Source organism: Spea bombifrons, chromosome 9, assembly GCF_027358695.1.
Source record: "Spea bombifrons isolate aSpeBom1 chromosome 9, aSpeBom1.2.pri, whole genome shotgun sequence".
Lineage (NCBI taxonomy): Eukaryota > Metazoa > Chordata > Amphibia > Anura > Pelobatidae > Spea > Spea bombifrons.
The window spans coordinates 17,281,407-17,346,992 of record NC_071095.1 but is presented as its reverse complement, the minus strand read 5'-3'; the positions used below and the strand labels follow the sequence as shown (position 1 = coordinate 17,346,992).

Below are 65,586 nucleotides of genomic sequence, written 5' to 3'. Positions count from 1 at the left end.
TTGCTTTTGGCACGCAGGATCCGGTCGCGTATGTTTGTTTGTAATGGCATGTTTGTTCCAAATGGTGTAAAATTCAATATGAACCAGTCCAGGACTATTCCTCGTAGGACACACAGATACTGGGTCCATCCTCTGCATTGTAACTGTGGAAAAAACGCCAAGGCAATAAACCCACATGGCTTTTTCATGGTGTTTTTTCTCTCCCATAGACTTCTATTGGAGAAAAAAAGCCAAGATTTCTTGCAAAAAACGCCAGAGTGTCAACATGCTGCGATTTTCAAAAACTGCCACAGAGCCCAAAAAAGCAGAAAAACGCAAAAGAGGACTGAAAAAACGCCAGACAGAAAAACGCCAAGTGGATATTGCATTTTGCGATTTCCTATTGAATTACAGCTAACATCTGGCTGCAGCCGTTTTTCACAAAAAAAACGCCAGGTGGCGCTATTGGCGTTTTTAGCAAAAAAAAAACCAAATGGAAACCAAGCCTTAAGCCGTTGGATTTTTGAACACCAATAAGAAGAAAAAATAAACCCTTTTGTCTCACAAACAATACATTTCCCAAACCAATTCCGGAAGATTTTAGATATTTGGGGGGGGGGCAAACATTTTAAACATAACATAATCTGTCATTTGGTTAAAACAGAGACCAGATTTAGTAGGAATTTCTTTAAATGTTACAATTTTAGACACAGTTTAAGCACAAATTCCAACAACGGGTACACAGGACATCATTAGGTTTAGAGATACAACAGGTAAGACGGACCCCTGCTCCAAGAGCTTACAATCTAGAAGTAACCTACATTATTAGTGTTTTATATAGCGCCCTCATATTCCGCGGCGTTGTACAACGGGTAAACAGGACATCATTTGATTTGATAGAATAAGTAACACGAACCCCTGCTCCAAGAGCTTACAATCTAGGTGTAACCTGCATTATTAGTGTTTTATATGGCGCCCTCATATTCCACGGCGTTGTACAACGGGTAAACAGGACATCATTTGATTTGAAACAAGAGGTAAGACGGACCCTGCTCCAAGAGCTTACAATCTAGAGGTAACCTGCATTATTATTGTTTTATATAGCGCCGTCACATCCTGTAGCGTTGTACAATGGGTAAACAGGACATCATTTGATTTGAAACAAGATGTAAGACGGACCCCTGCTCCAAGAGCTTACAATCTAGAGGTAACCTGCATTGTAAAATACAAGCAATTCACTTTAAATGTACAGAAATCAAATGATATGAAAAAGTCAGACCTTAAAACACGTTTATCGGAACAGAAAACCCAATTTACGTCACGCGAGTGATATCCGGATTAATAATAGATTATGTCTGACGCTGGGATTAGAATTCTGGAAAGACCATCTGAAGCACCGTGTTTGTTGTTTTTACGACGTGGTAAAAGTGAACATTTTATTGGCCGTTTCGATATAAAACCGGTTTGTTTTTATAGAGCAGGAAGGTTATTTCAAAGAGCCCTGAAAAAACGCCGACGAACACCAACCCTTTCATCGTTTTACGCGTTCGTCATGAACCCAAATCGTAGAAAACGTAGACATCATGGTTTCCAAACCCCCCCACAATGTTTAAAACCTCTTTTGGATCACACATTTCTCCTTAAAAAACCAGAATTTCACATTTATTCTAAAACCATGGTTTAGAAAGCAGTTCCAGACACAATTTTCAGACGCGCGAGCACCGTTTTTCCTATCACACGTACGACGTATAACAGTCAGCACATGGGGTTTAGATTAGGACGCGAACAATCTAGGGCTGCAACTAACGATTATTTTCATAATCGATTAGTTGGCCGATTATTTTTTCGATTAATCGATTAACCGGATAAAAAAAATGAATGTAAATTTTTCATTTATTTAAAATAATTTAATAAACAAATGATGTTAAATACAAACAGCAGAATAAAAAAAAAAACTTTGATAAAATGCATTTCTTGTCTTTATTTCCCAACCAGCCCCCCCAATTTATGCACATTTGAGCCCAGGCTTGCCACGCTGCCTCCCCGACATGCCACGCTGCCTCCCCGACATGCCACGCTGCCTCCCAGACATGCCACGCTGCCTCCCAGACATGCCACGCTGCCTCCCAGACATGCCACACGGCCTCCCCCACATGCCACACGGCCTCCCCCACATGCCACGCTGCCCCCACATATACCACACTGCCTCCCACATATACCACTCCACGCTGCCTCCCACATATACCACTCCACGCTGCCTCCCACATATACCACGCTGCCTCCCACATATTCCACTCCACGCTGCCTCCCACATATGCCACTCCACGCTGCCTCCCACATATTCCACTCCACGCTGCCTCCCACATATGCCACTCCACGCTGCCTCCCACATATACCACTCCACGCTGCCTCCCACATATGCCACTCCACACTGCCTCCCACATACACCACTCCACGCTGCCTCCCACATATACCACGCTGCCTCTCACATATGCCACTCCACACTGCCTCCCACATATGCCACTCCACTCTACCCCCACATATGCCACTGTGCCTGGTACGCCTTATACCCCCTGATACACCACTCCATCCTCCCCAGACATGCCACATTGCCTCCCTGACATGCCACACTGCCCTCCCCATATATGCCTTATATACCGTATATGCCTTATACCCCCAGATATGTCACTCCGTCCTCCCCAGATACGCCTTATACCCCCAGATATCTCATAGTCCCCTCATAGAGTCACAGACCCGTCAGCACACTGACACCATACTTTTATAAATAAGTACTGGGTTAATCTTCGCTGCCCCCAGGATTTAGATTCCCCTTAGTTTGCCCCCCCCCTTTATCTCTAACTGCACCTTAAGACTATTAAATTAACCCTCAGTCCTCTTCATTAAATTAACCCAAAACACCCCATTAACCATAACTACCCCTAAATTAACTCTAAATACCCCATCAAAACAACTACCATAAATTAACCCTAAAGACCCCATTAACCACAGCATCCCCTAAATTAACCCTAAAGACCCCATCAACCACAACATCCCCTAAATTAACCCTAAACACACCATTAACCACAACTGCCTCAAATTAACCCCAAACACCCCATTAACCATAGCTGCCCCTAAATTAACCCTAAACACCCCATTAACCATAGCTGCCCCTAAATTAACCCTAAACACCCCATTAACCATAACTGCCCCTAAATTAGCCCTAAACACCCCATTAACCATAGCTGCCCCTAAACACCCCATTAACCATAACTGCCCCTAAATTAACCCTAAACACACTATTAACCATAACTGCCCCTACATTAACCCCGACCTCCCCTAACTTTCAGCAGGCCAAATATGAATTTTATACTTACAGTTAGATGAGTGTCACAGCCATGTGGTTCTGGCCTTCTGGGAGAAGGAAGGGGGCGGGGCCAGTTGTCACAGTGATTACAGGGAGGGACTGGTAAGTAGGAGCTGCTGCTGTGAGTCACTCAAACGGATTATATAATGAGGGGTATAACGATTTTCATTATCGATTATTATAGATTTTATCGATTAGTTGTTGCAGCCCTAGAAAAATCGTTTCAATCTATAGAAATGTCAATCTTTTAGACATTTGGTTGCGAAAGGAAGTCACAGAATACATTTTGTTATATGTTCTTGAACACAAGTTCTAGCTAGAAATCATCAAAGCACAGAAAAGATTGAAAATGTAACATTTTTAAACAGGTTTAAAAATTCAATCCAAAAATATAAATATCAAGACCACATTTTAGACAGACATAAAATAATCAGTGAAAATGCAGTTTTATAACATTGAGATTGGAAGAAATATGCTTATGAAAAGATATTATATATAATACACAGTATTATAAACACAGCTGACCCAAACATGCGTTTATTCATCACTATTTGGGGATAAAAAGAACAGTTTGAAGTAGATTTTATAAGCAAACGGAGAACAGACAGCTAAATTGAAATATTTAAATGATGTCATACAAATACAAACCCGATACAAAAACACACAAATAAAATGAACGTGTAAATATTTGAATGATGTCATACTAATAGAAAAGTACCCAATACAAAAAACACAAATAAAATGAACGCTTAAATATTTGAATGATGTCATACTAATAGAAAAGTACCCAATACAAAACACACAAATAAAATGAACGCTTAAATATTTGAATGATGTCATACTAATAGAAAAGTACCCAATACAAAACACACAAATAAAATGAACATGAAATATTTGAATGATGTCATACTAATAGAAAAGTACCCAATACAAAACACACAAATAAAATGAACGCTTAAATATTTGAATGATGTCATACTAATAGAAAAGTACCCAATAAAAAACACACAAATAAAATGAACGTGTAAATATTTGAATGATGTAAAAAATATCATGAAAGCTTAAATGATGTCATACTAATACAAAACACACAAAATATAGCAAAAGCTTAGATGTAGAATTATTTGGGCAGTTAAGTAACGGCAAACAGCGCAAACAATAATGACGACTGTGTGTATAAAACGTCCATACCTGCCCAACGCCGTCCTTCTACGTCAGAGTAAGAATCACTCCGCATACCGGCTTTAAGACGTCTCTCCGCTTGCAGGATTTGGGCCAATTGTTTTCTATTTTCTGCCGTCTACGATAAGACTTCCGGGTAACATTTCCGTTACCTGCGGTGGGTAAAATATAAAAATCACTGTTATTACAGAATTAGAGGATTTAAATTGGACACCTTTACTTCAAACACTGTTCTTCACGTATACAGCGTGATAACGATACTAATTCTACACGTAATGCCAGGTTGCTTTGAAACCAAAAAGGAACGACCATCCGATTATTATTATAATGAACGTTCCATTATTTATTTAATTAGTGTCGCAAAATACATTTTCAAAAAAAATATTGAACACAGTTTTTAAGGCAGCTGCATATGAGCCATTTGAACGTTTCTGGGAAACTATAGAATGACTCGGTCTTAATCACCCACAGTGACCCTCTAAGCCTAGAAGTGTAAACATTTGACATGAACCCAGAAAATCTGAAAGCCTATACGCCGTGTTAACATGTGAAGTCCGTCTGACGGCCAAACTGAAACGTCTCCTCCGCTCTGTGTGCCCTCTGGTGCCAGCCGCGAGCCGAAATAATAAGCGCCATAGACAGGTCCCGTCATCAGATACAAACGCAAACACATACATGTCATCAAATACAAACGCAAACACATACATGTCATCTAATATAAACACATACACGTCATCTAATACAAACGCATACACGTCATCTAATACAAACACATACACGTCATCTAATATAAACACATACACGTCATCTAATATAAACACATACACGTCATCAGATACAAACACATACATGTCATCTAATACAAACACATACACGTCATCTAATACAAACACATACATGTCATCAATACAAACACATACACGTCATCTAATACAAACACATACACGTCATCTAATATAAATAAACACATACATGTCATCTAATATAAACACATACACGTCATCTAATACAAACACATGTCATCTAATACAAACACATACATGTCATCAATACAAACACATACACGTCATCTAATACAAACACGTCATCTAATATAAACACATACATGTCATCTAATACAAACACAAACACGTCATCTAATACAAACACAAACACGTCATCAATACAAACACATACACGTCATCTAATACAAACACATACACGTCATCTAATACAAACACGTCATCAAATACAAACACGTCATCTAATACAAACACATACATGTCACCAATACAAACACATACACGTCATCTAATACAAACACATACACGTCATCTAATATAAACACATACACGTCATCTAATACAAACACATGTCATCTAATACAAACACATACATGTCATCAATACAAACACATACACGTCATCTAATACAAACACGTCATCTAATATAAACACATACATGTCATCTAACAAACACAAACACGTCATCTAATACAAACACAAACACGTCATCTAATACAAACACAAACACGTCATCAATACAAACACAAACACGTCATCAATACAAACACATACACGTCATCTAATACAAACACATACACGTCATCTAATACAAACACAAACACGTCATCTAATATAAACACATACACGTCATCTAATATAAACACATACACGTCATCTAACATAAACACATACACGTCATCTAATACAAACACGTCATCAAATACAAACACGTCATCTAATACAAACACATACACGTCATCTAATACAAACACATACACGTCATCTAATACAAACACATACATGTCATCAAATACAAACACAAACACGCCATCTAATATAAACACATACATGTCATCTAACATAAACACATACATGTCATCAAATACAAACAGATACAAACCGCACAATCCCCAGAAATCCCACATCACGCTGTCCTTGCAATAAAATGCTCGATTAGAAAACCTGAGCATGGCCAACTTATTCTTGCCCCAAAAAACTTCTAAAGAAGGGCTCCACAAACCACGGAGGGGGAACCATCGGGGATCCGGCAGCCTATGCTTTCCTTGCGGTGAAGCAGGTGGTGGTGTGAAGCACCCAGTGGGGTCACGTAGCGCATGTTGTGTGACCCTGCGGGGTAGCGTCACGGCACTCGCTTAACCGCAACCCCACCGGAAAGCACAAGTGGGTGCCGGATAGAAGACTTTGAAAGAATTGGATCTTTGGCAGTGACACTAAAACACAAAAAGCCTGAGTCTTTTGCCCCAATAAACATCCTTTAACTTACTGCCAGGGGGGTAATCTATAAAAACAGAATTCGGAGGGGGGGCAAGACTCCTACATACCGTATTGGCTCGGATATAGGCCGTCCCCGTATATAGGCCGCACCCTAAAAGTTTGGTGCTTTTGTAAAAAAAAAAGTTTTTTTCTTTAAAAAAGCACCAAAAAAACATGCTGCCACTCTGTCTCCCCCCCCGAGATATGCTGCCACTGTCCCCCCCCCCGAGATATGCTGCCACTGTCCTCCTCCCCCCCTGAGATATGCTGCCACTGTCCTTCCCCCCGAGATATGCTGCCACTGCCCCCCCGAGATATGCTGCCACTGCCCCCCGAGATATGTTGCCACTGTCCTTCCCCCGAGATATGTTGCCACTGTCCCCCCCCGAGATATGCTGCCACTGTCCTCCTCCCCCCCCGAGATATGCTGCCACTGTCCTTCCCCCCGAGATATGCTGCCACTGTCCTTCCCCCCGAGATATGCTGCCACTGCCCCCGAGATATGTTGCCACTGTCCTTCCCCCGAGATATGCTGCCACTGTCCTGCCCCCCGAGATATGCTGCCACTGTCCTCCCCCCTGAGATATGCTGCCACTGTCCTCCCCCCCGAGATATGCTGCCCCTGTTTCCCCCCCGAGATATGCTGCCACTGTCCTTCCCCCGAGATATGCTGCCACTGCCACCCCCGAGATATGCTGCCACTGTCCTCCCCCCCCGAGATATGCTGCCACTGTCCCCCCACCGAGATATGCTGCCACTGTCCTGCCACCCCCCCCCCAGAACATGCTGCCACTGTCCTCCTCCTCCCCCCCCGAGATATGCTGCCACTCTGCCCCCCCCCCCGACTTACCAGAGCAGACTCCCGGTACGTATACAACTTCCGGTGCCGGCACTCAGCGGATGACACCCGGGAGTCTGCTCTGGTAAGTCTTGGAGGCAACCTCCGCTGCCGGGACATCTGCACGATGTGCTTTAACAATCTCCCTTGCCGGGACTCCCTCCGTGGGAATTCCCGGCAGCTGTTTACCCGCATCCCGCAGCCGGTGACCGTCCGCACGATGCGCTTAGACAACCTCCCGTGCCGGCACCCCCACCCCGTGGAAAGTGCTGGCAGGGGAGGCTGTCTGAGCGTATCGGAGAGTAAGATACAGGTCCCCTGCACCGCTGCGTGGGATCTGTTTCCTAACCCCGCTGCCTGCCTGGCGCCCGGGACTGCATGTCCCGGGCGTCAGGCGCTAGACCCCCGAATATAGGCCGCACCCCCACTTTAAAGACTTAAAGTGGGGGGGAAGTGCGGCCTATATAGTGTCGAGCAAATATGGTATTTTGGACATCCACATTCAGATTCCGGGGTGCTGCTGAAATGACCAACAAACTCAACAGCGAATACCATTCTAGAAATCACATACAATAAAATCTCGGAGTCACGCTGTACGGCCATATATCGCTTAGAACCGCAACTACGTCAAAGTATCCCAATTTCAATGCATCCTTTATAAACCTTCACGGCTATATCGCCTACCAAGAAGTGGTCCATAAAGGCCACCAGACGGTTTTCTGGCCAACGTGGATGAACCAGGGGCAGGTGGGTGAGAATCAGGATCTCTCAGCGGGACTTTTCATTCTAGGAAAATATAGTTGCAGATGTTCCAAAGGAATGCCCAAGGATTCCACACGAAGCAGGACGTCATCCAGACGTTGGCGATCTAAATGGCCGCGTCACAGAACACTGAAAAATACCCCTCGTCTTATAATCAGACCTAAAATAGGTCCGACTATGAGACTAAGATCCAGATCCCCCGCAGCGCTGCAGGAGACCTGGATCCTCCTGCCCCCAAAACTTACCGGTGCTTCGGACTCCCGGTGTGTTGTCTGCGTCCATCGCACAGACCTTCCCCGGCTGTCAGAGATCAGAGTTCCCCTCACCAGGGAATTCTCTCTGAAATGCCTTATACCTCCCTATATGCCACTCTGCCCCATAATAGCATGTAGGGGTATAAGGCATTTCTGGAGGCACAGGGGCATAAAGAGGGTTAAAAGGCATATCATGGGGCACAGTGGCATATAGAGGTTTAAGGCATTTATGGGGCAGAGTGATAAGCCTGGGGGCAGATGTGCATAACTGGGGGGCAGGTTGGAAAATAAAAGGAATATTTTTCTCAATCATAGCTTTTATTAAAAAAAATAGTTTACATGAATTAACATTTACTGGTCAAACTTTTTTCCTATAGGGGCGTCTTATATTCAGGCTTCTTCTTTTTTTCCTAAATTAATATTCAGATTTTGGGGGGTTGTCTTATAATCGAGCAAATACGGTACTAGCAAGCAGCAGATGTCATTAGTGCCAGTTTCAAAGGGTCCACTTGTGTAGCAAGAAGTTTTGGGGGCTACCAGAGGGCCAACATTCCACCCCAGTTTAGGACACAGATCTCTAGCAAATAAAGAACGACAGGGACCCCTCAGATTCCATGAAGACTATAATGCCTACGATCCCAACATAAACCGAAAGCTGAGCTACTTTCACACAAACAGAACCATTTACATGAAGAACATGAAGAACATGTCCATCCACACATTACTCAACCGCAAACCTCCCCGAAACACCACAGACATCCCCAAAACCCAGCCGCCAGATATCATCGCATGCGTTCAGATTCTACAGACCGGGATAAACATCTTCAGAACCTCAGGAAGGAGTTCAGCAACCGTGGTTTCCGTATAATATATATATTATATATACACACACACACATATATATATATATACACACACACACACATATATATGTATATTATATATACACACACACACACATATATATGTATATTATATATACACACACACACGCACACACACACACATATATATATTATATATACACACACACTCACATATATATATATATATACGGTATATATATTATATATACACACACATATATATATATATACACACACACACACACACACACACACACACACACACACACACACACACATATATATATATATATACACACACACACACACATATATTATATATACACACACACATATATTTATATATTATATATACACACACACATATATTTATATATTATTTATACACACACACACACACACACATATTTATATATTATATATACACACACATATATATTTATATATTATATATAATACACACACACACAAAACCTGCCTCTTCCGCTTGACCCGTACATTTTATTATTACTTACAGTAGAAAAGCGAATGAAATAAAGAGCTCTCATGCGTCTCAGTCAGTCGTTTGACTTCTCCTAAAACACGACTCGTCCGGACATCACCTGGGGGCCGACTTACACTCATTATCCTAAATCACGCTGCAATTACCCGCTAAAGATGATACAACTTAGTGAAAATATCATATATAGGAAGGTTTCTGAACCAATATGCACACACACTATGTATATATATATATATATATATATATATATATATACACACACATATGTACATACACACACATATATATATATATACATACACACATATATATATATATATATATACACACACACACACACAAATATATATATACACACAAACATACACATATATATACGTAACATGCAGGATAATAATAGCCCCCGTTATCAGTTTTAGGGCTGCAAACGCATTACGCCTTCTGCTGCTCTCAGTGCTCCATCAAATAAAGGGGTTTTTGGTAAAATTACAAAATCATTCTCCTACTGACACCGAACACATCGAGCTTACAGAAACTACCGATAACTATATTATATATAGATACACACATATGTACACACATACATACACACATACATACACTCACACATACACACATAAAGCAGAAGTGCACCGGCGCGTGGCGCTAACACTACAAACATGTGGAAGCGTCTTGGGTGACGGGGAAAGCGACATGAGTGGGTTTTACACAAAGTATTTTAATCTCATAACCAGACGGCTGATTGGTCCTCAGATTTGATTGCTATAACAGCGTTAAATATTATTCTCTACGATAACGCCTGTCGGCGCAACAGGGTCACCGACAACAACAACAAGTCAGATCGCAGAGCCCGCTCGGAGGGGCCGGCTGCACTCATATAATATATAATGTATAATATAACTCACACTTACGCTTATGTCGCTGGGGGGCTAATCCATGACGCGCTCCGCGCGGGGAGGTCCACAGATTCGGAACTTTTCACCAATCCAGGCTCTGGGCGCTCGCTGCTCTCTTATGGGGCGGAATAAAGATGTTCTTTTCATGAGGGGCCATCTGCGGAGCCCGGGAAAGGGTTAAGATTTGTCCCCTGCAGGTGCAGTAATGAGGAGCAGGAATGGAGGTGGGGCACTGCTGCTCTGTAACACTTGCCCTCACTGGGGTTATTTTGCCTCACAGTGAGCTGTAATGATGTCACTGCATTACTATGCATTATACAGGGTGACCCCTGCCGTTAATACCCCTCCATGGAGACGGGGGGGCTGTTACCATCTGAAAAGAGCTCCCTGTTTAGTAAATAAAGCCCAATCACGGCCACACTTTGTCCTGGGCACACAGTACTCCACGGGGAATATCAAACAACCGTGGGACCCATAACGCGAGGCAGATCCACGGTGGCACGGCTGAACTTGATGTTGGTTGCCGCGTACAGTTACAGTAGCCGAAGTAACAGTTCGTAGTGCATGCGTTTGTTTGTTTGTTTCCGCCCCCTACCATTCACACTCTAAACTAATACTGCACTCAGTGAGAGCACTCAGTGCTCTAATACTGGCCCCTCCCCGTAAAATCAACCATTAGGATGTGGCGTGTTGGTATGTCCCCGCCCCCAGCAATGCCCAGAGACTGGCCCGTCCATCAGGGTATAGTGTTGCGTGTTTGTATAGCTCCTCCCCCTGGCCGTCACACTCAGGGGACAGTGCCGTGTGGTTGTCTCCGGACCGGAAGTAGTTGCTACGTGTAGTCGGAGGACTCGGAGGAGAAGCGGCGGCTCGAGCGGTAGCATGAACCCCGAGCGGGACTTGTCGCCTCTTCCCCCAAACACAGTGCGGCCTCTACGAAATGCGGAAAGTGGCGGTCGGCCGGCCGCCAATTGTGGGGGACCAAAGGGCTTCCCAACTGGAGGAGGAGGAAGGATTGGGGGCAGATAGTTGGCTGTGAATCGCTGTAACCGCGCATTTTATTTCTGTGTCACCTATAGCTGCCCCCCTGTGTGTGTCGCCCTCTCAGTCTCCTCTAGGTGTCGCCCTCTCGGCCTCCTCTAGGTGTCGCCCTCTCAGTCTCCTCTAGGTGTCGCCCTCTCGGCCTCCTCTAGGTGTCGCCCTCTCGGCTTCCTCTAGGTGTCTCTCTCTCGGCCTCCTTTAGGTGTCGCCCTCTCGGCCTCCTCTAGGTGTCGCCCTCTCGGCTTCCTCTAGGTGTCTCTCTCTCGGCCTCCTTTAGGTGTCGCCCTCTCGGCCTCCTCTAGGTGTCGCCCTCTCGGCTTCCTCTAGGTGTCTCTCTCTTGGCTTCCTCTAGGTGTCTCTCTCTCGGCCTCCTCTAGGTGTCTCCCTCTCGGCCTCCTCTAGGTGTCTAGATATGTACGTGGGAAATAACACAGTCAAGCTGCCTGGTGGTGTAACGGGTAGGTGCAAAACCTACGGTGCTGTGGAAAACACCTTACCTGCTACCTAAAAATAAACAAACACCGGGACATTATATTTTTACATTAATTATATTTACATCGGGGGACAAAAAAAAAACTAGGTTCCAAGTCCCATTCATCCTGACTCGCACTAATACACACGACACCTATCATACTCTTACACATTCACACCGTTCAGCACTCTCAGAGATTAGACCCAGCAACCACCCTCATGGCAGGCAATGGTCCTTAGCCACAAGAGCAGTGTCCCATCAGAGCTCGTCCGTGATAGATATCATCAAATCTGCCACTCTAACAACTAAAACACACATACAGCGCCTATAGTACTATATACCGACAGGTGGAAACGAACCAGCAACCTTTCAGATCATCAGTTAGAAACCTAACCTCTACACCATGAGACAGTCAGGAGATTTTTCCTCCCCATGGATATATGATGCCTGCTTGTTCCACATATTGTATAAAAACATTAGAAATACACAGTCGCCATAACACTTACATACAGCAGTGACCGGGGTAACCCCCACCAACCATTCGGGTGTTATAACCATTACGCCACCAGTTGCCATGAGACAGCGCCCGTCCGCTCCGCTTATACTCATATTCACCCGTCCTGAAATGTGGCATATACATCCGCTGTAAAATACAGGGTTTGCCAGAAGCCGCCACGCGCAGTGTCCCCAAAAACGCTACCGTGGACGATATGGCTGGTATTCAATTCTTACCAGGGCTGGTTTTAATTCCCAGTCCAGCCCCGATGGCGCAGTGTGGCCCCCGTGGCGGTGCGTGTCTTCTCTGTAACATACATGACAACATGAAGAATATCTCAATCTCACAGCATCCTGTGTGTCATATTTGCCCTCTGTCAGCTGCAAGGTGGCGGCTGGTTAGCGGCCAACTGTAGGGGGAACCTAAGTGAGGCTGAGCTGGGGGGGAAAGGACACTATAGCTACCCCCCGTGTGTCTCTGCCACCTATAGCTATCCCCCTGTGTCTCTCTACCACCTATAGCTGCCCCCTGTGTCTCTCTACCACCTACAGCTGCCCCCCCGTGTCTCTCTACCACCTATAGCTGTCCCCCTGTGTCTCTCTGCCACCTATAGGTGCCCCCTGTGTCTCTCTGCCACCTATAGCTGTCCCCCTGTGTCTCTCTGCCACCTATAGGTGCCCCCTGTGTCTCTCTGCATCCTATAGCTGCCCCCTGTGTCTCTCTGCATCCTATAGCTGCCCCCTGTGTCTCTCTGCCACCTATAGCTGCCCCCCGTGTCTCTCTGCCACCTATAGCTGTCCCATGTGTCTGTGCCATCTATAGCTGTCCCCCTGTGTCTCTCTGCCCCTTATAGCTGTCCCCCTGTGTCTCTGCCTCTCCTAGGTGTCTCTCTCTCAGCCTCCTCTAGGTGTCTCTCTCTCTCTCTCTCTCTCTGCCTCCTCTAGGTGTCTCTCTCTCTGCCTCCTCTAGGTGTCTCTCTCTCTGCCTCCTCTAGGTGTCTCTCTCTCTGCCCCCTCTAGGTGTCTCTCTCTCTGCCTCCTCTAGGTGTCTCTCTCTCTGCCCCCTCTAGGTGTCTCTCTCTCTCTCTGCCACCTATAGCTGGAAGGTAAGGTACTCACAGTGCTGTACGCGTTACTCTGCGCTTCCTCAACGCCTAGGATGATGAAGTAAAAAACTCGCCAGTAAAGCCTCTCCTAGGTGTCTCTCTCTCAGCCTCCTCTAGGTGTCTCTCTCTCTCTCTCTCTGCCTCCTCTAGGTGTCTCTCTCTCTGCCTCCTCTAGGTGTCTCTCTCTCTGCCTCCTCTAGGTGTCTCTCTCTCTGCCCCCTCTAGGTGTCTCTCTCTCTGCCCCCTCTAGGTGTCTCTCTCTCTGCCTCCTCTAGGTGTCTCTCTCTCTGCCTCCTCTAGGTGTCTCTCTCTCTGCCTCCTCTAGGTGTCTCTCTCTCTCTGCCACCTATAGCTGGAAGGTAAGGTACTCACAGTGCTGTACGCGTTACTCTGCGCTTCCTCAACGCCTAGGATGATGAAGTAAAAAACTCGCCAGTAAAGCCTCTCCTAGGTGTCTCTCTCTCAGCCTCCTCTAGGTGTCTCTCTCTCTCTCTCTCTGCCTCCTCTAGGTGTCTCTCTCTCTGCCTCCTCTAGGTGTCTCTCTCTCTGCCTCCTCTAGGTGTCTCTCTCTCTGCCCCCTCTAGGTGTCTCTCTCTCTGCCCCCTCTAGGTGTCTCTCTCTCTGCCTCCTCTAGGTGTCTCTCTCTCTGCCTCCTCTAGGTGTCTCTCTCTCTGCCTCCTCTAGGTGTCTCTCTCTCTCTGCCACCTATAGCTGGAAGGTAAGGTACTCAGTGCTGTACGCGTTACTCTGCGCTTCCTCAACGCCTAGGATGATGAAGTAAAAAACTCGCCAGTAAAGCCTCTCCTAGGTGTCTCTCTCTCAGCCTCCTCTAGTTGTGTCTCCCTCTCTGCCTCCTCTAGGTGTTCGTCCCACGTCTTAAAGGGGGTGGGATGACGAGCGGAGGCACGGCCATTGGGCGGTGCGTGCACGCCGGCCGCTTTAATTTCATTAGGCGCCAGTGGAGTGACCGCCGCACGGCGGCCACTTTCAATGTCGCTCGCAGCCGCTTTGGTGGCGCAATGGGCCACTCAACTAGACTTGTCCCCCAGGCCTTAGGCTGCCAGCCCTCCCCTGCCTGGATCCCTTCTTGGTGCACTGTTTATACCCACCCTTCATTTGCCCCGGCTTATGGCTGGTAGCGGAGGGCAACCATGGGCCAGTGGATATCTTCTCTGGCACTTGATTTGCACTAGTATTTGTCAGAGACGGCATCCAGGCCTCAGGGTAGAAGGATTTCATAAACTCTGCAATTTTACCCAATTTCTTTTTGGTAAGTAACCCTCCAGAGTGTGCGAGAGAAGCTGACCCAGCTGCCGGAGGGCCAGTCCATGCGAGGAGGTGTGCATTTACCCCCAGAATCCAGATGATACCATGCGCAGTTATGTGGGACACGTTCAGACGACACTTCTTTTCACTTTGCTTTTCATTCGGGCAGTTGAAATGTCAGCCTATCCTAGTGAAAGCGTACAAGCCCTTCCCTCATCACCCCGGGGCAAACAATGTAACGTGTAATGCTCCCGAGAAAAGCAACACGGATTCGCAAAGCAAGGAACGGCTGATAAAAAAAGAAAAAAGGTATTAAAATACACCCCCCCCCCCCCGTAACAGAGTCTGCCCTCATCCCCGGGCCCCCAGTGGCTTGAGCATCCTCACACATGAAATCCAATGGGAACGACGCTCCCAGGCTGCACCGGTCCTGCGCGGCATCCCGATCGGGGCAAAGCGCGTGAGCAACTGCGTAGCCAGGCGTGTGGCCAGTAAATAGGCCAACGAAGACTAAACACGCCTCACCCCAGTGCAACGGCCATGAGCCTCACGCATCGAAACTAATACGATCTATTACTCCCTGCAGCGGATGCCACCTGCAGATCGAAGCCATGGTCCTCGTCCAGCACGTCTCGTAGTCTCTGCAACAACATAAAGCACACTTTCTTTTTTTCTTTTCTGTTCTGTTAATGCCCGCTAGTGTAAAAAACCTCAGCACCTTCTGGGCGGCTTCCTGGCAGCCTCGGCAGCAAACAGACGACTCCGCAGCGGGGCGGTCGTTTGTAAAAAGGTCTCGCTTTATTGTCAAAGTGTCTGTGCATTGCATAGGTGGCTTCCCGCCTTCACAGAAGACGAAGGAACCACTTCAAAGTATTTACAACTGGGCAACATTTATACACGGAGTACGGGCCGTGTACATATATATAGATACAGAGATATATATACGTGTGAGATATATGTACAAACACCATTATAACCCCACGTGCACAGAGACCTTCACATATTCTAATAGACTGCGGGGCAGGGCCAGAGCCTTTAGGATTAGACGGCATATTCCTGGAGGCAGAGGACAGGACACTTGTATGAGCCGGAAGCTTCCCCGAGAGACACCACCGATTCCAGAGACTTAATACTACTTCTTCAGGGGGCCGGAGTGAGTGGTGACAGCAGAACATACCCGGCCCCCACCACCTGGCCATACTCTCTGATCTGATTGGAGAAAGTAAGAGAGTAACATCTGCTACAGCGAGCAACACGCTTACGCAGGTCTCGAGGTCTAAGATGTCTGTCCCCAAAGTCACAGCTCTCACTATTACCCCTCCTGTCTATCACACAGCCCCCCGCTGCACCCGCCCATGCTGGCCATCACCCCCGTCCCCGGACGCTCTAATAGCGCCGTTACATTTCCAGGATGCTCTAGATACATTTACGGCGGCATTCTACGATCGTATGCCTTTACAAGTGGACAGCCGGCTTCAAACTCTGATTTGGTGGCAAAGTGACCAGTTTGACCATTTGATACCGGGCCCTTGCCAGTTACTGTCCCTGCAGCACCATGATAACTTGAGTGGGAAGAAACTGGAGATGGACGTGGGAGATCACAGCGTGGTCCGAATCCAAGCCCCGCTCCATGTTGACGTCTGACATTGTTCTGCTACTTTGTATGTGAATTAACAGGGAACCCGCTTGGCGCCGGTAAACATGCACAGTCAGCGTGTAAGAAAAAGCCTTGGTAATAAAATGTAAAGCACTGTTTATTGCTGGCCTTCCGTTCATCGATGCTGGAAATGACATATTAGTCCACGATCCGGCGGCTGCTGATCCCCACGATGTGTTCTGCAGACAGGAGCTCGCAGAAGCCCGGCGCGGCCGCTCTATCGGACCAGCTTACGCTGCGAGGGAAATAGGGACAATATTCCAATGGCACCAGTGGTGTGACTGTGAGCACGGGACGAGAGCCGACGCCGTGCGGGCCCCCGTACCTTAAGGGAAGATGGGTCACCACGAGGGCCAGGAACAGAGCAGGAAACTCCTGAATGCGACGTATGCAGAAACCACAGAACATTGATCCACATTTCGTGACTAAACACCAGAGGCAGGGATGTAAGGGGTTGGTAAGGCCGACTGACAGGATGGTCTGTTGTTCCTCTGCGGTCCTGCAGTGTCCAGTGTGAGTCCTCACAGAGACCAAGAGGGTGTAGGCACTCGAGTAAAAATTTAAAAGGGCCCACCTAGCGCAGGCATCAAGTTGTGTGTACAGATCCCACACGATGCAGGACATCTGTACAAGCCAGCAGACATTGGCCTGTGTCCTGACCCAGGATCATTTGGCAGCAGGAGACCCGGCCTCCGTATTGACATGGCGTTGATGAAATCGCTTGCCGGCGTCCTCTGCGGTAGGTTGAGGCTATTGTAGAGTTAAGATGGAGGATGAGGCGGGCTCTGCATCCAGCTCCAACCCCACCTGCTCTTTATCCACCCATAGTTCTTACTGTGGATTTTGGGTCACAGTCACTCTCCAGGCCTCCAATTCACTCCAGTGATGGTGGGACTAGGACGCCAGGAGTATCATGAGCAGGAGACACACGGCCACCGTGAGGTGTAAATGTTCCCGTCGAGGGCTCGTCCCGCTGATGCTCTTCTCTAGTTTGGGAATCTCCGGATTAAAGTTATCTGGAAAGCAGGAGAGAGCGGGGTTAGTCACGGGGCCCCCCTTTCTTTAACCAGTGTGCTATCCCTTCCTTATGCTGCTGAGTGAAGTCTCGGCCTTACTGGGCCCTGTGTCTTACCATGGCAGCCTAATACCAGGCCACGAGCCGTGCCTCTGGCCACCGCCTGCGGGCACCCAAATGTGAAGTTTTGTTGTGACTGCGCAGCCCGTGTTATCTGTTCCGAATTAACGTTTATAACATTGTGCAAATAGTGCAAGCGGTGTTGTCACCATTAACGTCCCATCACAGCCAGTCGCACCCCCCCAGCACAACTCTTGCGGCAGGGGCCACGGGCTGCGGCAGGGGTCACGGCAGGTCGCAGTAACCCTCAGACTTGTTTAAAGGTGACGGTTGGGTTTATCTCAGGTGACGAGCGCCATAATGGGCACTGAAGGGGCACAAAATCCATATCCCCTTATTATACATATAATAATATAAGCATTTGGCCTCTACAATCAACGTAAATTTCCTGGCTTGTCAGACCGCTTTGCCGGACAGTGTTTGATTTGCCGAGAGGCCCGCGATGTCACCCAATGACAGCAGGTATTCCCTGAGCTCTGTTCCAGTGAAAATAAAGTAAAGCGTAAGAGGTAAAGAAGTAGAAAAGTCATCTAAAAGGTTGTGTAAACGTGTTGTAAAAAATACGGTATTTGTATGACTATCCCGTGTTCACAGGTTGGTACTGAATATTTCCTATCATGCACCTGGCAGCTCAATTTGCATGGTTTTCGCCATTCTACTGACAATTGCTAATTGGGCCTCACACTGGAGCCGTCCTGATGCGGTTTACTGCAATACCCGACGAACCCTGTAGGGGGAGGCAGAGCTCCAAGGACTGAGCAGCCCGAAGCCGCCGCTACTCACCCAGATCCTCGATCTTTACTTCTGGTCCTATCGTAAACTGCGGCAGCGTGGGCGAGTGCTTCTCCCCGGAACGGGCCGCTGCAACAACAAGAGAAAGGGACATTCAGTTTCAGGGATCCTCCGAGCAGGCGCTGGCTCGTGGCTGTGGTACTTACTGGTGGCGCAGCACACAAACACCTTCATCTTCAGACAGGACCGTCGGTGGTTGTGAGTTGGCGTGGCTGAAACAACAAAAGCAGGCGTGAGGAAGGCAGGCGTGATTTCGGCAACCGACTCTCGCCATCCCCCAACCCGCCAACTGTGTCACTGCCGCACTTACAGATGTAGTAATATTCGTGGCCAGCATGGAACTCGTACCCCAGGGAAAAGGCGCTGTATCGCTGGAACTTCTCGGAGAACTTGATGGGGTTGTGTGGCGCGTGGGGCCGGTTGCACTCCCAGCGTTTGAAGCCCTGGCTGATGTTGCAGGTGCGGTAGCCCTCGTAGCTCACCATGTACAGGATGTACTGCTCCATCTTATGCTCCGCCAGGCTCTGGTTATAGTGCGGACAGTAAATATCCAGGTAATCGTTCACGTTCACCTGCACCGTGTAACCGTCCCGGCGCAAACTGAAACACAACCACAACAAGTCAGTGACCCAGCATGGCAGTTCATTCACTGGCCAGCACCATATGCCCCAGACAGGGCATCACAACCAAGCGCCCCCCCCACTGGGCAGACTCCAGTCACATGACCGACAACATACATCGCATGCAGTTCTGCACAAAGGACGGGTTGACAGGAGGTGTGTGCAGGACACGTGGCTCTCGCCCAGGACCCCGGCGGGGCACTACAAGGACAGATGGTCAGAGGTCAAAAGCTGACAAAGCAGCCGTAGCCTGCGAGAGCAACATGCCCCGGCCATCTGCAACCTAGTGCAAGGCGTGCAATCCTGGGGCAGTGAGCCGGGACGCGGTCAACGAGGGGAACAGCGATGCACCCAGCGCTACTGGAAGCTGCAGCTCGTGGCCACGCATCTTGGAGCCGCTCAAGCCCTGGGATCAGCAAGCTGGACGGTACCCCTGTCCGCCGATCCCCCACTTTGGAAGACGCTGCACATGCTGATGCACAGGCCTGCTGCCTATGGCCTGGCACCGAGCCGGCATCTTCGGATTCTGTCCCACCCATATTAAAACACCATAGCCCCCAAAACCTGCCCCATATTAAAACCCCAGAGGATCCCCTCAGCAACTAACACCTCATTATACAGAGAACAGAAGGCCCGCGTGCCGCCTGACGGAGGCAAGTATCACAATGACGACAGTAATAAAGACAACAGACACGGCGCATAGAGCGAGCCTGGAGATGACAGATCTGGGACAGAGAGGATGTACTATAATCCCTGACATGCCCTCCGAGCGAGGGGCCACGGGCCGGTAAGGAGGCCTCAGCACCAGAGATGTGGATAGGACGCCCTATGTTCACACACACAGGAGAGTTACGCGCAAGAGCCCAGAACATCGCAGGGATCCCATCAGCAATATAATTAAGCGACGTTAACGAGAGACTGAGGGGGTTTAAGCAGCAACAGTCTTGTGAGTGTCTGGCACGGTGAATGTGACAGCAACGACTAATGTGTGATTTAGGAGAAAGGCTTATTTAAACCAGGCTGACGACAGCATTCGCCCAGAAGGGGCTGCCTCGCTGGGAACAACTTTACAACGCGCGCGCTCACAAAAAGCAAGGTGGCACCCGAGCACAAGGTGCTCAGGAATGGACGACGGCCGCAGAGGCCGGTGCAGAGAAATCCATCAGGTGCACAGGGACAGCAGGACTACGTGCAGAGAGGCACCATCAGAGAGCTTCTGCCTGTCTTCCTAGAGACCAAATCCACAGAGACTGCTCTTCTGAGCCCGACAGCAGCCTCCAGCTCTCTGCATCTGAACAGACTCCTCCTGGCTGCATGCGCTTTTCAATGGGACTAATTTAAGCCGGCAGGCACACAGCTGTACACGGCAGGAAAAATGCAAGCAGTTAGGAACGAGGCAGGGGAAAAGCGCATTGACAGAACAGGGGCAGCGGAGGAGAGAGGGTGGAGAGGGGACACATGCCAAGCTAAAGGGGGGCTCGACAAAGTGAAGAGATGTTTCATGCATTGGATGCACAGTTCAAGCACCAGGCATATATAGAACACGGCCAGCGGGGGCCCACACTGACATCTCTCCACTCGGCACAGTCCTGCAAACGGGCCGGGCGGAGAGATAGGAGAGCCAAGAATACAACGGAAGGTGCCCTCCACATCACGCGACTCCTGGTTACTGCCATCTCCGCCTGGGCACAGGAGGGTGTCTCACGTCAACTCTGGTTTGATGACATGGGAGTCTTAGATCCCAAGCAAACGTTCCCAAAAAGAAGAGGTTGCTGGGGCCCGTCATCGTGCTAATCTGCACCCATAATGCCATCTTCTGAGGGGATTCCACTGCAGCCACTAATACGAGCCGTACGCTCCTCCCGCTGCATGTCCCAGACGCTCTGCACATTAATAATTAAGAGTTTATTAGACGGACGGCAGCCGTGAGTCTGAGTGACGAGCTGAGGGAAACATCAGCTCTAATGGTCCCATCACAGATGACTCCTAAAGCCCCAAAGCGAGACACAGCGACGGCTTAGTAACTAAGAAGACAGGCTTCAGGGGTCTGCGGTCATAAGATGGTCGGCACAATGAGACATGGCGGCCATAGAAACAGGTTACGTTGTATCCACCATAAGATAATTTCCACCCCGTCAGGAACCTGCAGCTTCTCATTCCCATTATCATCTCGCTATCATATACCGGTCCGTGACAACCCTGCTACTGGCAGCCCCGACTCCAAAACCCATCAGGTTATACATTATTTGACTTGAACTGAATGGTCTCATCTGGGTCAGAGCAGACGGGTCTTGCCCAGGTCGGTGCTGCATTTGGAAATTCATTGGCGAGTGAATGAACGGTGTTGCTCCAATTCATCGTGACTCTATGGAACGGGACGCTCACGGTATAACTGTGCGCTCCTGCGCAGGGGCAACTCCTTCATTCACACAAGCTGTTGTCCGACTTCCAGCAACCATGAAACGGTAAACCACACAGACATCCGCTGGTGTAGAATGTCAGCTCTGCAGTCCTGATCACCGAATACCTTTATCCAAGACGTGAGAAGACGCGCCCCACGCAAGTCCAACTATCACTTTTTCCCAATAGGAGCCACCAGAAGCAGCATTAACATTTCTGTGCGTGTGCAAGCGCAGATTTATGAGCGTCTCCTCTCGCTGATCCAAAAAGGGATTTAAGACCTTCCTCCCCCTAATGCCCCGGGCTCTCTGGGTATATAAACCACCATCTCTCTTCAGAGATTGTCTGCGTCTCCTGTGATGGTATAAATTGGTCTGGAATATTTTCACTAATAAAATGATACAGATTGCCGGCTGTGCACATTTTCCATCACACGGGTGGCAGGAGGGGGGTATCTGGCAGTGTATGCAGCATATACTCTGCTAAATGCACCATGAGGAGAGTATGGTAGGCAGGAGGCACCCCAAAAGACATCTGAAATGAGTGCCAGCATGCACGCCAAACTGTCCCTTGCAGACCAGTGACTCGAAGACCCCTGAGCCACCCTTGACTGCAGTAACATGGCACCAATATAACTCATCCAGTAACAAACAATACCCATCACATACACGAGAGACCGCGTGACCCCTGGCAGAGGGCGGAATGCCCTCCAGAATCCTGCAGAAGGGTTGCCAGGCGCTTGGGGATCAGCCCGGCTATCAGCCGATGCGGCACTTTCCAGAATTAAAACGCACCCGAGTATATGGGTTTATAAGGATATTCCGATGTGTATCATCATTCATAACATGCTCATTCCAGGATTAGCCACGTCTCTTCCAGGTGCACCGACATTAAATTTATGTTTAAATAGTAATTTTAAAGAGTTGAACCCTCGTGATATTATACATAAACACATCACAGGACGGAAAGCCTCGGTCTCCGCGCCCGGCCCCAGCTGGCTCCACGTCTGTCCTCATTTCCCTACAGGGGACCATGAATACTTCTGCTCTGCTGGTGGTGACCTCGGCTCCTTCCAGACTTTCCAATCGTCTCCTGCTGGTTGCCGTCCCTCCAGGTTGCGCTAACCACTCGCTCACTAACAGCGCGTGGGTCTCATCCACGCGATTGCCGGATCCCCAGGTATTAGCCACCCACAGGTTATGTACGCCCAGTGACCCGAGGATTATCATCTGACCTCCTCTAAGCTCCTATGGCAGCCGAAAGCCAGCGGTGTCCAGACTGGCCTCTATCTGCATTTCTCCACCTGCTTGTGCTGCTGCAGGCCGTCGGTGAGAAGGCCTCACTTTCCATCTGTCTCGTTTCCTTCGTTTCACCCGAGTTTCCAGGAGACACAAGGGCTGAGCCTTCTGCTCGAGTCTATTGCAATCGCAGCGTTCGGTTTATAACATCTGCCGCCAAGTACTCGGACCGCAGAGACTCACGAAGACATCGAATATTACGCAGATAGACCTATGCTCCCTACACTCGGGAAACGGAGCACAGTGACCGAGCGCACAAGTCACGCCACATATACACGAGCTCTTAAGGGCACCGGTACATTTATACCGTAGTGGGAAAAAACACCATTACCAGCAGAAAATAAACACCCGTGGGTCCCGCCATTCCAGTCAATTCGGGTCACCGCTTTCAGAATGATCTTTGCTGCCTCTTTCAGTTCGGAGGCTCCCTCGGCTCCCAGCAGCGCCTCCTATTGTAGTGGTCCGTAAGGACTTGGTCCGGGAAATGCCCATTGGACTCGGCAAATTCAAAGCTCTTCTGTCTGACCTCACAAGATGAGACATCCAACTCACACAGCAACGGCAACGAGTGCATCACGTCCTACGATAAACATGCGCGTGACAGGGAACTAAAGCCGAGATTGTGTCTGGCTTTAGGAATGGAGATGGAGACAAAGGCTCGTTATTTTAAAGGTTGATCCGAGGACCCGGAGAAGCGGCAAAAGGGACTTCCAAAGGATTTCGTCTTCCAAATTAACGGCGACCAGCGGAATTACTCACAGCCTTGTTGGGCATGGAGGCTGCGCAGAGGGGCTAATTATTAATGATTAATTAGACCGTAGCCGTGAAAGCGTCTGATGCTTCCAGCACCCAGATCAGGAGAGGCCAATTCCGCGTTTTCGCTCACAAATGCCCAGAGGGACGTCACGCGCTGCTTACTGTCCAAGTAAACCATCGCACCGGTATTCCGCTGGGTCATTATGGGGGAGTTTCCCAGTTCGAACCGCAAAGCATCTGAGCAGAAAACACTCTTTGTTCTTCACAGAAGCCCCATTTCTTGCCTAAATGGACAACATTTACACCTCTCATCACACAAGATCCCAGGGGCATCGTGGCCATCTTGTTGGGGGCCCACCTATGGATCAACCTGTTTAGTAATCTGCTCCTGGGGGGGGTTTGAGCTGCCGGCAGACAGATACAGTCTACTTCCGTAGGCATTTTCCATGCGCAGAGAGGTTTTTTCCAGCACCTTTTTTTCTGGAGGGGCCCTGTATAATGCATCTGTATTATATCTGTTTCCTCCGCCATGTGATATAGTGCCCCATCCCACGCAGGGCGCTCACCCGATTGACTTGTTTCCGTGAGTGGCGTTTAGTGGAGAATTAAGTGGCACTAAGTCTCCTGGTTTTCCACATACTAATGAGGCTCTCGGAGTAAAGAGCAGATAGAAAGAGGATTTTGCGCCCTGTTAAAATTAAATCCCTGTTTATTTTCTTAACACCGTAAAGGGCAGCCTTCCGGGAGCGCCATTGCTGATTAAGAGCTTCAATCCCCTCATATCCACTCAACAGACAATCCCCGGCCTCCTAATCTGAGCGAGACGGAAGCGTCGGCTTCTGATCATCGCTGCAGCCTGTGACCCTGCGGTCCTGCTCGATTAATTATTAACTTGTCTTTCAATCCAGCTCACGCAGGCTCCACGCTCCAGAATTAAAAGCAAGCTCAATGTTTTGCTAAATAAATAAGTGTATGTTTCACGGAGATACATCCTTAAACGTGTCTCGGGGATGAGAGCTGGTCTTTCGGGAGCCGGAGCGGGCAGGACTCCAGAACGCGAGGAGCTCTCGTATCATTACAGGGCTGTAAGACGATCGCACACAGGGTGCGCGCTCTTCTGCTGGATAATTACCACAACTCCCCAAACAGGGACCAGCCCTGTCTGCCCCGGAATCGCGCTCGATAAAACACTGTAAACAACTCAATGGTGTAACACAACGCTGCCGTCTAGCCCTGACAACGAGTGCGTAAAGCTGAGCTGTCCCGGAGAGAAGGAGCCTGGGGCCACAGAACTCCACGGCCGCAGAGCATTTCACCAAGGGATGAGCCCACCTGTGCTACAAAGACCACCAAAGACAGTTCATCATTCGGCAGGAGCAGGCCCGCACGGAGACGCCAGGATGATCCTACTATTCTGAAGCGGCCGGCCGGGGCTTATTCACTGAAATTCAGGCCGACAAAATCTGCATTTCCCAGCGGCCCATGGCTGGCTCCTTATAGAACTTTCTTATGGTGGAAAGTGATGAGGAGGAAGGCAGCACAGCGCAAGCACACACAGAAATCTATCTACGCCAAGGGCAGGATGGGCATCGCCACCCGTACAGGAATAGAGCTGCCATCTCTACAAACAGGGCACACAGTGAGCCAGGAAAAGTCTCCTAACAACCCGACACCGGAAAATGGCTGCAAAACGCTGGGAGCCGTGGACAGAAGACTGAACGGGACAAACTATCTGCGGTTAGGGGGAAAATAAATAGGAGATTAGGGCAGAAGGGCAACAAGACGGAACCAAGGACCAGAGAGAACCAAAGGTTACAAAAATAGAAGCCCAAACATTCAGCAGGTGCCACGTTTTTCCAAATGGGTGACCAAAATACGACCGCAAAATCAGATGTGCCCATCCCAGCTTTACGCCCGACATCTGCCGGGCAGGGGAATGGGGAGAGGGGCAGGGGAATGGGGAGAGGGGCAGGGGAATGGGGAGAGGGGCAGGGGAACGGGGAGAGGGGCAGTGAAGGGCAGCACACACTCCTTAGGCTTGGCTCAGCGTCTGTAGTCCCCGTGCTTATCACAAAGTCTGTCTCGTGACGCAGCGATCGCTCCAGGACGCCCGGCCAGCTTGTTATGCTGTGTTTCTGTCAGGACCCATCTCCCACAGGGTGCCTCTCGTGGCCAGTCAGCGTATGGGCTTTGGCGGATGGACAGTCCTGAAGCCGGGTGTTTATCAGACGCATGAGTCTGTAGCGTTGGATCCGAGCTGAGAATTTGTTCTTAGATTTGGCCTCGTTTTATATCATGGCTGCTGCCCAGCAGATTGGGAGTGAGCTCAGACACAACGTGTCCCTTTTGTGTATTGTCATGGATACGTTGATGTGCCCCCGGAGGACACAATCACCCCCTTGGGGTACCAGGTACTCGGGAGTTTCAGCCAGACTCTGGACACTTTCTAGCACTGTTTGCAGTTGCCCGTCCGGCTGTGAGGTTCGGAGGCTGCGGTTCAGCCTTTCCGGTACGAGAGTCCCAGATCTGGGTGATTCCGGTGGGACTTACATCTCTGTGCAGAGACCGGATGACCCGCGGCGCAATTCTTCAAACACGAAACACAGGTGTGTGAAGTGTTTGGTCATCTACATTCAGGTGTGTGAAGTGTTTTGGTCATCTACATACATCTACAACCACGCTGCCTGGACCAGAACCAGGCACACGGGCAGAACCTCCAAGAGAAGGAAGAGGTGCAATAAGAGCTTCTCTTATAGCGCAAACCCAACTTATGACTACTCCAATTGGGGGAGATTGTGTGCCCGGAGGCCCCGTCCTTTAGCAGAAGTTAAAAAAGAGTCGGCAGAGGAGGTAGGGAGATAGAGAGCGTTTGGGTGCTTTCACATTTTGGGGTGCCATATACTCTAGGTAGATCTCTGCGTTACATCTTAGTCACCAGGCAAGGCAGCTCCGTCAGAGAGAACCCGACAGGCGATTCCATCGCTGCCTCGTAGCTATCTCTCAAGCCACCCATTGTAACATCCCCAGCGGGAATCAGGGGCACGTGTGGCTGACCCAGCGGGTTCATTTGCACCCTTGTTTAAGAGACACGGCTAGGGGTCGATTCAGGAAGATTTGCACTCAAATGTCTACCAGGAATCTCCATCAAAAAAGAACTTTACTCAGGGAAAAAGAGACCGCGAGCACAAATTATATTCAATATTCTCCCTGCCTACAAGTAACTCAGCCATATCTTAATTCCCCGATCGGTTTATGATCACAAGCTAATAATAAGAGTGACAGATGGTAGATTGCAAGCTCTTTGGGACAGCAGTGATCTGGGGGGACTGCCATAAAGTGCTGTTTAAGAGAGATGAGAGAAGGCAAACAGATAAATAGTGGCCCAGCAGTGAGAAGAGCTTCTTCCGACACCGGCTCGCCATAAATCAGCTTTATGAGGTCAGAAGCTGCCGGAGAATTGCAATTCAAAGTAATTCGGGGGATTCGGCGCAGAGTAAGGAGATTGTATTGGGAACAAATCCCTGCGGAGGAGAGACTCCTGGGGGACGCAGACTGTCAGCTCTGCCGCAGAGCAGGCCACCAAACCACTGGACAGGCCGGGCTCATCTCTGTAGGGCCGTGAATCCCGATTATTGCCGCATTGCCAGCTACAGCAGCAGCCAAAGAACGGATCTGCGGCCTGTCTGTAAAGCGGCCCCCGCCATCACATTACCCGAGAGCCATCTGCGGTCTGAGCAGGCCCTGGATTCTCAGGCGCAGTCTCTGCAGTTATCTGTGCTTTGAGCAGTTAAAATAAATCAAACATAATTCTCAAACATCAAAGGGATACAGACTGCCCACAACAGCGAAAGACAATGAATTATAAGGAGGGGGATCAGGGGGCTCTTTCTGTTAAAGGGACCCTCATAGAATCCATATAGTCCCTGAGGAATGAACACAGGAGCCAGCTGAATGCCCCTGGAAGTCACATCTGCCCACAAACCTCTCAATACAAGTCAAACCTAACAATAAAGAACCAAAGTATGCCAATACACCACTAGACTGTAAGCTCTTTGGGACAGGGTCTGCCATTATACCGCTAGACTGTAAGCTCCTTGGGACAGGCTCTGCCATTATACCGCTAGACTGTAAGCTCCTGGGACAGGGTCTGCCAATACACCACTAGACTGTAAGCTCTTTGGGACAGGGTCTGCCATTATACCGCTAGACTGTAAGCTCCTTGGGACAGGCTCTGCCATTATACCGCTAGACTGTAAGCTCTTTGGGACAGGGTCCCCCATTATACCGCTAGACTGTAAGCTCCTTGGGACAGGGTCTGCCATTATACCGCTAGACTGTAAGCTCCTTGGGACAGGGTCTGCCATTATACCGCTAGACTGTAAGCTCTTTGGGACAGGGTCTGCCATTATACCGCTAGACTGTAAGCTCCTTGGGACACGGTCTGCCAGTATACCGCTAGACTGTAAGCTCCTTGGGACAGGGTCTGCCATTATACCGCTAGACTGTAAGCTCCTTGGGACACGGTCTGCCATTATACCGCTAGACTGTAAGCTCCTTGGGACAGGGTCTCCCAGTATACCGCTAGACTGTAAGCTCCTTGGGACAGGGTCCCCCATTATACCGCTAGACTGTAAGCTCTTTGGGACAGGGTCTGCCATTACACCGCTAGACTGTAAGCTCCTTGGGACACGGTCTGCCATTATACCGCTAGACTGTAAGCTCCTTGGGACAGGGTCTCCCATTATACCGCTAGACTGTAAGCTCCTTGGGACAGGGTCTGCCATTATACCGCTAGACTGTAAGCTCTTTGGGACAGGGTCTGCCATTATACCGCTAGACTGTAAGCTCCTTGGGACAGGGTCTGCCACTATACCGCTAGACTGTAAGCTCCTTGGGACAGGGTCTGCCACTATACCGCTAGACTGTAAGCTCCTTGGGACAGGGTCTGCCATTATACCGCTAGACTGTAAGCACCTTGGGACGGGGTCTCCCATTATACCGCTAGACTGTAAGCTCCTTGGGACAGGGTCTGCCACTATACCGCTAGACTGTAAGCTCCTTGGGACAGGGTCTCCCATTATACCGCTAGACTGTAAGCTCATTGGGACAGGGTCTGCCATTATACCGCTAGACTGTAAGCTCTTTGGGACAGGGTCTGCCATTATACCGCTAGACTGTAAGCTCATTGGGACAGGGTCTGCCATTATACCGCTAGACTGTAAGCTCTTTGGGACAGGGTCTGCCATTATACCGCTAGACTGTAAGCTCTTGGGACAGGGTCTCCCGTTATACCGCTAGACTGTAAGCTCATTGGGACAGGGTCTGCCATTATACCGCTAGACTGTAAGCTCCTTGGGACAGGGTCTACCATTATACCGCTAGACTGTAAGCTCCTTGGGACAGGGTCTGCCATTATACCGCTAGACTGTAAGCACTTTGGGACAGGGTCTGCCATTATACCGCTAGACTGTAAGCTCCTTGGGACAGGGTCTGCCATTATACCGCTAGACTGTAAGCTCCTTGGGACAGGGTCTCCCATTATACCGCTAGACTGTAAACTCCTGGGACAGGGTCTGCCATTATACCGCTAGACTGTAAGCTCCTTGGGACAGGGTCTGCCATTATACCGCTAGACTGTAAGCTCCTGGGACAGGGTCTGCCATTATACCACTAGACTGTAAGCTCCTTGGGACAGGCTCTGCCATTATACCTGTCTGGAAACAGTTATAATGGGCCAGTTGTCGTGGGAAGCCGGATAAATAATGTGTTTACCGAGCTCCAGCAGCCCCGTGTTCCTGTAATTTAGCGCTGCACTCGGAGTAATTTATCTCGGTGGCCGGGAATGGGGCCGAGTGTGCAGGAAAAATCCCACCGTTACGACCCTTGGACAAGGCTTGGTAGCGGCAGACAGACAGCAGGAAAGGACATGTGGATAACAGACACGGAACACCTTGGGTATTTGGGGGCTCACATGTGCTGTGAATAGTAAGGAGGGGTACACTGTCAGCCACAAAGCTCCGACCATGGATCAAGACCCCCCCGGAGTGACAGCGTGGCCACAGGATTTATATGGCCTGACGGAGACTATGAGCTCCATCTGCCTCCCCCACCCACATTTATTTAGTAAAGTAATAACTGTGAATCTATGTAAACCAGGGACTAGGACACAGGAAAAACACGCGTGTGCGCCTTTGAGAGCCATCCGTGTCCATCAGGCCAGCCCCCCCCCCTTTCAGCTGTCATAAAAGTTTAAAGCAACAGGGCTTGGTCGCTCCGTTTGAAGCACTCAGCTCCTAAATTAGAAACAAGCTCTCCCCGCATCGCACAAAGCCGCGCAGGATCCGTATTTACTGCATGGTCGCACATCTCTCCTCGGGAGCGGGCGGGAGGACGTGGAGCTCCAAACTCTCCAGCGAAACCAGCACCAAGCATCAGCAGCCTTCATCCAAAGGGTTAATGTGGAGTAAGGATCCGACTCTGCATGTCTCCGGCCCCCACATCAACCATTATTAACATTAAGTATGGAGCCGATGCTGGAGAGGCGCTGGCCCTCAGACATACCCCTGGGGAGAGGGCACGCGCAAGGAAACCACCGGAAAGCCTCCATCTGCCTTGCAACGCTTTATTTTATCAGAAACCCACCCGATCCACCCAAAAAGTGGGCAGCCCAACAATTTTCCGCATTTCTATATCTAGGGGTCCCTCACAGCAGGGACTGGTCTGAATGAAGGGCACATCCGTCAGTCACAAACAGCTCCTCTGGCGCATGCAATGGGCAGCATGTGTCTGCACACCAAGGACACTTCAGAAATCATAGCCATAACCCCTCAGGTGCCAGGGCCGGGCCGGCCATCATACCCCACAATGGAGCAGGATATCCTGGGGCATCAAATGACGGCTTATGGGGCATCAAATGACGGCTTATGGGGCATTTCTAAGCATTCCTCAGCCGTGTAGACATCACACAGGAGACGCATCTTCTGCATGACTGGCTTTGTAGGACAGACTCTGCCATGTAACACCTTCCATGCGCTGTCACAACAGCCCTTCGGTAACCGCCTACCGCACGGGAGGGCAAACAACACGCTTACGGATCCCCAATTACATGCTATGGCGCTCGGGCACGGGTGATCCGACACCCTATCCCTGAGAATAGAACGACCCCGGGGCTGCCGTATAAAGCGCGGACCCCAGGAGCATTTCGTGGGCGAGCAGACTGTCCGACGAGCCATGGCCGGGTACCCAATGATTTGAGTTGGTTTTCCTGGGATTAAGAAAGTTGTTGCGCTCGCAGTATTGACAGATCCCGGACCGTTCTAATCTTTTTAAAAGCCCAACCGCAGGGGACCCGCTAACAAGATCAATAGAGTTCTAAATTGGGTTTTAATTAAACAATCAATCCACGTCCACTTACTCAATTAGTGGCCCTGTTAATACGGTCACTAGATACACTCAGTCGGTGCTAGCGGAAGGGGGCATTTGGCTAGTTACCCCCAAAGCTAAACACACATTAAACGCGACCTGCAACCTGTTTTATTAATAAGTGAATATAATGTTTGGGGGTTTGCCAGTGGATCCCCGTAAAATGGATGATTACTGTGGAGTAACCCAGGGATCACCCCAATGGTCCTGGACACGACTGGCGCTGCCAGCAACCGGGGCTTTGCAGGTGTCTACCGAATAACGGTTAATTCCGTTTAACCCTAAAGTGTCAGACGTACGAGACACACTCGGGCAAAGAAAAGAAGAAAGACACCAGTGGCCGCCTTCCAAGCCGCATGGAGACGAGGAAGCAACAATCGCCCTTTGTAATAGTCTGTGAATGGCCTCTTAGAGCCCGCTGGGGCCGACACACCTGGCAAAGCGTTTACGTGTAATTAACTGGTGAGGAGTTGATGTATAGATTAAACCGGCTCACACAAAACACAATTTGAGAGCTTGCTGAAATGAGAAACACGCCCCGGCGGCCATGAATGTCACCCCAAGGACAGGCGGCGATCGTCAGGCTCATTATACCCAACGACGACGGATGCCTCAGGTCACTCGCGGGAGAAACGAGTGTCTAGAGCACAACACGATGGGAACATTTAAAATATATACAGCTTATATACCCCTTTCAGCACCACGGGCCCCAGAATCCACTCCGGTCAAAGGCAACCTGCATGAAACCCCCACACACGTGTAATCCGGGTGACCCCGTGTGGCCGGGGGCCTCAGGGATGATGTTTAAAGCCCTTGACATTCTGCACCAAACTATTTCAGACCCTGAGGACTCTACCAGAGGGCCCCACAGATCACAGTACGGAGACACACGCGGCTCTGAACGGACAGATCTGTGAGAAGCTCATGGGTACAAGACGCACAGCACCAAGAGAGGGGGTATAGCAAGCACATATACAAAAGGGTATGAGAACCGGGACAGAGGGGCAAAATATATTTGGCCGTGAGAGCAGAGACAAAGGAAGCAAAATCGCAAAGCAAGTTACACCTGACAGCTCCAAAACAAATCCAGGGATACAGGAGATGCTCCCAGGAGCCACCTGGGAACAAGCAGGAGACACTGTTAGCTAGTGGCCCCTGTGCTGCCCCACCAGGAAACGAGAAAATCTCAATACCCGGGTAACGGCCAGGCCCGGGATGCCCCCGGCTCTGGGTAACATAGTGCGGGCCATTACACACCCCAAACCACAGGCAGGAACACCAACGATACTGAGGTTCCTTACAGGGAGATCAATGTGAACGGCCCACAGAACCCAAGAACAGAGGACACAGAGGACGCGTGTCCATGTCCATACACAGAAGATAAGTCAACGAGAAACACTGATAAAGAAATCAAGGGTGCGCTGATCTAGAACACGGTAAGCTGGTTAACGAGATTGTAGCGCGCAGTACATGTGGCGATCCATTTAGGACACAAGCGAAGACTTTCCTGGCGGAGTCCCGGTGAGAACCCCTTTCTTGGTTGCACCATGACGGGCAGTGAGAATCACTCTGCTGAAAACCCATCTCTTCCACGCAGCGTCTCATCCAACCTCCCCCAACGCCAAAGCACACGGATCAATTTATCAATCAGAGAAGTGCTGAAAGGTCCGGTAGCAGGAATAATTACTCAGCACCGGCTCGGAGCAGCGGCATGCACTGGGAATTCGCCAGGAGCTCATTCACATTCAGGGGGGAATCCGTGGCCCTCCTCTCACAGCCCGTCACACAGACCCAACACCGCATCCACAGAGGGCCACATATTGGGAGCCACGCATGCTGTGCCCAGGGACAAACGCAAAGTCTTACGGGCTCGGTTCCTAAACGGGTCAATGGCAGATCCTGCCCATTCTACAGACACATTAGGACCAATATGCCACGCGCCTGATCTCTGCGGTGCCAACAAGAAAGGAAGCGCTCCACACCCTGACAGGCAGCTGGAAGCCTTGGCCTATTCCTACCCGACCACAGATTAAAGAAGGGTACTTGGTGCTTTTCTAGATGGGCGAATCGCTCAATAGACACAAAGCCCTACGCAGGGAATCCATCGCCTTTTGATACAGAGATGTTTTGAATTCCGGGGTCTCTCGCAGTGAATGGCCTAATCTGAAGGGCCCCTTTCACCGCGCTTCTTGATGTGCAGCCATTTAAAGAGGCGGATAATAAAAAGCCATCTTCCCTTTAAGCTGTTAGGAAGGCCCTGAATGCAGCCCATGACAGACGCATTCACCCACTGACTGATCGCTCCGGGAGAAGAGCTCGGCTCCACGGCCCCTTTCATGCCTCAAACCACCCTCTCCAGTATCTCACGGGATTTTCACGGATTAATGGCCCCCATGTTTGAGGATCAAATAACAGACCTTGCACCCTCTCAATTTTCCCTCTGTAGCAACACTGACCCCACCGAGCACATCTCGGGGGGCTTCTCGACGCGCAGGAGGTTTCACCAAAACCAATAACGTTTGCTTCATGAATGTGGTGGGCTTCGCAGGACACGCAAACGGAAGCTTCAGCACTTCTATAAAAACCCACCGCAGGTCATGTCGTTATATTAACGTGAAGGCAGCCATCTTTTTTGTTTAGCATTTTAAAGCAGGACATATTCTGCACCCCACAGCCTTATAACCACAGTGCATATACCTTCAGGTAACGATGGCCTTTCTCTATCCCCAGAGTGGGCGCACCGATTTAACGTGGGTGACAAACCAGCGAAAGGGTTAATGGTTCACTTGGTACCCAGGAACCGGCTGACAGGTCCAGCCGACCATTAACATCTCACCAGACTCTCCTTCTCAATGGGGTTTGTATTCATAAGACGCGGCCGGCGGCTCCCACCGCGTTCTGCCGAGTCCGGCTTAAGGTCTATCCCTTCCAGTTTGTTTAACTGGGCAGCGTTTAAGAGTAAGCCCCCCACCCACAATCACGCCGGAGCCCATGGAAATGAGCTCATTGAGAGGCAATATCCTGTGCTAATGCACCCCATGCTGAGTCCTTTTCTCAAGCCCTACTTTACGTGGACACTGAATACGGTTCCCACCCTTTGGCCGCCTTGGGACAGCGGGAATCCGCGTGTGAACGTGCAAGGAGAGGCTGCATGCATGCAGAAAACCCGTAACAGCGAGAAATCTCCACTCCATGCAACGCTAACAAACGCACTGACCGCGAGTAACGCTACCGAAGGCCACGGCGCGGACCAGGAGCGCGTTCCCACGCACTCACTCAAAGCCACGCGGAACGCCCATCAGCCATCCCGACATACAGGATACCGCAAGCACATAGACGGAACGAATCTCTGCGCACCTATAGCCAATGCCCATAGGGACATCCAGCGACGGCGGGAGCCCCTAGGTACAGTAGGAAATGCCGGGAGGGTAAAGGAGGGTAATCCCCCCCCCCCGTTAGTAAATGATCCAGACGGAACCTGCAGATAGCTACGCAGGAACGTTTACCAGACCCAACTGACCACATAAGCCCTGCTGATCTGGTTGGCTGTCCATGAATGCGTGGCCCCTGACAATATTTACCACCCGTTTGTGGCCCCTTGCATTAAACCACAATACATGCTTTCTAGTTACATGACGATAGTTGAAGGAATATCCCTGGTGACTCCGGGTGGCACTTCATGTAACCGAGCGTCTTATCTCGGGCTTCACAGCCACGCAGGAAGATCACAAGCCGGGGGACGGAGGGTAACCGGGAGTCAGCTGCAAGCTCACCGGCACGCACAACCCAAACAACACCCAATGTTACCAGCTGGGGTTAATACTATGTACACAACAGAGCCCCGCGTGTGCTGGATCGGAGTACACACACACACCGTATGTACACGGCAGAGCCCCGCGTGTGCTGGATCGGAGTACACACACACTGTATGTACATGGCAGAGCCCCGCGTGTGCTGGATCGGAGTACACACACACTGTATGTACACGGCAGAGCCCCGCGTGTGCTGGATCGGAGTACACACACACACACACACACACACACACACACACTGTATGTACATGGCAGAGCCCCGCGTGTGCTGGATCGGAGTACACACACACTGTATGTACACGGCAGAGCCCCGCGTGTGCTGGATCGGAGTACACACACACTGTATGTACACGGCAGAGCCCTGCGTGTGCTGGATCGGGGTACACACACACTGTATGTACACGGCAGAGCCCCGCGTGTGCTGGATCGGGGTACACACACACTGTATGTACACGGCAGAGCCCTGCGTGTGCTGGATCGGAGTACACACACACTGTATGTACACGGCAGAGCCCTGCGTGTGCTGGATCGGGGTACACACACACTGTATGTACACGACAGAGCCCTGCGTGTGCTGGATCGGGGTACACACACACTGTATGTACACGGCAGAGCCCTGCGTGTGCTGGATCGGGGTACACACTGCACCCAGCTGTGCTTTAATGAGAAGTATACGGGTTTCTTGTTTCTCGCTCACGGCGCCTGCAGTCAGAGAGGACGATAAAGGAGCAGTCGGATGATGCAGCAGCATGGGGTGAGCACAGACACGGCAGCCATATCACATCACACGCCTCCAAACACAACCACAAAAGCATGAAACCCCCCCCACGACCAGTTACTTCCCCACTAGCCAAAGAACACACTCCATCAGTGCGACAGTCACAGGTCATAACACTGGCCAAAGTACCATAGATTTAGCTTCTGCTAAATACTGGGGAGGACTAAGCCTCAACAGGTGAAACAACCTGGTTGTGTAAGAACGGCTCCTAGACCCATTTCCTATAATGTTCTCCTGGGGAAACTGCACCAACTTCACCCGCAGCCAGGGAAAGCGATGGGCTTCCTGCGCCCAACACCCCAACCTATAGCCGAGTATAACGTCCCACGGCACGCAACTGGAGCAGTGCACACAGACAGGCATGTCGGGGGTCCCATGGGGCCGCTTGCACCCCACAGCCTTCAAATACTTTCTAAAGCACAAAGTAATTAGGCAATCTGCCTCATCAGTGCTGCACATCACCTACAGGGTCACCCGGGGGCCGACGGGCATTTGTATGCATGGAGTTTCCCGGACTGAAATGGTGCGACAGCTTCCGTAGTGACCCGTCCGCATCACACTTCCCAGTCAAGAGAAACCCACAACCTGCTCGCAGATTGGCCCCATTCAGGATACATATGCCTACAAATTCCCTTAATGGATTAGCCTCTACCACTTCTGCTGGGAGGCTGGTCCACTTATCTACCGTGCTCCCAGAAAGAAAGACTTCCTTCCATTCCATCTCAGCCTCTGACCCTCTAGGTTCTGGCCTCCTATTGTATCTTTTCCCTCCTTTGAAATAAACCTTCTGTACTCTTAACTCCCCCTGCATCTCCCTTCTCTCGCCCATTCCGGACAGTTTGAGACCGGAGGCCGTTGCGAGACGGTACGAGAGGACGGCACGCACGGCCGGGGGCGAGACGGTACGAGAGGACGGCCCGCACGGCCGGGGGCGAGACGGTACGAGAGGACGGCACGCACGGCCGGGGGAGAGACGGTACGAGAGGACAGCACGCACGGCCGGGGGCGAGACGGTACGAGAGGACGGCACGAACGGGGGAGAGACGGTACGAGAGGACGGCGCGCACGGTCGGGGGCGAGACGGTACGAGAGGTCGGCACGCACGGCCGGGGGCGAGACGGTACGAGAGGACGGCGCGCACGGGGGAGAGACGGTACGAGAGGGGGCGAGACGGTACGAGAGGACGGCACAGACAGGGGGCGAGACGGTACGAGAGGACGGCACGCACGGCCAGGGGCGAGACGGTACGAGAGGACGGCACGGACAGGGGGGCGTGTTGGTCGGGTCAGGAAGGGCTGTCGATTTGATTGGCTGGATAAAGATGCTGGCTGAGAGCGATAGGCGGAAAGGTTGTTTACGTCTTACTGAGGTGGGTTTCCAGAGAGTGTCTGAAAGTTGCGTACGAGGGAGAAAGTCTAAAGGGACGAGAAAAGCAAATCCACAGAAGGGGCGCAGCGCGGGGCAAATCCTGAGTACAGGTGTGAGAAGAGGTACGGCACGGGGCAAATACTGACTATGGGGGTTAGAAGGGGCAATGACTGTAGAAGAGAGATGAAGGTCATGAGAGGAACGGAGGGAGGTTAGGGGGTATTTGGAAAGGAGGGTAGGGATATAGGGGGTGTTCATTCTGGCAGAGCGATTGTCGCAGAGGAGCTGCAGATGAGGAGCGGTGACGGAGAAATATTAATCCAGCTGCAGTGTTGGACGGGTCGGTGGAAGACGGCAAAGAGAAGTTTAGTAGGGAGTTGCAATAATCCAGGCGGGAAATCACAAGGGAGTGGGTACTTCTTGTGTGAGGAACGAGCAGATTCGGGAGACGGAGGCAGGATTTGGTGACGGATGAAGGAGAGTGAAGCGTGACACCACGGCCAACTTGGTCTGTCCGTCGGATGGTGGAGCTGTCGGCAGTGAGTTGTGGACGGAGGGGATGGCAGGGTCACCATAAACTCCGTCTTGGAGATGTTGAGCTTCAGGTAACGGGACGCCATTCATGCAATTCCAGAAAGACAGTGGGTGAGGCGAATTAGAAGAGACGGTGAAAGGTCGGGAGAGGAGATAGAGATTATGCTCAAACCGACACTCTCCCCTCCACCAGCATGTCGCCCTCCCAGCCTTTTGGCACAGCCATCGGCACCCAGCACTTTGCTCGGTGACCATTCTCAGGTGGACATGGAGCACCCAGCCTCCTTCTCGGGCCAGCAGACCCCCCGTAACAAGTCAACACTCCCCGCACCGAATTCCCAATAGAAGCAGAATGGCCCCCCCGGCCCCATCATGTTCTGTCCCCGCATCCAAAGCACTAGGTGCCACATATCGTTCCCAAAAATGACAGTAAATGACGAGTGTGACTGAATGGATGAAGCAAGACAATCTCCATAATAGATTCCTCCCAACGCCCCCCCCTGCCCCAAGCACTGTATCTGGGATCAAGAAAAGCACAAAAAGAAATCAGCTCACATCAGGATCTATAGTAGGCTCACCAGACAGGAAGCGCGAGGAACCCCAAAACCTGCCGCCCCAACACCCAGTAGGGGTCCCAGGAGGCCATCTCCAGCGCAGCGGCAGGGAGCGCTTTTTAATTTAATTTGCAGCAATGAGAAATCCTGCTAAGTGATTCTCGCAGCTGGGAGGAGGGCTGGCGGCTCGGTCTGCCACAGTAATGACACCGGGTAGGGGTATCTGCACCCGGACAGGCATGCCGGGGATGTTAAGTTCCTGATTATTACATGCAAAGGGGCGAGTGATGGATGGCGCGTGCGCGGGGACAGATGTTTCACAAGCACCCGGCTCATGTTCTGCAGATGCCCCTACATGTAAATTCAGATACCTAATTAATAACCCCAGCGCCGCCTCTGCACCGACCCCGAGTGTGATTTATCTGCGTTAAACGCTTCATCTCAGCATCTCACGGCGAGATGGACTGCGCAGACGGGAGCATGACCCCTGCAGCCCGACAACAACCACGGCCGCCAAGAGCGTGCGCCCCACTGCCAGCAAGAGCGTGCGCCCCACCGCCGCCAGCCTGAGAAGGCTGCAGCACTACCCCGCTGAACGAAGCCATAAATACTAAAACATCTCATTAAAGAGCAGTCCCACTGTTACTCGCCGGAGCATGCGCTCTGCCACAATGTGTACCCCACTTACTGGAGTGCCCTCTTTGCACTGGCACTGTGTCCCCCACTCACTACAGCATGCACTGTGACGTGTCATCTAGTATCACACCAACTAGAGCGTACCCCTGCTGTCACAGCATACCCCACTCACTAGAGTGTGCGCTCTTACTGCAGTACAACCACCATAAGCCAGGACTGGGCAAAACATTTGCGTGGGTACAATTAACCCCTCCTGTGCCACACAAACGCAAATTAAAACGGATTAAATTATCCCATGATAAAGTGTGTGCGCCCGACAGAAGACAGCAGCTCTGCCGCTTCGTACATCCCCTCAACTAACAATGAAATCAGTCTCAGCTCTGCAGTCTCCTTCACACACAGCGCCCTGCATCAGCCAACGGAATATACAGACTGAGCTCTGCTGCCCCATATAGCCCACTGCCCCATATAGCCCGCTGCCCCATATAGCCCGCTGCCCCCCATAGCACCAGCCCACAGCCCCTCATACAGCGTGCAGCCCCCATATGGCCAAATCTCTGCCTGCTGACCCTCATACAGCCACTCAGCCTGCAGCCCCCCATGCATTCAACACTCAGCCTGCAGCCCCCCTACATCCAACACTCAGTCTGCAGCCCCCCCCTACATCCAACACTCAGTCTGCAGCCCCCCCTACATCCAACACTCAGCCTGCAGCCCCCCACACAGCCAACACTCAGCCTGCAGCCCCCCACACAGCCAACACTCAGCCTGCAGCCCCCCACACAGCCTGCAGACCCCATCATACAGCCCCGCACTTACTGGTAGTTGGAGCTGTTCCAGTGCACCGCATGTCGGTTCGCTCCGGTCCCGGGGAGCAGGGAGAGCAGAGGAAGCAGCAGAGAGATCAGAGACATCCTGCACCGAACAGCGCACTGCCAGCGACTGAACGGAGGGTGCCGACGGCCCCGCCCACATCCCACAAAGACTCCGCCCATGACCCGCCTGCACAGCCTTAATCGCCGCAATCGATAGGGCCCCAGCGAGCCACGCACCGCCTCCAGCATACCCCGCCCATGCATCTTAACCCCTTAAGGACCGGGCTCATTTTTCGTTTTCTACCCTGTGGGACCGAGGCTGTTTTGACACTTTTGTGGTGCTTGTGTTCAGGTGTAATTTTCTCCTCACCCATTTAGTGTACCCACATAAGTTATATATTGTTTTTTTCAGGACAAGATGGGCTTTCTTCAGATACCATTATTTTGATCGTATCATCTTATTTACTATAAAAAAAAATAAAAAAAACATGGTGAAAAATTGAAAAAAAAGACATTTTATGACTTTTATTTGAAAAATCTTTTACTCACCTAAAAAAGCAAGTAAAAAAACTAGCTAAATAGATTCTACTACTTGTCCTGAGTTTAGAGATACCCAATGTTTTTATGTTTTTTTGCTGTTTTTTGTACGTTATAGGGCAATAAGTACAAGCAGCGTTTTATGATTTCCAAATCTTTTTTAACAAATCTGGTCAGTCTGCCTCCATCTCCTCTTTGGAACATCTTTGAAGCCGGTTAACTCAATTTAACCCCCTCAAACCATATATTTTTGAAAACTAGACACCCCAGGGTATTCCAAATGCTGTTATTTTAACCCTTTCCATGCACCAATTATACAACTACACTTTGTCAAACTTTGTAATAGTAATTTTTTTTATTTTTTTTTCCACACAAATTGTACTTTAGTTATAGATATACAGGTTCTGGTATATGTCACTATCAAACAACACCCCAATGTGTGTTCAGCAACATCTCCTGAGTACAGCGATACCCCACATGCATGGGTTTGTCAGATTGTTTGGCTGGTAAAAGGCTACTTTTGGGGCATGCGTAATCCAGGTGGTCATTTGGTCATTCTGCCTCCATCTCCTCTTTGGAATATCTTTGAAGCCGGTTAACTCAATTTAACCCATTCAAACCATATATTTTGGAAAACTAGACACCCCAGGGTATTCCGAATGCTGTTATTTTAACCCTTTCCATGCACCAATTATAGAACTACACTTTGTCAAACTTTGTAATAGTAATTTTTTTTATTTTTTTTTCCACACAAATTGTACTTTAGTTATAGATATACAGGTTCTGGTATATGTCACTATCAAACAACACCCCAATGTGTGTTCAGCAACATCTCCTGAGTACAGCGATACCCCACATGCATGGGTTTGTCAGATTGTTTGGCTGGTAAAAGGCTACTTTTGGGGCATGCGTAATCCAGGTGGTCATTTGGTCATTCTGCCTCCATCTCCTCTTTGGAATATCTTTGAAGCCGGTTAACTCAATTTAACCCATTCAAACCATATATTTTGGAAAACTAGACACCCCAGGGTATTCCGAATGCTGTTATTTTAACCCTTTCCATGCACCAATTATAGAACTACACTTTGTCAAACTTTGTAATAGTAATTTTTTTTCACACAAATTGTACTTTAGTTATAGATATACAGGTTCTGGTATATGTCACTGTCAAACAACCCCCCAATATGTGTTCAGGAACATCTCCTGAGTGCAGTGATACCCGACATGCATGGGTTTGTCGGGTTGTTTCAGATTTAAAATGCCACATTTGGGAAGTGCGCTTTTTTTCTCCATTTTGGTCAGTCTGTACCTATGCCCTATCTGTGAGCTAGGCCACTCCAATTTACCCCATCAGCCATTTTTTTTATATATTAGACACCCCTTGGGTATTTGAAGTGCTTTTATTTTAACTCTGAGATTTTTGAGAAATTTTAGCACTTGCTCAAAATAATAAACTTTATTTTTTTATTTTTTTATTTTTTTTAATACTTTTTTTATATTTTTTTTTACACATTGTGCTGGTACTGGATGGTTCATCTAGTGACATCACTGCATAATTATTTTTAAATGTTAGCACATTTTTTTTTTTCCATTTTTTTATTTTTTATTTTTTTTTGAATATTTTACTAATCACATAGTGATTAGAAAGCTGGGCTCCATTGACTTGCATGGTTGAATGCAGTACCTGTATTCAACCAGCAAGTGGAGCCAGTTCTCTAGAGGGTCTGGAGACCCTCTAGCGAACTTTTTCGTCTTTATTGTTGTAGTTCCCGGGCCGCCGCCATCTTACTTGATGGCGAAGATCACCGGCAGCTGCGGCTGTGACCGCTCTCCGGAGCGGTCACAGCCCACCTAAAGGTAAGTGTTTGGTGTCGCTGGATGCCTCCTGATCGAGGCATTCCAGCGACACCATTTAAGTTTAGGAGGCGATCGTTGATCGCCTCCTAAACGCTTTTAAAACGGGCGTCCGCCGCCATACAATGTATGGCGGCTGTTGACGCCCCGGGGAGGGGCCAGACATGGCCCCCGATGCCGATCTCGGCCTTGCTGGATGCCTCGACATCGAGGCATTGCAGCAAGGCCGTTTAAGCGAAGAAAGTGATCCTTGATCACTTTCTAAGCTTATTTAACTTTTTGACGGTTCAGGAACGTCAAAGGTCATTTAGTGACCTTCTTGTCATGACGGTCCTGAACCGGCAAAGGTCGCGAAGGGGTTAAACACCCACTATCTTCGGGGTTTGAGTGCGCCGACAGGCTCCGCCCATCTGTATTCGCAGGCACGATGGATCTGTCATCTGCACAATACAGATGCCCCAGGGCACCGTACACCGGGGCAGGTACCAACCTAACAGCCCCAGATCCCCGTACACCGGGGCAGGTACCAGCCTAACAGCCCCAGACCACCGTACACCGGGGGCAGGTACCAGCCTAACAGCCCCAGATCACCGTAAACCGGGGGAGGTAGCAGCCTAACAACCGACCATACAGCAGGGCAGGTACCAGCCTAATAGTCACAGGGCACAGTACACAGGGGCAGGTACCAGTCTAACAGCCCCAGGTCACCATACAGCAGGCACGTACCAGCCTAACAGCCCAGGGCACCGTACACCAGGGCAGGTACCAGCCTAACAGCTCAAGGGCACCATACACCTGGGCAGGTACCAGCTTAACAGCCCCAGGGCACCGTACACTGGGGCAGGTACCAGCCTAACAGCCACAGGGCACAGTACACCGGGGCAGGTACCAGCCTAACAGCCCCAGGTCACCGACCACCAGGGCCCCAAATGGGGTCTTGCCTTAGGGCTGAGCAAGTGGTGGCAGGGTGTAGTCCTACCCCGCCGCAGCACTCTGGAGCAGTCAGTGCAAATACTGCTTAAGACAGATGCTGCCAGTAAGTAATCCCAAAACATCAAACACACGGCGCCATTGGGGCGCCCGCCCGGGAAAGGGAGGTGCCATTGGGGCGCCCGTCTGGGAGGTGCCATTGGGGCGCCCATCCCATAAGGGGTGGATACCACCGTGCACAGTCCAAAGAACAAAACATTGGCATAAAAATAAAAGGATTCCAGGCAGCCGCAGGACCTGTACAGCTAAAGCAGATGAAGGATCAGGCAGGGCATGTGCTAATACCCGGCCCCCTGGATTTGATCCCTCAATGCATTAAACAGAAAAGGAGCGGTGCGTGCGCATGCGCCGTGGTGTCCGGTACCATGTGAAAAGGCCAGCCGTGCTGGGACACTGCGCACGTTCGCGCAAGCTCGCCATCTGAGACATGAATGCTGGCCATGGTGTGAGCATAAGAAATACCCCAGAGATCCCGCCTGCCTCAGGGCGTCTCACCAGCCTCCCGGTCCTACGATCCACGCATGAACCCAGGCAGCACGGGTGAACGCACGGCTAGAGACTGCCCCCGTCACGCGTGACACGTCGAGCAAGTGCCAAAATACTTCATCTGGCGGAGGGAAGATGGATGGCTTCCCAGTCAAACCACAACAGAAACCAGCAGAGACCAGCAGCTGAAATAACAGTGAACACAAACAAGCTGCTGGAGCCGGATTTCTGGGCATCTTCAATCCAAACCGTCCATGGATCATCCCAAGCGAGTCCCCAGCCCGACTCTTCCAAGCCGCCGAACGCTCAGACACGGCGACCCTGAACACAAGCCGAGCCCAACAATGTGCCGAGTAGACTGCCGATGGCCAGCCTGACCCGCCGATCACGTGTGACACCCAATAATCCCCAAATCCTGGACAGGCGTCTGTAGGGTAAACGCTTCTCTGATAAAGTAGTAAATATAGTTTTGCTACCCCTGGAAGAGGGGACACACCAGGGGGGGGTTGTTGGGGTCAGTGACAGATGGTGCAGAAATGGACACACATGATTTTTCGCATCACACCGGGTGGCGCCGGGGATGTGGGACCTCCATGAAACGAGGACCGGGCTGAGGAGATGGTGTATGATGAGCGAGCTGCGGGGGGGGGGGGGGGTATGGGAAGCAGGAAGCATATCCCGGATTTATGGCCTTTTAAGTAATGAGATAAGACTCCAGCCTGCTGGCTCCTAATGGGCTCCTAATGATCTCCGATAAGGAGGGGCCCTGGAAGTGAGTGGGGTCCTCTGAGTAAGACGGGAAGCGGTCGATGCTCCAAGCGCTCGCCTTTAGCGTTTTTATCCCTACATTCTCAGAACTCATTCCATTTTTCGTCTCGCACGGCAGTTAGCGTGTAACGGGCGAGCGTTTACAGGGCGAGCGGTGGGGAGTACGGGGTAAAAATATCATCGCGTAGCCCAGATTTATTTAGAGATGCTTCCATATTTAAAATGTGAATAAATTAAAAGATCCTCAATCCAGCTGCAGAAAGAAGAGCGTGCCTGATCCGCGTGCTCGTCGGGCTACAGACAGGGAGGTCTCGCGTCTACCGAACGATCCGGGCGGACAGGACGCTCACTTGGGGGGGGCCCAGAAGAAAGTCTGATTGCAGCCAAGCCTTTGTCGGAGCCGTGCAGGCTGAGGGCCCTTATCTGCTGCGAGGAATCCCTCTGCCAGCCCCTCCTGACACACGAGACCCCCTACTTCCTAACACCATAAATCACACTCTAATTACCCATCTCCAGGGCTGTTTAGAACCCAGAAGATAAGGGCTAATGTGGCTTCCTGGCTGACCGATGGACTCAAACACTTGGTGAGGCTTCCTGGACAGCTAAGGACACTAATGGGGAATAAAGCCTTTGATTTGCCCTCCCTGGGTAAACCCATTCACTGCCAGCCTTGTTTGTTCTGGAATAAAGACCCCGCTAATTAGCGAGCTTCTTGTCTCTAACAGTTTCACGTATTCGGAGTATCGCCAAACGCAAGCCCACGTCCGGCCGGCTCGGTGGCTCCATTATTTCTTATTTCCTCCTCGTCGGGCATTAGAAACAAAGCGTATTGTGCGAAGATGCCTGCTTCCTAATCTGGGATAATGTTCACCCAGATCCAGTAATGAATCACTAATGTCACTAAACGACTGCTACAATTTAGAACGCGCCGCGCCGGCTAATGTGGGGGATTAGCCGCGTTATTAATGAAAATTTTAAAAATGCAACAGATTAAAAAAAAAAAATATCTGATGGCAAAAGAGAAAAAAAAAAGGAAATGAATTCAGCCGAGACTTCACCTCGCCAGGAAACAGAGACGTGGCGGCAGCTTAACACCTCCAATGGAAGTAATACAATAAGTATCAAATATTAATTGCCACGCGTGACAGTCTGCAGCGGCTATCCGACCACGGGCCGTGAAAGCGTCTCGCCGCTGACTGGGGCCGCACATCTCCAAGCGTTCAGCCTTGGAAGCAGCCAGGTTTGGCGCATTCTTGCGGATCTAGAGTTTCAAGCGACCGATGAGTGGCCTCTGCCCTGAATTTGCAGAATGTGGAGTGTCAAGAAGTCAGGGGTCAAGCGGCCACTCGTTAGATGACCTGTCACCCTGAGGGCCGGAGCGGACAGGAATGTGCTCCAGGGCCCGGAGGACACTGCGCACAGCCTCTCATAGGAATATTAGGATTATTATATTATAATGATTATTATTTTGACGGGCTGTGGGGTGCTTTAGGGTGAATGAGGCTGGCGGCATTACCTTCCCCTGCTTGTCACACTTATTACTAATTATAATGGGGGATTATCCTGAGAAGATGCGTTTGCTGGAGGCATAGTGTGTGCCCTCCCCCGGCAGCGGTGCAAGACGCTCCGTCCCCCCATGCAGAGCAGAGCTGTCAGGGATCTGAGTGCTGGCAGGGATCCGTTTGATGAGATCCCTAATGAAGCCGGTCCAGGCTCGGGGGTCAGGATTGCTGCACAGAGCCTCCTTTGTGTCTCATTCTCCGCACTCATTCCCCTTTTGTTCGCTTCACATCTCGCTTGTGAAGTTCCTAACAAGCGTCCGGTTACACGGCTGGCTCAGCCCTTCTGCCCGCCGTGTCCCAAAGTGCCCGGGGTATGTGATACATAAAGCATTGCCCACCGTGGCGCCTCGTTATACGATGTAACAAGACCTGCTGGCACAGACGTCCCGTGAGTAGAACACGGCCCATTTCCACGCCATTTGCTTGTCACAAAAGCCACAAGGCCTTCCTCGTTAATAATAGCTCTCAGCGGCTTCCCACGAAATGATTTCAAAATGGAGGGAATTAAAGAACGTGTTCCTCCTTCTGTAAGTGGCACAAGTGCGGGCAATGCCCCTGCGCAACCTGCTCCATGCTGCGCAGCAATCCACCTCGCATTTACGTAGAAACTTGGCGCTCTCATGGTTATAGAAAGACGTTGTCTGGCACCGGCTGCACACGTCCCGTTCTTGCGTTATTGCCCCGTTCTTGCGTTATTGTCCCGTTCTTGCGTTATTGCCCCGTTCTTGCGTTATTGGTCCCGTTCTTGCGTTATTGGTCCCGTTCTTGCGTTATTGGTCCCGTTCTTGGTCCCGTTCTTGCGTTATTGTACCGTTTTTGCGTTATTGGCCCGTTTTTGCGTTATTGGCTCGTTCTTGCGTTATTGGCCCGTTTTTGCGTTATTGGCCCCGTTTTTGCGTTATTGTCCCGTTCTTGCGTTATTGGCCCCGTTCTTGCGTTATTGGCCCGTTTTTGCGTTATTGGCCCCGTTTTTGCGTTATTGGCCCGTTCTTGCGTTATTGTCCCGTTCTTGCGTTATTGTCCCCGTTCTTGGTCCCGTTCTTGCGTTATTGGTCCCGTTCTTGCGTTATTGGTCCCGTTCTTGCGTTATTGTCCCGTTATTGGTCCCGTTCTTGCGTTATTGGTCCCGTTCTTGCGTTATTGGCCCCGTTTTTGCGTTATTGGCCCCGTTTTTGCGTTATTGGCCCCGTTCTTGCGTTATTGCCCCGTTCTTGCGTTATTGTCCCCGTTCTTGCGTTATTGGTCCCGTTCTTGCGTTATTGGTCCCGTTCTTGCGTTATTGGTCCCGTTCTTGCGTTATTGTCCCGTTCTTGCGTTATTGGCCCCGTTCTTGCGTTATTGGCCCCGTTCTTGCGTTATTGGTCCTGTTCTTGCGTTATTGGTCCCGTTCTTGCGTTATTGGTCCCGTTCTTGCGTTATTGGTCCCGTTCTTGCGTTATTGTCCCCGTTCTTGGTCCCGTTCTTGCGTTATTGGTCCCGTTCTTGCGTTATTGCCCCGTTCTTGCGTTATTGGTCCCGTTCTTGCGTTATTGGTCCCGTTCTTGCGTTATTGGCCCCGTTCTTGCGTTATTGGCCCCGTTCTTGCGTTATTGGCCCCGTTCTTGCGTTATTGGCCCCGTTCTTGCGTTATTGTCCCGTTCTTGCGTTATTGTCCCCGTTCTTGCGTTATTGCCCCGTTCTTGCGTTATTGGCCCGTTTTTGCGTTATTGGCTCGTTCTTGCGTTATTGGCCCGTTTTTGCGTTATTGGCCCCGTTTTTGCGTTATTGTCCCGTTCTTGCGTTATTGGCCCCGTTCTTGCGTTATTGGCCCGTTTTTGCGTTATTGGCCCCGTTTTTGCGTTATTGGCCCGTTCTTGCGTTATTGTCCCCGTTCTTGGTCCCGTTCTTGCGTTATTGGTCCCGTTCTTGCGTTATTGGTCCCGTTCTTGCGTTATTGTCCCGTTATTGGTCCCGTTCTTGCGTTATTGGTCCCGTTCTTGCGTTATTGGCCCCGTTTTTGCGTTATTGGCCCCGTTTTTGCGTTATTGGCCCCGTTCTTGCGTTATTGCCCCGTTCTTGCGTTATTGTCCCCGTTCTTGCGTTATTGGTCCCGTTCTTGCGTTATTGGTCCCGTTCTTGCGTTATTGTCCCGTTCTTGCGTTATTGGCCCCGTTCTTGCGTTATTGGCCCCGTTCTTGCGTTATTGGTCCTGTTCTTGCGTTATTGGTCCCGTTCTTGCGTTATTGGTCCCGTTCTTGCGTTATTGGTCCCGTTCTTGCGTTATTGTCCCCGTTCTTGGTCCCGTTCTTGCGTTATTGGTCCCGTTCTTGCGTTATTGCCCCGTTCTTGCGTTATTGGTCCCGTTCTTGCGTTATTGGTCCCGTTCTTGCGTTATTGGCCCCGTTCTTGCGTTATTGGCCCCGTTCTTGCGTTATTGGCCCCGTTCTTGCGTTATTGGCCCCGTTCTTGCGTTATTGTCCCGTTCTTGCGTTATTGTCCCCGTTCTTGCGTTATTGCCCCGTTCTTGCGTTATTGGTCCCGTTCTTGCGTTATTGGTCCCGTTCTTGCGTTATTGGTCCCGTTCTTGCGTTATTGTCCCGTTCTTGCGTTATTGTCCCGTTCTTGCGTTATTGTCCCCGTTATTGGTCCCGTTCTTGTGTTATTGCCCCGTTCTTGCGTTATTGGCCCCGTTCTTGCGTTATTGGTCCCGTTCTTGCGTTATTGGTCCCGTTCTTGCGTTATTGGTCCCGTTCTTGCGTTATTGTCCCGTTCTTGCGTTATTGTCCCGTTCTTGCGTTATTGGCCCCGTTCTTGCGTTATTGGCCCCGTTCTTGCGTTATTGTCCCGTTCTTGCGTTATTGGCCCCGTTCTTGCGTTATTGTCCCGTTCTTGCGTTATTGGTCCCGTTCTTGCGTTATTGGCCCCGTTCTTGCGTTATTGTCCCGTTCTTGCGTTATTGGTCCCGTTCTTGCGTTATTGGTCCCGTTCTTGCGTTATTGGCCCGTTCTTGCGTTATTGGTCCCGTTCTTGCGTTATTGGTCCCGTTCTTGCGTTATTGGTCCCGTTCTTGCGTTATTGGCCCCGTTCTTGCGGTATTGGCCCCGTTCTTGCGTTATTGGTCCCGTTCTTGCGTTATTGGTCCCGTTCTTGCATTATTGTCCCGTTCTTGCGTTATTGGTCCCGTTTTTGCGTTATTGGCCCCGTTCTTGCGTTATTGGTCCCGATCTTGCGTTATTGGTCCCGTTCTTGGGTTATTGGCCCCGTTCTTGCGTTATTGGCCCCGTTCTTGCGTTATTGGCCCCATTTTTGCCTCATTCGCTGAATTAGGTGAAGCGATGTGCTCAGCGTGGAGAGATCGCACAGGTATGACAGATACGCAGCACAGGCTGTCACTTCTCCCCCTCATGTTTACTCAGCGTTTCCTTTGTTCCTTTTCCCTCCGTTAAGCGGAGGATACGTCCCCGGCAGATCCCTCTACTGCACGCTCGGCGTCGCACGTAGATCTATTCTGGGCTCCAGTGACCCGATTCCTATGATCCAAATAAACTCGCCCCAGGAAACGACCTGCCAGGCCTTGGCCGCAATGCTCTGCACTATCACCACCAACCGCGGCCGCACCGGGTGCTATGAGCCGCCGGTATTCCCAGAAGCTCCTACAGCTGGCTGCGCAGGTTGTTTGTTGCTCCAACACACACCAATGAACCAATGAACAGACTTCTAATTAATATCCGTGGATTATCTTGCGAGACCTGCAGCTCACACCGTGTCCTTACAGCGCTACGATCGCTTGATCCTTGGCTTCCTTTCCTCTTTGGTGACCGAAGGACCCAGCAACGGAGGGACAGCGATGTGATGGCTGAGGCTGCGGCTGTCTCCTGCCTAAATCCTGCCTTAGCGGGCGCATGAAGAACCGGTACCAAAGGGATATCCCGCGTTATATTGATTTATAGAGCACCAGCAGATGCCGTAGCGCGGTTACAATAAGGGAACACACGTTAAGACACTGGCACAAGGTCCTGGTCCTAGGAGCTTATAATCTACTATCTAACAAACCATGCGTTTTTACCATTCGTCCCCCGTGGTGCATCTGTAAGCATAAAAAGCGGAGCAGAGAGGAAATAAGGATGGGCCTCGATAAAGATGGTGGCGACAGGGTAATGTCGTCTGGTGACAGCGTGCACGGGTTGGTTTGGCGTGACCTGTCCGAGGGTGGAATCTGCAAACCCAACTCTCACTCCACCGGCTCCTCCAGACCTGAAGTTCAAAAGCTTTTAAACGCGTCATAAATTATGAAGGAAAAGTTAAAACCAGCAGAGTGAGTGCTTTCATTTTATTGCAAATCCAATACAGCCTGTTAAAGGGGAACTGCTATCTCTGCATTAACCTGTTTGTTGCCAGAGAAGGGACACCAATGGGAGGGGGCCACACACACACGACATAAGACAATGAGCACAAGATATGAAGTCAGAATAAGAGGATGGCACGACATGCGCAGGGGCTGCGTCCGGCCGGTGGTCCTCTCCCACCCGCGGATCCCGGGCTTCCCCCAAAGCTGCGAGTCAGACGGAGGAGCAGCGTCAGGGGATGTGGCCCCTGCTCACACAGAGAGGACAGCTCCTGGCTCTTCAGTTACAGAGGCCTCTCCGAGTCCGCTAAGTGACTCTATAATGGAGTAGGGTTTCTTCAGCAAGATATCCCAGGAGTGAGAGAAACAAACCACAGGTCAGCTCCCCGCCGCGGAAATCCAATCCTGTACTGCAGTGCCATATATCTTCCCCAACACAGGGGTATCAATGACCGCACCGCGCAGGGAAGGGGCGTCAGGGGTTCCAGATCAGGTCATCGCGCCCTGGGGTGGAAATCCCTTCCGGTGCCGAATACTGAGCCCCATACAGGGGATTACAGGGGGCACCTGCACTGATACAGGATACATCTCGTCTTCTGATACCTGCATTCTGATACCAAAGGATAAATACGGGGTCTTGTTATGGAATGAACCCCCCCCCCCGGGCACCACCGCTTTCACATCACAGCTCCTGCCCACCGCAATACCCGGAACGTTCGTCAGGGGGCAGTTGCTGGGTACTGAGAGTAATGTGAGTGGACAGCGATCAGTTTACTGAGACAAACGTGAGATTTTTTCCATAGATGGTGCAGAGCGCAGTTTAAAGCATTAGAAGAAGAATGCGGCCTGGGGAGTCAGACGGGAATATAGGTGCAGGTTCAACGCTCTTTATTCCGGTTACCACTCCCAGGGGTATGTATTTTACCTGGTAAATATTTAACCCCAGCTTCCTCTCGCAGCTTTTACAGGTGGGGCCCAGCCGCGGGCGACCGGCGGCACAGGGGACGCTGAGCAGAAGGCTGGTAGCAGGGGCTATTCGGGGGTAGCCGAGCGGCGGGGTGGGGGATCGGAGTATAAAGGGATAAGTAGCAGTCAGCAGAGCGAGAAAGTGAGAGGAAGGTGTCGATTAATTATTCATTAAACAAATAAACACGCGCGAGAACCAGAGAGGGGAAGCGAGGCCGCTAACCAAGAAAAGATTCAGTAAATGACGCCATGAAATATTGAGACACCAGCATCTCGGAGACAGCGTCACAGCTCCGGCGCTCCCTGCATCCAGCGGGAATGAAATATCATTTATCGCCGGTATGGATAACCAGGAGAAGCTAAGAAACAAGGATATAACCGGCATTAGGAGTATGGGGTGGAACAAAAACACAGTTCTTGCCCTAGAATGATGTCGCGTACTGCGCATGACCTGGAGTGACTGGCAGTAAAGGCGTAACATTCTGCCGAGACATCTCACCGCACGGTACAAACATCAGACACGCCAAAGGTTACTGCACAAAATGAATCCAGTCACAAAAGAGCTGGCACAGGATAATGTCACGCCATCTTCTGCATGATGCCCTCCCCGGGGCAGTTGGTAGCAATAATGGGGATCGGGCTTTGTATTCTGGTGGTGCGCTGGTCTGAGGGGTCATTTATGACCAGCAGGACACCGGAGAGGGGCAGACCCCTGACAGCTTCTGAGAGAAGTGATTAGTCCTCTTACTGCCCCGGTGCAGGGTACATCAGTACAAGCAATGTGCCCCATGCAGTGTTAAGGGGGGCAGGGATTTAGAAAGTGCCTCCGCCAGTGCACGTAATTCCCCTAGTTACTGTTACTGGCCGGTCTCGGCACACCTGGATCTGACTCAGTCTCCCCGGGGCTCTGCGCGGGTCGCTCACCGGTGATAAGACTCACACTTACTGTTCCTTTGGCTTTTAATGATGTTTTGGGCCGACGCAGGGGGTGAGGTAACTCGGGAATGCAGACGGTTATCGGAATTACTTCGGTCTTAACAGGTCTGCGAAACCATCGCTGAGCTCATTAACCCTGCAGACAGCCGGTGAGTCACCTGGTGCACCTGGAACCTGCCCGCTAGCTCCCAGCACATAGTGTCACAGAGTCTCCGCGTGTGCTGGGGAGTAGCGGAGACCCTGGGCCCCCCGAGGGCCACTGTTTTCAGGCGTGTGATTGGAGGCATGGCGGGGACGGGTGATCCTGCAGCCCCAGGAGAGGAGCCGCTGGCTGCGGTTTTCTGGCATGTGGCTGGTTCTTGTGTGTGGGGGACAGACGTTCGGAGTATACCGATAGCATTATTCTTCCTATAAAACACATTGATATTTAATACCACGAGGACACGTAACCCTGCGTGGCTTGCAGGATAAGAACTGACAGCCTCCCCGTTTATCAACGCTATTCCAGAGACAGACCTGATCACAGCGGCATCCCAGACTCAGAGCGCTGCCACCATCTGTGCCGACAGCAGGTGACGGTCGGTGAGTGGAGGAGGTGGGCAGCGCCGTGGCCCGGACCCCCGGAAATGAACACACACGGCTCCTCAGAGACGCAGAGGAATCGGAGCACAGCCCGGCCGTCTGTCCAGAGCACACTACCTCTTTGTGCTCACCCCGGCACTCCAGGCGACACATTGGAACAAGACCATTAAAGATGCTGAAAAGGGGCCAACAAGGGTTGCTTGTAGAACAGCTTGACTGCGTGCGCAGCCCATGTGCCCTCCCACGCCATCTGCGGCGCTGCTTCCAGCCTCCACGCCCCCGGCACGGGCACTGCCAAGCCTGTGCCAATGCTCATCCAAATCACCGGGGCAGAGACGCTTCTGATCAGCTGGGTGGCTCCTATTTACAGCTTAACGCGTAACAGCTAATTAGCAACAAATCTCCGGCCACTGGAGGAGGTGCCACGGGGGTAACTTCCAAGACAGGTGGCACCAGGAGTAACAGCGGGCATTAACGGCCTCATATACGGCATTTATACCTGCAGATTTCTGGCACGGCTCTCGTTTCCTCCTCCAAACATCCACGGTTTGTTCTCAGCCTGAGTATGGCAATAAAGCCACGCAAATACCTGACAAAAACCATCTCTGCCTTGTAACGGTGCCGGCCAGAAACACCCAAAGTGTTCCTGAAAATAAACTCTCTGCATGGCCACACAGGACAGGCTACATCAGAGCGCCAGACACTAAATGCCACCGCAGGGTGTGCGGTAACTGGAATTTTTCTTGTCATAGTTTCATTCGTGAAAGCCGATGTTCACCTGTGACTTGTACACGGGATCTGCATGCTCGTGAGATACCCAATACTGATAGACGTGATGAGCATCGGTTCCATTCCACCAAGCGCACCGTCACCTGCGAAACGGTTCATAGAGGGGAAGAGATGGACTTTGGTAATAGGGTTCATGGAGGGCTGCTTGAGGTCCCGTATGGTGACACAAAGTTTGGTAAACTAGGTCTCCAGACACCTGGTCAGGCCGCAAAACGTGGGATTGGACACAGATCGAATGAAAGATGGAACCGAGTCTGTCCGCGGCCGTCCGACTGTCCCTCCCTCCGAAAAGGGGGTAGGTAAAGCAGCGTATGGGTCGGGAGAATTCCGCCTGCGGATCTGCATTTCAATAGCAGAGTGATCATGGAGACAGCGAGCGCGGAGGAGTCACGGCTCCACGGCCCCGATAACGGCCGCACGGTCACTAAGAGCTTTATCCTGCTGCATTCCAGGCGAACAAGGGGAGAATCCCCTCATACCACAAGCATGGAGGCGCACAGAAAGCTGTATGGTCTGGTATTTGGGGTATTTGCCCTTCATGCTCTGGCCGTAATGGCCTCATCTGCCAACATGCATGAATCCCCCTAAACCACTGGTAACACGTGAGGCTCTGTATGACCTTAACACGGGTCGCACTCCGGTGTATCCATTTATCATGCGCCCACCAGGTGCAGCGCATGTCTCTGCACAGACAGCTGCATTTACCCATAATACACAAACGTCTAATCTGTTAGCACCGCCATGGCATCTGCAAGCTCTATAAATATAACCTTTGCTTTTGATTCAGCTGTAAGCTCTCGTTACGTCTAGCGATTCTCTCCTTTCTCAGCCTCCCCGGGGAAGCCGGTCCGTTCAGACATTACTCTGCTCATTATTCAAGTTTGCATGGGCCACGCCGGTGGGGTGGAGGAGTCCCCGGATGGCGCTCTCTCCCACATTCCGGTAGGAGCGAGCGGCGAGTGAAGCAATCACCTGTAAATCCCTGATTAAACATGGCACCTGCCAGTTCAGGTCAGGCTTGTCCGAGGTGGTTGTGTTCTGTCTGAATGCTGGCAGGATTCCTGCAATCACCGGAAGGACATGCTGGAGAAGGAGACAGATCTCATGATCATGGTTTGGTCTGCACGCAGCACACACATCTGTTCATGGGATGCAGAACACGTAGAAGATGTCTTCTCATATAGCATAAACACCAAAGCGTTCTATGTGACAGACATGCCCAGCTATCAAAGCCTGGAGGGTTAGGAGAGGCAGAGGCGAGAATAGGCCCCAATGGGGCAATACTTTCCCAAGCACTGACCATGGTGCTGAAACGTGGCAGGGCAGGTGGTGGGGACCTCACAAACAGACCACGCTATGAGTAGGAATCTCTAAGCGTTGCAGCCTGAAGGGCATGTACTCTATGCAGATTTACTTGTGTCCAAGCTACCCACTCAGGGGCCACGTGCGTCAAGCAAAGCACTTCATCAGTTAAACACAGAGAGAGGACGCCATCACGTCTCACTGATAACGCAGCACAAATTGGCACTCTTATCTCCATAATCCAGGAGCACTCTTGTTGTGAGAGGTCTTGTTAGGGAAGGTACTTGCCTTTCAAGCAGCTCCACAAGAGCCATTGTCAGAGCGGTGATTGTACTCGGCTGAAAGTCTTGCTCTTTAGAGCTGCATCTCCTCGTTAGCCAGACAAAGGGCGCACGAGGCTCTGTCCTCCCACCTCATGGAGCTGGGCTGGAGGTGCTTTAATAAAGAGGCGTCCGGCGTGTAATCAGAGCTGCCACGTGCTCCACACACTGGAGTTAGCAGACACGTGAGCCAGTGTGCCCAGCACTGAGAGGAAAGGGGCATATACAACAACACGGCCTATGTATGACACATAAGTGTGGGCAGTACGGGTACACGAAGGACCCCTCTCCATCTAGAATTAGCAGCAATCTATTGCCCACAGCACATGCCTGCCTACAACACGTTTCTGCCCCATCTTCCGCACGGTTATCTGGGAACAGTCTCTGAGCACGGAAGTGTAAGTGGGGAAATCCTACATGCTTACCCCTGGAAGTGGCATCACCTGCACACGCTGGTATACACAATCTGACATTCTAAGGGTGTGGAGAAACTGCCCTCATCTACAACATTCAACCCTGCGTTAATACCCACCCTGGGGCGCTTACTTTCCAAACGACTTTCAGTATTGTATGTGATCCCCGATGCCCCCCCCCGAGTAGTTATATGCTGGATATAACCCGTCCCCATCCACAAGTTGCACGTCGATCCTCGGAATGTATGAATGTAAAGCTATAGGTTGTTTATGTAACGCTGAGGAGCCAGGTCCCTGGGGCCACACTGTAGCTTATCCAGCTGTATTGGAGGCTTGCCCAGTGGAGCTCGACACCAGTAACCCCGTACGTACCTCTATGACTTTGCCCCCAATATTAACCACCCGCACACCGCTCAATAATCTTTCACCCAATAAACCCCTCCTGTGATTGTAGCGTGTCCACATTGACCCCGGTATAACAACCCATACACCCCAGCGCTGGACATGGCTGCCGCTATAGGAAGGTGCGAGCAGCCAGCGCTTAGGTGCTTTTACTCATCTCATGTCCTGCGATGCATTAATTAATATCATGGTGTTGCTGCCTAATGGTAGAGACGTGTAATGCAGCAGAATGACTTTAATTAACTATGCACCAAACCCGCTTCCCGCCGGCTCCTGGGCAGTAAAAATAGTAGCGTCCTTTGTTGCAGTCCCTGCACTGGGCTGGAAATATCTGCTGTCAGCCGGAATTATCCTCCCAGACGAGGCCGGGGGGTATCCATGCATACAGCGGCCTTTAAAGAGACCTCGCTGAAAGCTGGCAGGGCACCCCCAAACCGGCGGCCCCTGCACATGCAGTCAGGTAGCAGGCGGCAACGATTACAGGACACGTGTACAAAGCTCACATTATGCCGGCAGTGTACACCCCACTGTGCTAAATACACAAGACTGACTAACCCCTTCTGAGCCATGCAGCCAGTATCAGTGGCAAGCACGAAGCACGGATGAGTGCCACCCGAGGGATGAGATCACTCAACTCACTGTGGAAAATTTGGTTCATTGACATGTGCCGACGGCAACAGCTGTGGAAACATGCCCTCCTTCCTTCTGACCCCAGATATCGGTTATTTGCCTATTATTGGCTCGGCATTCCTGATCATCCTCTCCTCCGTACGCCTTCCTCGTGCGGATGAACCTCCTTTCACAAATTAGACTCTTGGGTTTTAAAGTTTTTCTGCTTGTGGCTTCAGGGAAACGAGCGCCGACTAATAAATGCCTCTGTGCCGATACAAAACAACGAGGATAATTTGCAATCCTCAGCGCGAGTCACATCCTGGTGGGACATCTCTGATGGGGGGCATTAGATTTAATAGATGTACTAGTAACAGACCAGGGCGACTAGTAGCTCTCCAACAACACCTTCCATGATGCGCAGCTTGTCAGCTTCTCTCAGAGGTTGGGAGTCCCGGCCCCGGCTACCATCTGCCGCAGGCATCACATCGATGCAGCGACACAGTAATCTCTGCCTGGAAGGAGAGTTACTCCAGCCGGTGACCAAGCCCAGCCGTCACTCCGGCAGACGCCTGTCTCGGTAATTAGAAAACGCCTCTCCTTTCAGCTGTCTGAGGACTCCATCCCAAAAACTCAGCTGTGCCAAGGGCCGGCCACTGCTACGTCACACTGACGGCCAGTGAACGTGGTTGGGTAAGCGGCAGCCGGCGAGGGGGCACTGACACACTGGGTACAGAGATTTACTAAGCACGATGGCAGCTCATCGGCACAGGGCTGAGCCGGTGGAAGCAGAGTGATGGAGATAACCTTTGAAGAAGTGAAGATAGATGACACCATCTGACACGTATAAGTTCTGAGGGACAGAGACAGTTACAATAAAGGGCAGCAGACAGGCCTCCCTCCAGACATATGTCACACAAAGAATTATCTGTCTCACACCTCATTCCTCCTGCTCCGGAAACAGCATTCATTTCTTTTATAGAACGCGTCCACCACCTCGCACTGCCAGATACAGCGACCATTAAGCAAGGCTACCCCCAGACCCCACACCCCGGCAGAGGGTACGATCAGGGTCGGCACATACAGTCTGAGTGGCAGAGATAAGAGCCAAAGCCTGATTGGTCAGAACCATGCAGAATGCAGTCATTTGTTGCACTCCGGGCTCTTGTTGGACACATTGTTTCTTGCTGGAGATTGCTGTGCAGCTGGCCAGCTTCTGCCGATGCCGTAAACAAGCTCTCTGCCCTCAAGAGTCTAATCTGCCTAGAGAATTGCACGTCTCTGGAAGTGACAACGCGCTCGGGAACCGGAGGTCACGCCAGGCCCTGTAACAAACAAAACAAAAAAAACACAAGCACATGCCTCCCGTCCCATCAGGCCCTTTAATGACATGGTGACTGTCCTACACGGGAACACACACAGCTCCTGGCTCTAATTACCGCTCTGTGTGAAATACAATGTCCTTGTGCAGATGATTATCAGGTGCAGACGGAGGAGTCGGTGGCTGGCATGGGCCCGGCCCCTGGGGGGACTCACAGATAGGATCTCAGGGACAGGCAGCTCAGCCTCAACCAAGATGGACCTAAGATAAGATTGAGATGACCTTGCCAGCTGGTGAAGCATCTGCATGTAACGTATAGATGTACATTTATCTGTGCGTCACTCGGCAGACACCCTGTATGCCAGGCCCCTCCATCTTTCACGTGCAAGAAGTATTTCCTGTATTCCGTCAAGGCCTGAGGCTCAGAAGTTAATCGGCTGATAGGAAGAGTAACGGCAGAGAACAGAGTTTGAGATTGATGGGCATTGGAACCGACACCAGCTCAGCCCCCTGTTAAGAGCAACTCAGCTGGGACCTGTTATGTGGTGACACAAGGCACTGGGGCAGGTGGGTAATATAGGGGGCAAGGAGCCTGAGAGGGTCTCAAACGCCTGTTACCCCCAGCAGCAGCTAATCTCATTTTGTGCAATAAGTCAACCCTGACCAGGGAGGTCTCGTAAATGCCTGCCAGCCATAGGCGTGCTGGACTCACACAGGGCTTAAAGCTCACTTATAGATGCAGTGCCCTCCACTAACGGCGTGCCCTCCTACACCCTCCTCCATGATCTCTACAACACCTGCCTCACTCTCCATGTCCCTGATCTCTGATCAGGTTCTGGTCCTAGGCCACAGAACCACCAGTCAAAACCGACAACCTCCAGAGGAGCCGTCAACAGCGCACACATGAAGCCTGGCACAACCACATCAAACCAGTGCCACCCGTAGACCCTTAATTAATAGCACAGCGGGGAGCCACCGAGCTAACCCAGTGCTTTAATACGCCATCTGTAAACTCTAGAGTTAACCCCCGTAATAGAGAGGGCCCAATCTGTCATGGGAGTTATTCTACTGGAGCAAGCGCGAACATGATTTACGCCATGTACAGACGCAGCAGCCATGTCTCCATCCATCGTCTTGACACACATGATAATAGAGCCGTAGGAAATCCTATATCAGAAGCGCGGGCTCCTTCAGATGCCTAAACTAATTGAAAGTTAATTATCCTAAAACTGATGCGTTAGTAAGAGGCGAGGGATCCTGATTGCTGGAAATCTCCATTTTCCCATCTCTGTTCTCCAATTTCACAGCCCAGCAGTTTTTATGCAGGAACAGAAACCCGACCATCTTTACAGCCCCCATCCTCGCAGATCTGTTTGAAACTCATTTATCTGCCATTTAAGCTTCAACACTGACTGGCCTCCATGCAAAGGGTTAATCAGCAGCAGGCAGAGGGGTGGGGGAGCCGGTCACAGCTTGGCATTAGGCACACGTATGAGCCGAGCCGGATACACGGGTCCTCCTGGTCACTTGCAAAGGTATAAAAGGCAAAAGAGGAGAGGGTCCTGTAACTGGTTAGGCTCTGGATGACACCCTTCTAGATCGGAGAGCCGTTTCATTATATATATATAAAACGTAAAGAAGTATATGATTTCTTTTATGGATAACACATTACATGCCAAGTGTAAGCTCTTGTGACAAGAGCTCTTTCCATCCCGGCCACGTGCTGTTACAGAACACATCGCAGCATCCGCGGACAGGCAGGAGACGCGATATCATTCAAAGTATCTGGTATGGGATAAACATCAGAAAATAGAAGCAGGACTTTGCAGGAGTCGAGGGGCTGATCGCAGTCTCTACCCTGCTCTTCTAAACACGTCTTCATCGGGATAAGGCAGGGCGTCTAATCGCTTGGCAGCCACTTCTCTGAATTAAGAGACCATTAAACCATTAAAGAGAGCAGCTCGCTTATATCAATCACATGGGATCTGCGACAGGGGTGCGTTTGTGTGCCGGCGTTACCCAGGAACATGTATGAGGAGGTAAGGGGAGGGGGGAGAGACATGTTTTTGGGGAACGGGATGTGAGGCTGATCCGCTCATTCACTGCAGTCGCTGCCAGCAGATGCCCACACGCGGGTGACCAGGTGGTGATTCACAAGCAAATTAACTAATTGACGGATGTGGGAACAATAATATTAATTGCTGAGGCCATGGCGAGGCTGCCAGTGATTTTCCAAACCGTTGGTTATGTTTATTAATTGAAATCCCTTCTCTAATTCAGAAATATATTGGGGGTTGGATTCTATTAGATAACCAGGCGGCGTCTGCGCAGAGTGATCAGGGCAGCGCAGCGTCATTAACGCTTGCGACGCGGCCATGAAAGGTGGCGAAGATCTGCGTCAGATATACATTGTGGAACACTGAGGAGACTGAGGACCATGCGAGCGATGAGCCTTGTGTGTCAATGGCCAGGGTATTAGGGCAGATATCCAGCCCGTGAGCATACAGAGCTACCCCAGCATCACTATAATGGGATGAGCAGAGGGGTACCAGCGATAAGGGAGAAGCCGGGCCCCGGATGTAGGGCAGTAAATTAAACCAGCGATACGTTGCAAAAACGTACCCGGCCCAGGCATTTTCATTAAGGTGTCCCTCTGCCTCAGGGGCACCAGTAGCCGGCCAGCAGTATCTAGAAGCCGAGAAATGTAAAACTAGTTTGTTATGGACATGTCTTTTGCGGGGTGTAAGCTGCTCCCCACATAACAGCCGCATAACTTTTACATTCCTTCATTTTCCGGAATCGCTTATTTCCACAAATCCCCATTACCAGGAAGTAACGAGAAATCGCCCATTACGCAGAACGCTTTGGGGAAGGAAATAAAAGTGCCCATTGTGAGAGGATAATAACATGAAACAATCACAATGAATGATCTGAAGGCAATTAACCCACCACGGGCCAGGTTTGCCACGTCGCCTTTGTTAAGGCACATTTTGCGTAAAAAAATAAATAAAAAAATTGCCGTTTTTAATCTCCAGTAGTAGCGTTGCCACGGTAACTCTGCAGCCTGGACCAGGATTTGAATGGTCCGTATGTTCAGAATGGCTGACTTACGGGCAGGGGCTAAAAGTGAGTCCGTCTGTTGGTCTCGATAAACACGGCTCCAGGTGCGGCGGGGTCAGCGGAGCTGGTTAAGAGAGATCCGCAGGAAGCCCCCCGTGTCCATTCTGCTGTAACCGCGCTCTCCGTTTTATTATAATATCAGTATTACAGTATAGCAGGTCACGGCTTCACACGCTGTCACCTTATGCCACATCCGCTAACAACCAAACAGCGCTCCCCGAGAGCAGCGACACGCCGTGTGATGTGCGGAGCGCGGTTATCGAATGGTTATTAGGCCTCAGCATGATGAAAGGCTCGCAGGAAGGGGTGCTAAAATGTTTGCTTTGGCTCAGCTCCCCTGGCCGACGCGCGCCCGCCGCCGCTTTCATCTGAAGGATGCGTTTTCCAGCTAATGCTCAGAGTGGGCTGTTTGAAGCGAGGTGGAAGGAAGGTGAGCGAGAGCTCAGGGAACACACGGGTATCACAAGGAGACACTAGAGGACACGGTGCCGCTGGGCCTGATATTTCGGGTGTCTGTATTGTTACATGCATGAGTTCTCTGGATAAGCGACTTCCTCCGCAGGTGCAGAACAATGCAGTGGATCAGAATGACCCGAGATTGGATGGACACGTGAAGTGTACGTGTTGCTCGCAGTCCGGGCCCGTGCGATCGCGTGCGCCCCATCAGCCGTCCCATTTCCGTGATGTGTGACGGACGCTGCGAGAGCCCCGGGAGAGCGACTCGCGCCCAGCTAATCCAATGATAAATAGCTTTGTTTGTCTATGAGAGCTGTGGGACAGAGGAGACAGACTGCAGCCAGAGTGCAGAATAATAGATCACGGTTACAGCTTCCTCCTGACCGACTCCAGCTCGGTTTATCCAAGGTCTCCAGACGCCCTCTCTGCCCGGCTTCTGACATTTGCATGAAGCTCCCTTTCCATCTCCTGTCGCGCAGGTAAGCATGCGCAGCCGGCCCTGGTCAACCGGTATTTACCGGTAATTAGGTATCCAACCTAATCCAAAATGATATCTCACCAAAACCGGCATGGCCATTTCACGTAAGATTGCAGGTAGTCTGCTTGTGGACTTCCTACCACCCTTTCTGTGCTGTGGCGTTACCTGCGCTATATAAATAAAAGACATAACACCAGGAATACTGTAAATATGCGGGGGTTTCTTAGGCCACCGTCTCCCACCAGCCAGGACGCAATCCCAACCTCCTCACGCGCTTCACGTCCCACAGTAATTGAGATCGTGGGGTAATTTGTGCTCAAACTGCGGACATATTTCCTGGAAGTAAAAGCCATTAAATCATGCGCGGCTTCCTGGTGGAAATCCTGATCTCACGGTTGTAATGCGGTGGGAACGGGGGACTCTGGCGTGGTAATCAGCAGATGGGGCTTTGACAGGGGGGACGGGCAGAGGGGGGATGACACTGATGAAGCCGGCGCGTAGTGCTTAGAGGCGAGCGGCACAGGAGACTTCCTGACCTGGATTTTAATGCAATAAAGTTTGATTGCGCATCCTGCGGATTGTTCTCAGGATGTGGTACTTTTTATAGGTCCAACCTAGAAATTATGCAGACGCAGAGCTCGTGAGCCGAGGGGAGCCCATAAATCACAAGGTCTCCAAAGCTCACGTACAACAACATCATGGCAGGAATTTTATGTGCGTTCAATAAAAGGATGGCAGCGTGTAATGAATCCGGCCGAGCGGGAGCCATCCCCACACCGGCGCTGAGCACAACATGATATTGGGACAGGGTGTCCCACGTCGCGCATCAACATCGCAAACACTCATAAAACGTTGGTGTGAAATCACCGCTGCAGGATGTCTGCGGAACCGAGCATGCAGGGAGGCCGCTGCGCGGCAACCATCGAAAGGAGCTCATCGGGCCGAACCGGAAGCAGACATAACAAAGGAGGCCCCCGGAGCCGAGCGCAGCAGAGAAAGGAGAGCGGGTGGGGAAATATTTCCCGAGGCAGACTAACAGAGCACGAGCGGGGAACTGCCTCATCAATGAGCTGCCCCGGCAATCACGGCTCAGCTTTATGTAAAACCTCAATGTACAGCATAATCTGATATAATAAAAACACGACAAACAATAACAACAGTAATCATAATAGTAATAATATGATCAGCTTGATTCACTGATTAACAGATAGCGAGCAAGAGTGCGAGATAGCCAGAGAGAGAGCGCTACACAGCCGCTGCCGCGGTAAATGAGCATTTCTCCCCCAAGCACTGGCAACGCTGGCTGGCGACCTCGTAACTTCTTTGGTATCCGTATCTCCCTAAATTTTTATTACATAAAGGGTTAATTTGGAGACCATAGAAAACCAAGAGGGTCACGACCTTCGAAGGACTTCATTCCAGATGAAGATGCTGGTTGGCTGAGGCCGCTCCTCGCAGCCCAGGTTTAACTGCTCATCGATTCCCAAAGCATGTCACCCGCATTGATCGGTAACGGGATCCTGGGCCGTAATTATAAAACACAATTAGCCGGCGCGTCCCCCTTCTGGGAACGATTAGTAACCGGAGAAACAGCGAGAAAACGCTGTGACGCCACCGGCTCGCTTAACGTTTTACTGGAAAAGTCCTGCAAACGAGTAAGACAAATGACGGGCCAGCCGGAGACGCACAGCGCGTAGCAGCAGACACTTCGGCCACCGCCGTCCGCCATAACCCTCCAATCTGGGCAGGACACAGACCCAGCACTGCTCTGTTTTGTTTCTGTCCCTGACCCGCTTTTATTACCCTTACCACCTGCTTCGGGGGCAGTTCCGCTTGTCGCTCTATTTTCAATCCCCAGGAGTCCCTGTCCGGCAGGAGCCGTATTAAATCGCCAGAAGTGTCCTTTTCTAGATGCAGTAATTACTCCCCTGAACGGCTCGGACCCTCAGAGGCTCGGCTCTCTATTCTGATTAATAACGTTATTATCCGGTTTGATGCAGAGGGGAAGGTTTAGCGGAGGAACATTTCCAGAAAGGCATTGCTTAAACATTACTGAAGGTGGAAGAGCCATAATAACCAGGATGGAGATGAGGGGCTCTGTGCCACTCGCCGGCTTTGCAGACTCTAAGATTGGATTTGTGAAAATAAAAAAGCAAGCGCCGGGCAGTCCGGCCGTAAAGGGCTGAAGGGAGAATAAAAGCAGATTATTAAGAGCCGCTTCCAGCGCCATGCGTCCCAGGATTCAAGGTTGGGCCTCACAAAGCTTCAAGAAAGACCAGAGCGCTTTAATAACAGCGCCATTTATTAAACCCACACCAAGGCTGCTCAGCTCTCATTACTTCTACCCCAAGACAGAGTCTAAGGGGAGAGTAAAGAGGGGATGCCCAAAGGCCGCCATGTATTGTCCCTGGCAATCCCCTCTCCCCAAGAAGAGGATCAAGAAACGAGGACAGAAGTGATCCTGACCCAAGAATACATCACAGCCTGAAATATTCATCAGGTTTGATCGGGTGCCCTCCGCCATTTTCAGGAACGTATGAGAGATGGCGTTGTGTATTGTTAATAATGCATTGCTTATAAACTGCTTTTCAGACGGACGATTTGGCGCTGCGAGTATTGCAGCCATATATCAGAGAGATGCTAATAAACACGTCACTCCTGCTAGGCCACAAACTGAAATGAATGATCCGGCAGTAAAGACGCTCTCTGTCTGTCTCTCCTCACATAAAATTCAGCAGTCACGGAGCCGCGCAGAGTGTGTGTCCGCACAGCGGTGGGGCGACAGCCTCGAGAGGCCCAACTTCAGCCTACAAAACAAAGAAATGGGCCGTCGATCCTCCTCGTACATTATAAATATAATCCAGCCCAGCCTCTGATGACTCCATATTACATCATAGAAATAATCACAAGGATACGCACTGACTGCGGGCCGGCTGAGCATTATAGGAGTCAAAGTCCACAGCAGTCCTCTTTCATGAATCTTGTTACATAGTCCCGTGCTCCCATTCATACTCATCGGCTACCTAAAGGTCAGACAACCACTTATCAAGATGGAGATATCGAGGCGTGTTTCCTGCAGCAGGGGTGGGTAACTGGGGTATCGATTTCCCATTTGGAGGGAGAAGGGGCGGGGGGGGTCTCTTGCGCATGCTGGGCACATGGCTCTACAATAGAGTCTGACCTAAGATGAGCCTGACCATCATAAGTCTGAGGCAGAGCTCTGCAGTCTACTTTAACCATGTTCCTCCCAGGCCCTGCCATGTGTAAGAATAATTAATAAGCGCGGCTCAAGCTCCTCGCTTCCTGTGGTTTATTGAAACCTCCGGATGGTAGAGTCCATGTAGGCCCCGCAGGGCACGTCAGATGTCTCTCTCAAATAATTTCTTCGCCTGTCCTCTGTCGGACTCTCAGTAATAACGGTAATCCGCAGGTAATTTGCGAGACACTTTGAATTGTGTCAGCGGCGGCTGCTCTGATTATCCGAGCTAATAGAATAACCCTGGGCTGGAGAGT

The 65,586-nt window shown here is 50.7% G+C and overlaps 1 protein-coding gene across 1 annotated transcript; it reads right to left on the bottom strand.

Moving 5' to 3' along the window:
* Window positions 1–17,819: 17,819 nt before the first annotated feature.
* Window positions 17,820–39,970, bottom strand: EFNA3 (ephrin A3). Its single transcript, XM_053474579.1, has 5 exons — window positions 39,863–39,970; window positions 19,176–19,465; window positions 19,012–19,077; window positions 18,857–18,934; window positions 17,820–17,954 (listed from the first exon to the last, which is right to left on the bottom strand). The coding sequence occupies exons 1-5, from the start codon at window positions 39,955–39,957 to the stop codon at window positions 17,833–17,835; spliced, it is 651 nt and encodes a 216-aa protein (XP_053330554.1). The 5' UTR covers window positions 39,958–39,970; the 3' UTR covers window positions 17,820–17,832.
* Between the last annotated feature and the right edge of the window lie 25,616 nt (window positions 39,971–65,586).

Excerpts from the sequence above, each read along its gene's own strand:
- EFNA3 (XM_053474579.1), bottom strand. The coding sequence starts at position 39,957 with ATGTCTCTGATCTCTCTGCTGCTTCCTCTGCTCTCCCTGCTCCCCGGG. Across the intron at positions 19,078-19,175 it reads CCACGAATATTACTACATCT|CCACGCCAACTCACAACCAC; the intron begins GTAAGTGCGGCA and ends TTGTTGTTTCAG. Across the intron at positions 18,935-19,011 it reads GTTTGTGTGCTGCGCCACCA|CGGCCCGTTCCGGGGAGAAG; the intron begins GTAAGTACCACA and ends TTGTTGTTGCAG.